This window comes from Nelumbo nucifera, chromosome 5 (assembly GCF_055504915.1).
Source record: "Nelumbo nucifera cultivar China Antique chromosome 5, China Antique-T2T, whole genome shotgun sequence".
NCBI lineage: Eukaryota > Viridiplantae > Streptophyta > Magnoliopsida > Proteales > Nelumbonaceae > Nelumbo > Nelumbo nucifera.
The window spans coordinates 5,275,367-5,347,455 of NC_142653.1; the positions used below are offsets into that span (position 1 = coordinate 5,275,367).

Below are 72,089 nucleotides of genomic sequence, written 5' to 3' on the forward strand. Positions count from 1 at the left end.
CAAAGAAAACCAAACAGTTGCATAAAGTCGTTTGCTAACATATCTCAACCCATCTTCCAAAAAAATACATATCTCAACCTAATATCACTGGTTTTTCCTTATTCGGGATCGAATAGAATATACATTGATTGGTGGTCTATTGGCCAGTCGTTACAGTTTCCATCCAACATATTTAAGCTCTATATTTCTGGGTAAGGATCCTCCAACCACTACACTTTTTAAGGCTCATATAAATTTTTTATCAAACACCTGGAGTTTTTACTAAAACAGTAAAACCATCACGTATGTCAAATGATCACCGTCGTCGTAAGATAAAATGGTGATGAATAAAAGATATATTAGTTAGAAGAAGTGTTGCATGGATTATGCCAAATGGACGATGTGTCCATGTTGGATATGGATCAGAGTCCAACACCCCATGGATTATTGAGGACACCTCCATGTAGCATTTCATTTTTTTTTAAATCTCCTAGCTTATTTGACATAAATAACAGCTAATAACAAGATATAGTGTCATTCTTTGTATCAAACTTTACTAATTCTGTTTGTTTGCAGTGCAATTTCATTTGCACAAGTCCACATGCATGAAAGTGTGAAATGGGGAAATTGCAAATTCTGATTCACTTTTCCTTTGGGTTCTACTTTGCTTCAAGTTTTCTTTTAATTCATCTGCAATGCAAATAAATAAAATAAACAAAATCTGAAACAAAAATAAACAAAAAATTGCATTCATATCATCTGTACTCAGCATATTTTTGCAGCAGTGCAAATGGAATCGTATCACAGACCAGGCGAACAAAAGCAGCAAGAGGCGATCATGGACCAAGTCAGGCTGGGGTTAGCACCCATGATAAGGACTATAGCCCAGGCCTGGGCCTGGCTTGGTCTGGACCCTGGGCATGAAATATAAGCCTGGGTCCAAGCCAGGCTGAAATGACCATCCCTAAGCAGCATGTTTTGCAGGTATATAATATTGGAATTCAACAAATATGAACTGTTTTAGTAGGTATATATTTTGCCATATACACCTCCACAAGTCTATGTTTTCTCACTTTACTAAAGTAGATAATTCCGATTCCTTTGTGTGTCCATGTCCATGAAACACTACTTAGAAGTTTTGATGTGCTACGAGTCTGTATGGTTATCGGTAACATTAAAGGAAAAAGAAACACAAGTGCAAGCTGAAGTCTGCTGTAAAATACTAAAGCCATGTTTGGTTTGAAGGAAAAGGTAGGGAAAGGAAGGGAAAGACAGGGAAACCAATACAAGATTTGTAAAGGTTTCCTTGCCTTTTCCTTCAAACCAAACATAGCATAAATAGAAAATTAATCTTTGGGGAAAAAACTACATACTGTTAACATCCATTTCGACACTGTACAGGGAAAGAAAATTAATCTCATTCTTGCATATGCTTACATGAAAATGAATTGTGTGCATGTATATGCTTACCTCCATTTTGAGATAGTTTACAGCTAGAAGTAAATAAGATAGGTGTTAAGATGTATTACAGGAGAAAGTTATCAATAACATGGAGAATCACATCAGCACCATCAGAATTGATGCAGTAAGTCTTCACCTGTAAACAGAGTCACCACAGTAGCATCCTCTCTAAGTCATGAGAATCATGTAAGAAAAACTAAAAGCTCTGAGCTTTAAAAATAATCATCAACTGACAAATGCTACCGGCATTGTATATTTGAGGTCCAGGTACATTTCTCAAGTGGAAATGATAATAATATACTACTGGGACTTGATTATAGAGCAGAACCAGATTGAAAGGACCAAATAAGTGTTGGGAAAAAGAACAGAAATTCTAATTTGAAAACAAAGCCACTTCGAATTCAATTTTCTTCATGCAAAAAAACATGAGAGGTCCAAATATATAGACTTACAGCTGAACTAACCTTAGCTAAAAATAAGCAACTAAATTAGAAAGTGGAAAAACATGGCTCACTAACTCAAAATAGTGCCTAACAATTTGGAAGTAAATCACCCACTAAGTCCACTAACATAATGCCTAACAATTAGGAAGTAAACCACCCACTAAGTCTACTAACATAGTGCCTAACATTTAGGAAGTAAATCACCCACTACGTCCACTTAGTTTGAAGCACTATCAACACTCCCCCTTGCTTCAAAGCTTGTTACTCCCATCTGCAGTCTGAAGTACTCGTGTTTGGCACGTGGTAGTGACTTGGTAAGAACATCAGCTACTTGCTCATTGGTCCCACAATGCTTCATTGCTATTGTTTCTTCAGCAACCAGATTTCGGATGAAATTATAGCAAATGTCAATGTGCTTTGTTCTGCTGTGGAAAGCTGGATTTTTCGCCATAGCAATGGTTGCCTTGTTGTCACAAAACACTTGAGCTGCACCTTCTTGAACTTGGCAGAAATCAGCTAACAATCTCCTTAGCCAAACTGCTTGACAAACTGATGTTGTTGCAGCGACATATTCCGCTTCTGATGATGACAAGGCCACGGTCTCTTGCTTCTTTGAACTCCATGAAATAGCACCCGAACCAAGGGAGAAAACATAGCCGGAGGTGCTTTTTCTATCATCCAAGCAACTTGTCCAGTCACTGTCAGTAAAACCCAAAAGTTTGAAATTTGATACTTTTGAGTACCAAATTCCAAAATCAACAGTTCCAACAACATAACGAAGGATCCTCTTTGCTGCCCTGAGGTGATGCATTGTTGGGGTAAGCATAAACCTAGAGACAACGCTGACAAGGAATGCTATGTCAGGCCTTGTGTGAGACAAGTAGTTCAAACCGCCAACCATACTTCTGAAATACTTCGCACTCGCCATTCCAGTGCCATCATTAGCTATGAGTGTTTCATTCACATTCAAGGGAGTTGGAGCTGCTTTGCAGTTTAACATATTGAACCTTTTCAACAAATCATTAGCATATTTTCTTTGGGAAATAAAAATCCCATCTGCACTTTGGTTGACCTCCAAACCAAGAAAATAATGCAACAAACCCAAATCTGACATCTCGAATTTTTTCGTCATGCAAGACTTAAATTCCTCAACAAAAGACTCACAAGATCCCATATAAATTATGTCATCAACATAAAGACACCACCAAAAAATCAGAGTTACCTTGCTTCTTCACATAAAGTGTTGGCTCATTTTTACTCCTTTCAAATCCATTCTCCTGAAAGTAAGAGTCTATTTTGCTATACCATGCTCGCGGGGCTTGCTTTAGGCCATATAAAGCCTTCTTTAACCTATAAACTTTGCTGTCATCGTCACTAACAAAACCTTCAGGTTGAGAAACATACACCTCTTCATCAAGTTCTCCATTCAAAAAAGTGGATTTAACATCAAACTGGTACACAACCCAATTTAATTGTGCAGCCAAGGCTAGAAAGGTTCTCACCGTTTCAAAGCGAGCAACCGGAGAAAAGGTTTCTTCGAAGCCAACACCTTGCTGCTGAGAGTACCCTTTCGCCACCAACCGAGCTTTGTGTTTCTGTATAGTACCATCAGCATGGTACTTTGTTCTGTACACCCACTTGAGCCCAATAACATTCTTGCCTTCTGGTAGATTGATCAATTCCCAAGTTTCATTTCTTTCAATAGCCGACATCTCTTCTTTCATTGCGTCCTGCCAAACTTGACTTTTTGCAGCTTCATCATAACAAGTGGGGTCAGAAACATACAAGGCAAAGCTACATGAAGCATAAATATCCCTCAATGATCTGAATTTTCTTGGAGGTGTTTCACTAGAGGAACTTGAAGATGAGGACTGCAAGCTTGTTAGAGTAGATGCGCTACTGTTGCTGGGGGGAGATGAGTAAATGGTTGAGTTGCTGCTACCAGCATATGGACTAGCTGGTTCTGGAGGTTCTGTCACAGGAGTTTTTTTTTTTTTTGATGAATTTGTCACAGGAGTTATACTAGCATCTTCTGTAACTTGTGGTGTTGTAGGTGTTGCATTGTTGTTGTTCCAGGCCCAAGTTTCTTCTTCATTGAACTTAACATCCCTGCTAATAATTACTTTGCCACCCACAAGGTTATACAACTTATATGCTTTGGATTGAGGGCTATAGCCAACAAAAATGCATTTTTTTGATTTTTCATCAAGTTTGTTGGGGGTTGAAAAAGTAACCAAGGCATAGGCTATACAACCAAAAATTTTTAAGTGGCTTACCCGTGGCTTCTTATCGTTCCAAGTTTCATATGGGGTCCGGTTCATGACAACTTTTGTAGGTGAGATATTGAGAAGATAAATTGTTGTTGCCACTGCTTCTGCCCAGAACTGATTTGGAACACAACTTGCTTTCATCATGCTTCTTGCCATTTCAACCATCGTTCAATTCTTCCGCTCAGCCACACCATTTTGCTCCGGTGTGTACGGTGCCGTCAACTCCCTGTGAATGCCATTTTCTTCACAGAAAACATTAAATTCATTAGAGGTAAATTCACCACCCCTATCGAAGCAGAGCGCCTTTATACAATGCCCACTTTGCTTCTCCGCTAATGCTTTGAATTTCTTGAAAGTTTCAAAAGTTTCTGATTTGAATTTCAAGAAATACACCCAACTCATGCGGCTGTAATCATCAGTAAATAACAAAAAATATTTGCTTCCACCAAATGATTCAATACTCATTGGTCCACACACATCAGCATGTACCAATTCAAGACAATCAGAAGCCCTCCATGACTTGTCTACAGGAAATGAATTTCTACTTTGTTTCCCATAAACACAGCCTTCACAAAAATCAAGATCATCAATTTTTGGCAACCCAACAACCATATTTTTTTGAGCCAATAATTTCAGCCCTTTCACATTTAAATGCCCATAATGCAAATGCCACATTTTTGCATCACTAGCTCTAGCAATCAAGGCACAATCTCTGACTTCAGAGACTTCTAACGGAAACATTTTATTTTGTGCCATAGGAATGCTAACTATTTTGTGCCCTGTTTTCTTATCTTGGACAGAACAACAACCATCATCAAACAAAATAGAGTATCCACCATCCATCAATTGCCCAACACTCAACAAATTATGAGCTAAATTAGGAACATATTGCACATATGGAGGAGTTTTACATTACCTTGTGAGGTTTTGATGGCAATTGTACATTTCCCTTCAACTTGCATTTGCTTGTTGTCTCCGAGTCGAACTTCACTTTTCTATGACTCGTCAAGTTCTTTAAAAAGAGACTTTGTTCCAGACATATGGTTGGAGCATCCACTGTCCAGAAACCAAACTCCTTTGGAAGCATCATCAATAGGAGAATGAGCCATGAATAGCTTGCTTTCCTCTTCAACTTTCTCTGTAAAATTGGCTTGTTTCTGCTCATCTTTCTGCTTGGTCCAACATTCTACTTCTTTGTCCCCCAATTTCTTGCAATATCGGCATTGGATGGTGCTTTTGTATTGGTGTTGATCACCAAATTGGCCTCTTCCTCTGCCGCAACCACGACCTCGACCACCTCTGCTCTGTCCCCGACCTCCAGAATTTTCTGACTTTCCCTTGTAGGAAGACTCCCCCTTAACATGAAAAGCCTTCTCCTCAACCTTTTCATAGGATCTGCTCAGTCTAGCTTCATGGGCTAACAGAGAACTCATTAATTCATCAAAAGTATAACTAGACAAGTCCTTAGACTCTTCAATTGCAGCAACTACATGATCGAATTTTGAGGTTAGGCTCCTCAAAACCTTACTCACAACAGTTTCATTGCTAACACTTTCACCATATGACTTCATATGATTAACAATCCTCGACACCTTGGATAAAAATACTTGCACAGATTCTTTTTCTTTCATGGCCAATGTTTCAAAATCACAATGAAGAGTCTGTAATTTAACAGTAATTACCTTCTTGTTGCCCAAGAATTCTTGCTTCAGAATCTCCCATGCTTGAGTGGAGGTGCTAGCTGCTGCAATTCTTGGAAAAATTTCTTCATCAAGGGCCTGTTGAATGAGGAACAGAACCTTTGCATCCTTCTTACGGGTTTCTCGTAACCGTTGATTAGGCTCGGTTGGATTTGTGTCTTCAAATCCCTTCTCCACCAAGTCCCACAGCTCTTGAGACTTGAACATGGTCTTCATTTTGAGACTCCAGAAGTGATAATTTTCCCCTTTGAAGACTGGAATTAGGGGCAGAGCTGATGAATTGGCTCCATTGCTTCCCATGGCGGAACTCTCTTTTCTCTTACTTTACCCTTTGCCCAGATAAAGACCCAACTTGGCTTTGATACCAAAGAAATTGTTGGGAAAAAGAACATAAATTCTAATTTGAAAACAAAGCCACTTCGAATTCAATTTTCTTCATGCAAAAAAACAACATGAGAGGTCCAAATATATAGACTTACAGCTGAACTAACCTTAGCTAAAAATAAGCAACTAAATTAGAAAGTGGAAAAACATGGCTCACTAATTCAAAATAGTGTCAAACAATTTGGAAGTAACTCACCCACTAAGTCCACTAACATAATGCCTAACAATTAGGAAGTAAACCACCCACCAAGTCCACTAACATAATGCCTAACAGTTAGGAAGTAAATCACCCACTATGTCCACTTAGTTTGAAGCACTATCATAGTGCCCAACATTTAGGAAGTAAATCACCCACTACGTCCACTTAGTTTGAAGCACTATCAACGATAAACAGTACCCAGTCCTAGGGATTGTGGCTTGGGCTGTGCCCTAATCTGAATAAGCCTGAACTTGTTCAGAGATGCAGCTTCGTTCGCTTGCGTTGGGTAATAATATAATGTCAATGTATGGAAAGTGGTTTCTATGGATCAAACAACTTTTGTTCACTAATCAATAATAGGACCCCTATGATTAGGAAAATCTCTTCTTATTCTTCATACACTAGCGAATATTTTAATACACCAAGAATAGAAAAAGACAAATGTGTACTGGGGTTAGGATGGATTTTGTTGCTGTGAGCCCAACCTAACCTGATCTGTGGGAAATCTAATAAACCAAACATAAAGTTAGTTGGACCTGTCCCAAGTATCCTTGCCCAACCCTAATCAGGTGCCAAGACCCAACAAGAAATGATAAGAGGACTAGTTTACAGGAATAAACCTTGTTACTTAGCGTTCAGAAAGCAACTGGATGTCTTTGAATAGTATCTGTAACACTCCATCTGCTTTAGCTTCTCACTGGGTCAATTGAATCAGAACGTGTCTGTTTGACAGGGAAAAGTTACTGGTTACATAGTTCTAACCTAAGATGAATGAATGTATGGAAGTGGGAGCCGGAGCTGGGGTGGGAAAACAGAAGCATCAACTATGAGTCAAACTTGACTCAGACTTGATGAGAAGTTTGGCAGGATATGCCATGTCTTTCAGACATCACATGGGTCAAACTTAACAAGATGTTGGTCAAAGTAAATAACTGTTACCTCAAATTTATGGAGGCTTCTGACATCTATACAAATCAGATTTATTTTAGTGTATGTGATGAAATTGAGAAAAGAGAAGATACTTGCCTGTATGGTACTGTGTGCAAGAAATCTCTGTTTACTTCTTCTGAAGCAAACATCAATTCGTTCCCAACTCAGTTTTGTGAGACCTCTTATCATTGCCTCTACAATTTTGGCAAATAAAAAAAGAAACTCAGTTTGTTTTCCTTCTTTTGATAATTAAGAAAACTTTATTAACAAAAATATAAGAGAAGGGACAAAGCCCCTATACAAGAATAAATACGGAAAAGATTCCCTATACAACATCCCCTTCTTTTTTTTTTTTTTTGAGAAAATACAACATCCCCTTCTATGTATCAAAAAACTGTGGAATTCCACCTATTACAGAAATTTGAGAACCGAAACTCATCAAGCTCTCCTAAAATCAACTCGGTCTCTATTCCCGAGATTCAAGGCCCTGCATATGCAAGGCACATGCTTAGATTGGTACATGATTTAGGACCGAATAGAACACTCTGAATCATAACCCAAAGCCACCTATACTTCTTCACTTGAACTAGTGAAAGCTAATTCGAGAAATGGACAAGAAGAAAACAAAGAACTGAGTATGTGATATGAAAAAGGATAACAAGCAGTCAAACACTATTTATCAAATGTAAACATCTTTACTAAATGTTGGTGTGAAGTTCATTTTTATTTTTCTTAAAGATATTTGTTTCAAAATGTGGTGACCCAACCGATTAGCTTGTAGGTAATGGATCACTTTTGTTTTAGCATACATTTGTTACAAAAGAAATGAATAACATATGCTCAGTTGCATGAAAAATAAATAATTTTTAGTCTGTCAATCCGCTTTTTATCTTGGTACAGTTTTGTTACAGATAACATACAAATAGCATGTGTTTAGTCATATGAAGAAAGTGCTTCAGTTCAGTTGTAAATATATTAACAAGCAAACAAGGGATTTATTTTGACATTAATTGGATTCTAAAATTAAGTTTCAAGCTTACGAGCTGCAGTTGCAAACCTTCCATGTCAATAGTCTTGCATCCTTTTACAGCCTCTGAAAGGACTTCTTGCCCAGGACTGAATGTCTTTGGTTCCTCCACATTTACTATATGTGGATATTTTCCATTCCCTGCCAAATGCTTGCACTGGAAGAAAATATAATGAGCAAGCAGATGATGTATTTAATAATCTTTGCAGAAGTTGAAAATTTACCTTTGGTAGCTCATTCTTTCGGCGTATAGATGATGTACACCCCCCAACAAGGTCTTTGAACAAAGTTAAGTTATTGAAACCAAATCATACAACATTAACATAAAGATTTGTATCAACAAACCTAGATTGTCAAACCTGTTCAGTCTGCTAAACTGTTTGTATGCCTGATACTATTTTCTTGAGATTAAATGAATATCTAGATTACAAAATACAAATTTCCTAAATCAGGATACGATCAAAGCATGTATTTGCATAGGCAACACGGCGCCTGAAGGATTGGAGAGCAGATCTGAAGAAAGGAAGAGAGCTGATGGTTAGAAGACATTTAGAAGATATGCAGAACAAGTTTTAATAACTCATGATGCCTCACATGAATGGAAGATCTCCACAGTCATTGACCATTTGAAGAAGCAGAGGAGGACTTTTGTTATCACCATCAGTCAGGAATAGATGCTTTCCAGTTCTACTGAGAATCCATGACATATGAGATGCTGCTTTTTCCATAATATGAATACCACAAAAAATTGGAACCTGAAAAACAAACAATAAATAAATAAACAAAGCAACAAATTTTTTTCTGAAAAGGTAAGGTAAAAATTTTCATAACTAAAAGGCTAGAGCCAAGAAACAAGTACAAGAATCTATAGCTTCTATAAAGTGACAGTGAAAACAATAAGTAGACAATCTATAGCTTCTGCAAATAAAGCAACATTGACATAGTTTAAAAAAATATCCATATGTACCAGCATTCAAAATAACCATAATAACAGGAGATTCTTCACCTACTTTTTGTTTTTACTAAATTATAACATTCTATGTTTCAAATAATAATGCACAAATAGATATTGGAAAACAGTAATTTGTTGACTGATAATCAACTTATAATGAAGTGATTAAAAGCAATAGCAATCTTTAAGTAATGGGATGATGGTTGATATTTTAATTTGTGCTTCTCCAAATTTGATATAATGGTCTATGGTTTGGAGGTTAAAACAGAGAAACATGAGAAATATAGGACAAAGGAGGCCTTTCTTTCAATTGACAAAGTAGTAGTCCTTTGTAAAGTCATTCTATACTGAAGAAGGCTTACTAATCAGGTTGAGTAAAGAATTGATCAAAAAAAAAAATCAGGTTGAGTAAAGAGCATCTCTTATACAACCTACCCTTTACCTGCCACCTTGTATTCATAGTTTTCCCACAAATATTAGTCATTAAAAGTTGTGATCTTTTAATATAGTAATCTCAGAAAGAAGGTCTTTACTATTGGCATGTGGTAGGTGCCAATAGATTGCTATGTTAGATACTTAGGTTATTTAGAGAAGCTTCTAAATGAACTGACCAGCATAGCCACAGAAGCTGGTCTATGGTTTCTGGTAGAGGCCATCATGGGCCAGGGCCCCAGGCAGGGCTTAGCACCTATGATAAGGGCTATAGCCAGCCTGGGCCAGGCTCCAGGCCTACATGACTTTAAGTATTAAATATTAAATAAATACAAGCATACATATATACTATTTTATATTATATAAGACATGTATAAAATTTATATTATATACATTATATAATAATACAAAATATGATATAAAATATGTATTATAAGTGTCAGCTCTCCCTCTCCCTCGCCCTCTCCTATGCTTTAATTCCAATAAGTTGTTGCTTGATTCTAGCCATTCTTTATTTGAATCTTAATTTATTATTGTAGGTATTTCATTTGATTAATAGCTCAGTTTTCATTTCTTGGAGTAGCCCCTTGGATGCTTTAATCCTGCACTAAATTCTTTTCAACAAATAAATCTAATGGCCTCAAGCCTACAACACTAAGCCCTAATTTCTTCAAGGCTCATTAAGATTTTTTTTTGTAATTATTTTCTTGATTCTTAGCCACAAGTTTTTAAGCCATGGATACCTGAAATCTCCCATCTTCATTGTGAGATCAAATTCTTAAGGCCCATTTTAGGATGCTCCTACTCTGTCCTGTATCAATGACCTACAAATCATAAATTCCACTATGCATACTAATTCAGGCATACTTCCCCACCATTTTGAATTATTTTCACATAATATTTAGTCATCATTTCTTTTGTTCTAAAGAAAATTTTTAAGAAATCAACTAATATATTTTTTAATTAATTAGATATTATTGTAAATATGAAATTATGTCATCATATAGACCAAACATAAATGAATGAACAAATGAAAGAAAGTAGGTTCTGATGAGGCACTCCTAAGACTTCTGAACAGGCAACAAAAAGTTCTAATAGGTACTGGTAAAGAAAGTATTGCTTTTAACTAACTCAGGGGCATCCAAAAGTTTGCATTCTGAACAGCTTCAAAGAGAATAGGTCATTGGTTTTGGAAGAGTGGCTTAACAAAACACTTCAGGCATGGAATTAGCAAAATCACCTGTTTATGCCCTCTTGAACCAAGGTGTGGTGTTGCAAAAGTTACAAAATTCATAGGTTCCAGTCCAGCTATTTTTCCTTTGGATTTCCCATCCAAACTTGGAGTTCCAGCTCCATCATTTGTACAATCTCCATTTCCTTCAGAAGGTTGCCTTATGAGATTGTGTTCATAAAGCCTACCAATAGCATATCTTGCCACCAAACCACCCAATGAGTGCCCTATAAAGGATATTTTTTGAAGCCTTGGATTATGCCTTGTAATTGATTGAACCTGGAAAAAGAAAGAAAGAAAGAAGAAACTGCACTCTCTAAGTTCTTTACCTGTCATGGCAACTTCAGATTGGCATGCAATCATGAACTTATAACGAAACAAACAAAACCAATTTCAGGAAAAACATTTTGTTCTGAAGGACAACATTAGATTAGAGCTACGGTTGCAGAGGAAGAAACAAGGTAATTTTTTACAGATGTGATGGAATCACTATGCACCTCTTCTGCTAATCTCTCTCCCATTGTGTCAACACCATCAAAAGTCAACATTGAGGAATTACACGCACTGCCTGCATATAGTGCAGCAATAAAACTCCACTCATGTTAATAAATGAAACAAAAGCGTGCCCATAAGTGTCAGTTTCAAAAGTATGCATGCAGGCAATATTTGCCACACATTAGCCTTGTACATTCAAGGTCAACAACCAATTCTTGCTAACTTAAAACTATTATGACCAGGGCAAGGAGAAATAAGTATAGAAATTCATTGCCCAAAGTCCAAGAGTCATTATGTCCTTATATATTCAAGGTCAACAACCAGTTCTTCATTGGTAGTCCAAGACTCAGAAAGATGCTCCTTAAACAGTCAAAAGAATATATATCAGACAGACAACAGTCAGAGGATGTAAAGACATCCCAACTAAGAAAAAAAACTTAAGAAAGAAATTCCACTTCCAATATAAAAATTAAAAAGCTTAAGAAAAGCTATAACTATACAAGAAAGCCTTTTTCTACAATGGATTTTGTGAACCCATTGAACACTGAATTCATTTCCCATGCAATCCATCTAATATGAAATATTAGCTAGGATTGACTCCATAAGCCTCCTTCAATAATCAAGAAATTGTTTGCTGTTAAATAGCTAGGATGCTGAGACACATATTAGATCCAGACATTGATATGAAGAATGAGATGTCACTCTTCTTTCTAAAAATCCAAATTAAACATTATTATGAATATGCTCATCCTGTCTAATATGTTAATACAATACTTCTATTTTAATCTCCAGATGATGTATACTTCGATGACTATAAGATCCATTCATTTGAAATTAAGAGAATAATGTAATATAAAATTGTAATAGAGATATTTAATGGGAAATTTAGATAGAGAGACTTATATGCATCAGAACTATCTCTGTAGTATCCAGTATTGGCATCCATATCATATTCTATTGTAAAGAGTTGTTACAGGTTTCTCTGTCAAGCCTTTTCTGGTAGATGAGGACATTACTGAGATGATCTAATGATCAATGGAAAGAACTTCTTCAAGTGAATAAATTCAAAACTTATGGAGATTACATGAGTAACATGACATTCGGAACTATCCAACTGAGAAGAGAACGACATGATGTATCAATCAGCTAATTATGCCACAAATGTGAAAGGCTTTTCATCTTGAGTGACTTTCTAATTTTACATCTTCCCAATGAGTTCATGATCCCTCTATTTCAAAGTGGTAGATCACGTTTTGAAATTCCTAGTACATTTCTATACCTAAAAGAAAGTTCTTTTCAATCAAATGTCACACTTTGAGCTTCCTAGAACTTCATCCAAGAAGTACTTCAAGCACCAAAAAAAATGCATTACATTAACTGCAATTACCAGCACTATCAAGATTACATGACAATTTAATCTCAAAAAAGACAGAATCCAGAAACAGAGGAAGTCAAGAATAGAATAAACTCACAATGCACAAGAATATCTTGGGGATATCTTTTGCGGAATTGCTTAGCAGCATATTTCCAATTTCCAGCACTGGATAGATAATCACAATAGAAACAAAAATTAAATTTACATTAAAAATAAGTCTGAAAAAAAAAATAAAAACAAAGAATTGCTATAACACAGAAAGCAATTATATGCAATGGGTAATGAGAGCATAAGTTGTTCCAACAAGGAAATTATTTTGGTAACGGCCAACAATCCCATTGTACTTTGCTGGCTCAACAAAGTGCATTAGAACTTAGGTTCCATATGAGAGTTATTGATTTTGACATTCTTAAAATGTTTCTTTGATATTCATGGAAATATGTTAATAAAAGAAATATCCCCTCGCCCCTTGCAACAAATGATTAAAATATCCATACAACAAGCCCCGTATCATATCAGGCATATCCGTCTCGATGCATCCAGATATGCTTGGATACACCGATACAAAAGCTTTTTAAAAACTTTAAAACTTTAAAATAGCCCGTGGGACCCTCTAATACCTATAAAACAAAAAAGTAAAAAAATAAAAAAATAGGGTATCGGTCGTATCAATATGCACCAATGTCCACTTGAGGGCATAGTTGTCAAGGCAACGCCTAGGCGACTAGGTGGTTTCCTGAGGTCACCTCGCCCAGATGACTGATGGTTTTTACATTAGGCACCCGCCCAGATTATTAGGTAGGCGCCTATATTCAAGAGAGGGCGAACAGGTCACCTCACCCAGATGACTGATGGTTTTTACTTCAGTTCGTCCAGTCCAGACGACCAGAATGGCAAGAATGAACCAGACGGTCCAGACGGTCCAGATTTCAGAACTTCTTCTTCTTCTTCTTCAGTAGTTCAGTTCTTCTTTAAGGGGTGGGTTTTTTTTCCAGTTTTAAGTTACAAAACAGGGGTTCCACCCCACTCCCTTTTTTTTTCTTTTTTCATTTTATACTTATGGATTCACAAGTCACAACCGTGTGAAATCAATTTACTTTATATCATTTTTTTTGTTCATTGTTGTGTGAAAAAACAGTGGCTGTTCCATTAGAAAATAGGTGTGAAATCAATTTATTTTATATCAATTTTCTGTTCATTGTTGTGTGAAAAAACAGGGGCTATTATTAGAATGAAAACAATTTATTTTGTATCAACTTTTTTGTTCATTTTTGTGTAAAAAAACAGGGGCTGTTAGTAGAATGAAATTAATTTATTTTATATCAGTTTTTTGTTCATTTTTGTGTGAAAAAACAGGAGCTGTTGATCTGTTCCCTAACTTTCAATTTTGGTGTATCAGTTTTTTGTTCATCTCTTGCATGTATAATGTATTATGTTTGTGAGTTAGTCGTTTGTCCATAAATGTTTTACTTAATTATCATTTATCATTAGTGAATCAGATTTTGTTCTCTTTTATGTTTTCATTATCTGTTTAATGTTAATTTGTGTTTGTTAATTAAGTTAATTTGTTGTTTTCATTGACTCATTGCCCATTACCCATTGGTATTTAGTTTTATTTTCATTAGATAATGGCAAATGAGGGAAATCAAAACACTTCTGGCACTAAGAATAAGGCTCAGTCAAAAGATCTAGCATGGAAATATGCATATTGGCATGATTTAGAGGACAAAAATGCTATTACGTGTTCCTTGTGTGGAAAGATTGTCAAAGGAGGAATTAAGAGAATAAAACAACATTTAATTGGAGAATTTAGGGATGTTACCAAGTGCCCAAAAACTACAATGAGTATTGCAAAGGAGATGCAAGAATACATGTGCAAAAATAAGAGGAAGAAACCATTAGATGATTCCACAGTGGAGGACAGTTGTGGGCCATGGGAGCAAATGGTTTCTGAGAGAGAATCTCACCATGAACGTAACCTACCTACGGAAGTAGGTGGCTCCATTTCAACTGGTAGGAGTTCCCAACCATTAAACACCAATTTTCACAGAAAAAAAAAAAGAAGGAAAATGTTAGAGGACCCATGGATGCTTTTGTGAGGCCAAGTCCAGAAGAAGTGATAGAGGCAAGGCACAAGGGACACTTGGTGCAAACAAGCATAAAAAGCCGGTTGAAAAAGGAAGAAAGAAAAAAGATGAATGAATATGTAGCAAAGTGATTTTATCAAGCCGGAGTACCCTTCAACATGGTAAAGTTGAAGAGTTTTGAGATTATGGTGGAAGCAATTGCACAATTTGGGTCTGGGTACAAACCTCCAAGTTACCATGAGCTGAGAGAGCCACTCTTGAAAGGGGAGGTTGAGAAAACAAAGTTGCTTTACAAGGAATATAAGGCCTCTTGGAAAACTTATGGTTGCACTATTATGTCTGATGGATGGACTTATAAGAGACAAAGAAGGTGAATTCCCCTGAAGGTACATTCTTCTTGAAATTAGTTGATGCTTCCAATGAAATCCACAATGCAGCATACTTGTATGAATTGATTGATAAGATTGTTGAGGAAATAGGAGAAGAATATCTGGTGCAAGTGGTTACTGATAATCACTCTGCTTATATTGTTGCAGGTGACCTTTTGAAGATAAAGAGAAAGAACTTATTTTGGACTCCTTGCACTGTTCAATGTTTGGACTTCATGTTGGAGGATATTGGAGGATTGAAGTCTATTAAGAGTTGCATTGCCAAGGCAAGATAGGTGACAGCCTTTATCTGCAAACATCCTCTTCTCCTTGCTTATGGAAGGGATCTTGTTACATGTGCTATTACAAGGTTAGCCACATCATTTCTTAATTTGCAAAGTTTGTTCACTTTCAAAGAGCCATTGTGTTCTTTATTTGTTAGTGATATGTGGAATAAAAGTAAATGGGAAAACAAACCAGAGGGTTTAATAGTCTCAAGTACTATTCTTTTTGTTACATTTTGGAAAAATGTAAGGATTGCCCTTTTAGCTTCCCAACCAATTGTGGAGGTCTTACGGTTGGTTGATGGTGATGAGAAACCTACAATGGGGTACTTCTACTTTGCAATGGAATGGGCAAGAGAAAAGATAAAAGCAAATTTTGGTAGGAGAGAGAGAGAATATAAAGCCCATTTTGGAAATTTTTGATAGGTGTTGGAATAATATGATGCAACATCCTTTGCACCTTGGCCGGTTTCTTCCTCAACCCAGCCCTATTTTATAAAACTGAAGCTGAAAATGAAGCATTAATTGGGAAGTTTGAGATGGGCTTTATAGATTGTATTGAGATGATGGTGAGTGACATTAAAATTCAAGATAAGATCTCCCATCAAATGGAAAAATATAAGCATGTCCGTGGTGCATTTTCTAAGGAAATGGCAATTAGACAACGGGAAACAAAACAGCCAAGTAATATCTACCTCTAGAATCTTATGGTTAATTCATTAATTTTTTTGTAATGTTATCTTTGAATTTGTATTTTCTAATTTAATTTTTTTCTCTATTTGTAATTTGTACTTTGTAGTTGATTGGTGGCATACTTATGGACATTGCACACCAAACCTTAGGCGTATTGCATTACACATATTAGGTCTTGAATGCACATCTTTTGCCTATAAGCGTAATTGGAGCACCTTTGAGCATGTAAGTAATTTTATTATTAATTGATTTATGATTATAAAAGTTAAAATATTTTATTTTTATAATCTTCTTATTTTTGTTTGTTATGAATGTAGATTCATACCAAGAAGAGGAACAAACTTGATCAAAAGAGGCTTAACGATCTTGTCTTTGTTAAATATAATCAACGTCTTCATGACAAGACGTGCAAATCCATGACAATTTGATCCCATTTGCTTTAATGATGTTGATGAAGGTAGTGAATGATTAACTGGAAGAGACCCATCAAATGAGTTAGTTCATGAAGGTGATCTCACATGGAATGAAGTGGATGAAACATTAGGAGCAACTGAAGCTGCCGAGGGACCAAATAGGTTGAGAAGAAGTGCATATACAGTTTATACACATGCAAGTAGAAGCGGAGGTAGAGGTGGTCATGGAAGAAGCGATGGTAGTGGACAAGACAAAGGGAAAAGTGTTATGTAAGAAGAGGAAGATGAATCCTCAATGTGAGATAAAAACATTGAGGATAATGAAGATGAAGATGAAGTCGTAGAACTTGATGAGGAAGAAGATTAAGACGATGAGGATGATGATGGTGTTGATTGTGCTATTGATGATGTTGGTGGATTTAGTAGAGGGATTGTGGGTTCTTGTTTCCTAGATACTCAAATTAGTTAGATATTTTTCTTTATTGATCATCTATAAACTTCATCTTTTGATATCCTTTTGTGGAGAACTGGATAAGTGCATTTTTTTTTTGTTATGGTTTTATTCATTGCTTGATTTGGTTCCTACTTCCTATCTATTTCCTTTTAAATGCCTATTGCCTAGAATAGATAATTTCAATCAAGGTATGTGTTTGATTTGATTCCTACATAATTCCTTTTATTTTTTGTTCATTTATTGTAAATTTAGAATGCTTTTTATTTAATTTATTATTGATTTTTTTTGTGTTAAAGGCAAAGTGAGAAAAGAGAGAGCATTCAAGGACAATACTCAACATTCACCTCAAATTCAAAGATATTTCTTTATGAATTAAAAAAATAATATTTATTAGTTTAGTTTTTTGGTGTAATTGGTTTGGACTCTATTGTTAGTGTTATTATTTTATCTTTGTTGTTAGTGTGTTGTCAGCCTAGGATGTTGTCAGCTTGTTCTTTTCTTCTTTTAATTAGTTTATTATTAGGGTGTGCTGCCAGGGGTATAAATGTAATCTTCCATTTATTATTATGTTATATCATTATATTAAGAAGTTGGGCGCCACCAGCAATACTTTTTGACTCCTAAACTATTTCCCTCTCTCTTCTTCTCTTCTTCTCTTCTTCTCTTCTTCTCTTCTCCTCTCTCTTTTCTCTCTCTCCAAGAAAGAAAATAGACTCCTTTTTATTGAAAATAATATATTTAAATGTTGAACATGAAGTCATGAATACATGCTAAGCTGATAATATTTTATGTTTTTAGCTTTTTATATGAAATTTATACTCATTTGAATGATTTATAGTGTTAATAGTTAGTGTACATGTTTGCTAGTTAGCACACAAAACCAATAAAATAACTTAGAAAAGCATAGGAAAAGGAAAAACTCAAGAAAACTAACATTTTAAAATTCCAATGCCTAGGCGCCCTGTGGTCGCCTAGGCACCTTGAAAACTATGCTTGAGGGTATTGGGCATATCGATATTTTAATCCTTGCTTGCAACAAGAAGAAAATGTTCAAGCAACACCATTGAAATCAACATACTGCTTACCATTTTTTTCACTTTTAGTATAAAAACTTAAAAGAAGGAGCTCAATTGTTCAATGGAGCAAGGATGTTATCAGACAGTTAAATCAAAAGCAAAAGAAGGTGATGGAGATCAAAAGTCGCTGAGGTCCACGGGGCAGCTTGAAAGACACCTGCAAGGGAAGACGAGGTCAGAGGGCCCAGGGCAAGGTCTCGGGCTTAGGCTTCCGACGGTCAAGTTAGAAGGGCTGAGCTGTCCAAGGAAGAGAGCAATATATGAGGCCAAAAGTCCCTAATGAATGCTCAACTAACCTTTATATAGGCAAAGGCCACACATGCCAAGTGAGACGTATCGGAGTGACGTGGGACACCTGGAGCTCTCAAAGTAGAACACTTGGAGCTTGGTCAAGACACGTGCTATCTCTATGATGCCACGTTGCTCTTGCATAGCGAGGCCTTGGGAGCTCGTTGATTGACAGGCTAGTCATGTGTGATGATGGCCCTGCCAAACATTGACTGATGGCCCTATCACCGATGACAGCCTTGCCAAGTGGGGCTGCCAAATGTGACGGACAGCAATGGTTGTCCTGCCCGATGGGCCGCCAAATGGCCTCCCAATGTACACGTGGTGGAGCTCAGCCATGCATCTGTTGGAGTAGCTCAGTTGGAGAGGTCATGCTTCCTTATGTCGGGAGTTTGGGGCGCACACCGAGCTCCTAGGTCGAATACCAGACCGTTATTTGGTTTCCCGTTTGACACAGGGGTAGATCTACAGCGGAAGAAACCCGTGCGGCGTCCAAGCCAAGGCAGGCCAGGACAAGCCTTTTGTATGCTTAGGGCTAGGAGTTGCCCGATGAGATGGCTCCACCAAGGTCAGTAGCACTGGATCATGACCTCAAGTCGCATGGCCGGGGCTCTCTACTGGCTCCGGCTGGTCCATGGGAGGCACCGCTTACGTGCTAAAGGGGGAAGGCCATGATGTGAGGCGACTTGGCGCCGATGTGAAGGGTCTCTTGTATGCCGATGATGTAGGCACCTGTGTGCCAATGATGATAGGCAACCGTTGGGCCGAAACACACCCGTGCGCTATGGGCAACGAGATAGCTCATTCAGCTTAGGCAAGGGGCTGGCGTGGTGAAGGGTCATGCTTAGGCCAGGCCCGCATGCCAAGCCTCCCTTGAGTGTCAGTGGCACAGTGCCGGTCCATGCACTGTCCCCATGAGCATGTGTGCGCCCATGAGGAACCCTGGTAGCCATGCTAGCCATTAACCAAGGCCGCCCCGCAAGGGATGTTGGTCTAAGAGTGCCAAGGTCAGGCACCCAAGGACCACCCCTCCTCAAAGAGTACGTTAAGCTTTTAGAGGTCTACCTGAAGATGACATCACTTCTTCCAAAAATCTTACAGGTGAAAATGACGATTGTGTCCCTTAACGTAAGCCCGCCAAGCGTAGGCAAGGCTAAGCTTGTGTTAGACCATGACACGTTGGTCTAGTTGGAGTAGCTTGTTAGGTTGCTCGTCATTGGCGAGTTGCACGAGGCAAGGTAGTCCCTGTTTCACCGAGGTGAACCTCACTGTTGAGTTGGGCCTAGTTTTTTATTCTTATTTTAAGCTATTTAGTTAGGAAGTTGTTGGGCTTTAGGCCCATTAGTTTGTGTTTTTAAGTTGTGATTGTTCAGCTACATTAGTAGCCGCCCTACTAAGGGCATCCTTGTAATATCTCATCCTTTAAGTTAAGTATAAATATAATGAGGGGTTGGCGGCTAGGGTTAGTTCAAGAATCCTGGTTGACTTCCTACTCTTTTCTCCCTCTCTTTTCTTCTCTACTACTGAAATCTTTATCTTCCTCCCCTTTTCCTTTCACAAGAAATTCAACTAAATCTATAATCAGTGATTTCTACTTGGTATCAGAGCAGGCCAAAGGTTCCTTGAGTTGTTTCCTCATGCAGCCCTAGATCGGCCGACTGCATGGTGATTTAAGAGGCTGATCGAAGTTCTCAGGTAAGCCCAGTTTTTGGATTTTTTGGTGGATCTGTGTGCCCTGTAGCTGGTCTAGGGTTTCTCATCAAAATCAGGAAAAACTGGAGAAAGGGGAAGAGTCTTGTTTCTGTTGGACTCTTCAATTTTGACCTAGGAAGTGGTGCCCTAATTTTTTAGGGTTCCTTGGAGTTTTCTGTAAAGGGTGGTTCAAGTCCTGCCTGATTTGGAGGCTTCTAGAGAGAGCGGCTGCCTCTTCTCTCTCTTCTTCCGTCCCACAGAAAAGGAATCTTTTGTGGGAAGACAGCCTAGGACACCAGAAAGGTGTTGTTGGTTCCATAAGTGTTTCGTTTGATCTTGTTACATATTTCAGTTATTTTTTGAGAAGCATGGAGGGTTACGGAGTTGAAAATAAGCCCGGGAGTAAAATGAAACCAGTGGGAGGAGGTGCTGGAGACCTTTTCGGGACTAAGACCATCACTACAGTTAGGTTGGATGGTACAAATTACTTAGAATGGTCACAATCTGCAAAGATGGCCATTTGTGCTCGTGGGAAATTAGGGTATATCACTGGTGAGAAAGTGAAACCCGAAACTAGCAACTTCCGGTGGGTACATGAGAATTATATGGTGATGACTTGGTTGTGTAATTCCATGTTGCCCCATATAGGTAAAATTTTTTTATGGGCAAATACAGCTAAGGAAATATGGGATGGGGTTGCAGAAACCTATTCACAGAGGGAGAATGTTGCTAGGGCTTATCAGTTGAAAAATCAGATTATTTCTACAAGGCAGGGAGATAGACCTGTTGCAGCCTATTTTTCAGCCCTTAAAACCCTATAACAGGAGATTGACCATTTAGAGACATTTGCTTGGGAAACCACTAAGGATGCAGCTACCTATCAGAAACATCTAGAGAAGTATAGGGTGTTTGAATTTCTTGCTGGCCTTAACCCTAAGTATGATATTGCAAGACAACATCTTCTTTCCAGGGACAGTGTTACCCTCTCCCAGGCATATGCCTTTGTGTCAGGGGAGGAGAGCAAGAGAGATGTGATGATGAAAAATCCTGTTTCTGATCAGTCTACCATGGTGAGTACTGTGAAACCTAAACAAAGTGGAGATCGGGGTGGCAGTGAAATCAAGAAGGAAGATAAAAGAGATTTGATCTGTGACTACTGTAAAAAGCCTAAACACACAAGAGATACTTGCTGGAAGCTTCACCCACATCTTGTGCCAACTAGACTGAAAAATAAGAAGGGAAATGCACACATGGCAGTTACTGGTGACATTCCGACCCCTCCTACTACAGCTGCTCTGGAGTTTGTTGCAGTTGTTGTAGTAAGGGCCGAACTTGAGAGGTATGGGTAACTTTTGAACCAACGGGATACAGCCAGTTCCAGTTCAGTAGCAAGCGGACAACAAGGTACAGGTGGCACTAGTGGAATCCACTCTACTGCCTTTGCTCACATAGGTAGTTCACACATCACTGCAAATTATGTTTCTACTTCAGGTAAGGAGGGACCTCCTTGGATTATAGATTCTGGAGCCTCAGAGCACATGACCCATAGCTCTATTATTTTTTCTTCTTACCAGCTCTGTTCTGGCAGAGATAGGGTCTCCACAGTTGATGGATCCCATGTTCCTATTGCTAGGAAGGGATCCGTCAAGATTAGTGATTCTATTTCTCTACCCTCAGTCCTTCATGTTCCTAGATTGAGCACTAATTTGTTATCTGTTAGTAGTTTGATTAAGAACCTGAATTGCTTAGTATTTTTTTTCTCCTGGTCATTGTATTTTGCAAGATCTGGATTCAAAGAGGACGATTGGGAGTGGTCGTGAAGTGAATGGGATCTACCTCCTGGATGTTCTTCCTCCTCATCAGAGTCATCATGTCAGCAGGGATAGTGAGTCAGGGTCTGTGGGTCAAATTATGTTTTGGCATAATCGTTTGGGCCATTTACCTTTTTCTTCTTTGAGTCTTTTGTTTCCAAAACTTTTTGAGTCTGTTAGTTTGTCAAGTCTGGAGTGTGAAGGTTGTCAACATGGAAAGCATTGTAGACATTCATTTAAACCTAGTAATAAAAGGTGTTCTTCTTCTTTTGATGTTATTCATTCGGATGTGTGGGGACCTTACCATGTTCCTTCCATGGGAGGCTATCGATATTCTCTTATTTGTGGATGATTTTTCACGATACTCTTGGATTTACCTGATGAGATCCCACGATGAAGTACCATCCTTGGTGAGGCAATTTCATCAGATGGTGCTAACACAGTTTGGAACAAGAATAAAGGTGTTCAGATCAGACAATGCCAGAGAATATTTTGAAAAACACCTTGCTTCATATCTATTAGAATATGATGTTGTCCATCAGAGCAGTTGTCCCTACAGTCCACAGCAGAATGGTGTTGCAGAAAGGAAGAACAGACACATTGTTGAGATTGCAAGAAGCATGATGAGCACATCTACAGTTCCAGTTCGGTTTTGGGGTGATGCAGTTCTCACAGCAGTATATCTGATTAACAGGGTGCCCTCTCGTATACTTGGATTCAACATCCCATTCAGTCTCTTTTTTCCTGAGGGGGAGATGTTTCATATTCCTCTCAGGGTGTTTGGGTGTGTCTGCTTTGCACATGTCCTTGGTCCTCACCGCTCAAAGCTTGATCCCAAGGCAAAGAAGTGTGTCTTCCTTGGATATGCAGAAAATCAGAAAGGGTACTGCTACTATGATCCAGTCTCTGGGAAACGGTATGTTACCATGGATGTCACTTTTTTTTTAATCCACATACTTCTTTTCAAAGAATCCTTCTCACGGGGAGTGTTTTGGGGAAGTGAGTCAGCAGTCTATTCCTCTCCCAGTTCCAGTCCTTGTGTCTACTCCTGTGCTTGACCATCCAGTGTCTACTCCTGTGCTTGACCGTCCTGTGTCTACTCCTGTGCTTGACCATCCTGTGTCACCTACCTTACCACCTCCTTTGCGTCCTTTTTCTCAACATTACTTACAACAGAGACTTCACAAGGAGGTTGATTCCACTGCAGCAGAACTCACATCACTTCCTGTCGATTCCTTGGAGACTCCAGATTTGGCTGACATGGATTCAGGTATTCCTCTTGGTCCCGCTACTGTTTCAGTTCCCATTGATTCTACTAACCCTGTTACAGATAACCTTGATCTTCCTATTGCTCTCAGAAAAGGGAAGAGAAAGCGTACTGCTCATTGTATTTCACAATACTTATCCTACAGTGGACTTTCTCCTTCCTACCGTGTTTTTCTTTCCTCCCTTGACTCAGTGTCTATACCCAAGGGTGTTAGTGAGGCTCCCTCCAAACCAGAGTGGAAGGCAGCTATGCAGGAAGAGATGGCAACTTTGATTAAGAATCAAACATGGGACATTGTGGATCTACTAGAAGGCAAGGAGACAGTTGGATGCAGATGGGTTTACACGGTAAAATATAAGGCAGATGGAAGTATAGAAAGGTACAAGGCAAGACTTGTTGCAAAAGGGTACACACAGACCTATGGTGTTGATTACTTAGAGACCTTTGCACCGGTTGCAAAGATGACCTCTATTCGGATACTTCTTTCTCTTGCTGCCTCATACTCTTGGCCCTTGTTTCAACTTGATGTGAAGAATGCTTTCCTAAATGGGGATCTGCAAGAGGAAGTGTATATGAATCTTCTTGTTGGCTTTTACAGTGATACTGAAAAGGGAAAGGTATGTAGGCTTAAGAAGTCACTTTATGGCTTGAAACAATCTCCCTGAGCATGGTTTGACAGATTCAAAAAGACCTTGATTGCTTTTGGATACACTCAGATTCAATCCGATCATACCTTGTTTGTGAAGCGCAGGGGATCTTTGGTGTCAGTCCTAATTGTTTATGTGGATGATATTGTTGTCACGGGGAATGACCTAAGTGAGATTGATTGTCTGAAAAGGAATCTACATAAAGAATTTGAAATTAAGGATCTTGGAGAACTGAGATACTTCCTAGGCATTGAAGTTGCAAGATCAAAACATGGAATTTTTATCTCTCAAAGGAAGTATGTCTTGGATCTTCTTCAAGAGATAGGGAAGCTTGGAACGAAGGCAATCAGTACCCCTATTGATTAGAACCATAGAATCAATGCATCAGAAGGTGAACCAGTAAAGGACATTGGAAGATATCAGAGACTTGTGGGTCGGTTGCTATACTTGTGTATGACAAGACCAGACATTTCCTATGCAGTAAGTGTAGTAAGTCAATACATGCATGCTCCACAAGTCCAGCATTGGGAGGCAGTTGATAGGATTCTTGCTTATCTGAAGGGACACCCGGGCAGAGGCATATTGTTTACTGATCATTGACAGTTGAAACTAGTGGCTTATACAGATGCAGATTGGGCAGGATGCCTTGATGACAGGAGATCAACTTCAGGAGTGTGCACCCTTGTTGGGGGTAACCTTGTCTCGTGGAAGAGTAAGAAACAAACAGTGGTGGCAAGATCAAGTGTTGAAGCTGAATACAGGGCCATGGCACATGGAGTTTCAGAACTTCTCTGGATTCGTTCCCTATTAGAAGAAATTGGTGTACAGGCAGAAGAACCTATGATGTTATACTGCGATAACCAGGCAGCAATTAACATTGCCCATAACCCAGACTAGCATGACCGAACTAAGCACATTGAAGTGGATAGACATTTTATTAGAGAAAGAGTAACTTCTGGAGAAGTTTGTCTTCCATACATTGCTTTTGATCTGCAGGTCACGGATGTTCTCACAAAGGTGTTGCAAAGAACAAGCTGGAGCATGATCTACGCAAGTTGGGAATGTGTGACATTTACTCCCAACTTGAGGGGGAGTGTTGAGTTGGGCCTAGTTGTTTTTTATTCTTATTTTAAGCTATTTAGTTAGGAAGTTGTTGGGCTTTAGGCCCATTAGTTTGTGTTTTTAAGTTGTGATTGTTCAGCTACATTAGTAGCCGCCCTACTAAGGGCATCCTTGTAATATCTCATCCTTTAAGTTAAGTATAAATATAATGAGGGGTTGGCAGCTAGGGTTAATTCAAGAATCCTGGTTGACTTCCTACTCTTTTCTCCCTTTATTTTCTTCTCTACTACTGAAATCTTTATCTTCCTCCCCTTTTCCTTTCACAATAAATTCAACTAAATCTACAATCAGTGATTTCTACTCTCACGACTATGAGGTGGTGTTGGTCCTCCAAGGTGGGGTCTCGCAATCAAGGATGCAAGAGCCTCAATAGCTGCTACGTGTTCGAGCCTTACAGCCTTACAGGGGGTCGCATCTAGGGGTGCAAGTCGAGCGGGCTGGGCTGGGTTTTAGCTCAACCCAGGCCCAACCCTAAGAATTGGACCTAAAGCCCGAGCCCGAGGTCAAGCCCGAATTATCCAACCCAAGCCCAGCCCACACTAAAATTTCAGGCACTTGGGTTGGGCCTGGGCCAGGCCAAACTTGGATTGGTTAAGAGGTTTTCACATTGACTTTTGGGTTTCCTTAATTCATGTTGCCATAATGCCATTTGAATTAAAAGAAGTTGAAACGTCAAAGACACAAAGAGGAAAATTGATGTTTAGAAAAAAAAACTAATTAGTAATTAATGAGTAATGGCATTGGCACATGACACCTAATACTAAATTAGTAATTTACTAATTAAACAATTACCATTTAGTCATTAACATACGATTCAACTATATATACATATATATTATAATTTATAAATGTACATATATAACATATCGGGTTGGGGTCGGGTTACCCAAGACCTCAACCCGAGCCCAACCCAAAAAATATAAAAACCCGCCTTTTCAAGTCCAGGCCCAACCCGTGAAAAAATCAAGTTGGGCCTGGCCGAGTTCGGGTTAAGCCCGCCCAAGTTGCACCCCTAGTCGCATCCTGGGGCAGAGCCAAGCGTAGGGGTTAAAAACGTAGTAAAGTGGGTCCTTCCCCCCCACCCCACACACACACACACACTTGAACTGAAATGTTAAGATCACTCTCTAACACTCCTCGAACTCCCAAAATTAAAAAAAATATATATTTTTCCTTTTAAAAGGATCTGTAATAAATCCAAACCTTCCTGTCCCATATCTTTCAAAATCCTACCTCTTCAACTCCCTATTTCATTTTCTTATTTAATTTGCCCCCCTCCCCCGAAAGAATTTCTGGCTCCGCCACTGGTCGCATCCACCCTCATCGGAAGGATAATTGTTTTTAAAGTTCAGACAACTAATACTATGCAGCTAGATCACCTAAACCAATTATTGATGTATGCAATCATGTGATGCTCCTTACTTCCATAGATTGTGTTTGTTTCCCTATAAAATGGATGCAGAACTTTCCAGACGGAAATATTTCAGCTATTAATTCTACCCCTTTACAGTGAAAACTTTGTTTTCGACTCCTAATTTGTTTTGGTGTAAATGGCAAGAAGAAAAAAGTCATCATCGTAAGGGGGTAAAAACATATAGCTCAAAGATTTCAGCATTCAAAAATATCCCCTTATTTAATGTTGAAAAAAATGGAGCGACACTGCAGCCCAACTGATCTTAGAACCTTTGTTCCACATTCTATACTATAAGCAGAGCCTCTTTCTTCTCAACTGATCTTAGAGTCATATGGAAATACCAAACTTGTAACAAAGTTAACAGCTCCGACACTGCAGCTCAAGTCCTAACTCCTAATATTTCCATTCCCACCCAAAACCTTGGACCCGATTCACAACAGAGAACCTTCTTTTATTCAAACAAAACCATTTAAATAGAGTATGCGATTCTTGAATAAGAGGAAACATGCCAATGCATTGGCACACGTTCAGACAAAAGTAAATTGTTGAAATTAGCAGTTTAGCAGCTATCTTCGAAATTCGAGATCAAAGGAAGAGAAACACCTCTAATACTCATTTTAAACAAGATTAAATTGAATTCAGTGCAATGCACAGGCATCAAACGTGTACCAGCGCAGTAGCATTTATCGACCAAAAATAGCATTTCAGAAATGCAAAGAAACTGAGTCATAGTAAAACCAGAGCAAGGAAACAAAGTAACAAACCTCCCTATGATGCCATTAACCATGACGACAAGGTGAGTTGGAAAGCGATGATCTCCGCTATCACCGGACTCGGCGACCGAACTCGGACCGCCGTTCAAATGGTGTTCTGATCTGAAACAACCCATTCTCGGTAAATAAGACTTCTTCTTAGTCCTGTTCTTCTTCTTCTTCTTCGCAATATTTGATTCGTGGCGTGATGTTTCGGGTTCTGGTGGTTGAGCTGTTTCGGAACGGCTATGCAACTGCAACTCCCGAGATGCCATTCTTTTTAAAGAGGAATCCCGAATCAGGGGAAAGGATTCGAACTGTTGGTCTGTTGTTCACGGGTTGGTTTAGTTCGTTAGTTACCGATGACGAGGAGGAAGAAAGAAAAGACTGAAAATGGGGATGGGGTTTTAGATTGTAAGTCCACGACACGAAACGAGGCGAGCTCTTTCCTTTGTTGCTAATAACTTGCTGCTATTGATATATTACGTCAAAGTTGATACAATCGAATCCATCACTTCCCAGTTCCCAATTCCCTCCACAAGTCTGGTCCCACCGAGGTCCAGCGACTCTACACGACTCGCGAAGAACGGAAGAAGGTGCAGTTTAGTCCCTGGCGGCTGGCGCAGAGAACGATGTGGACCAATTTCAATTTGTGCCCCTACTCTCTCCAGTTATTTACACATGCTTTTCTGTCTTGCTTGTTGTGATATCGGAGTGAAGCAAAGTGCATTCTTAGGAAACCCCGGCAATGTCCCGATCGCGGAAACGGGCAAACGGCTTATTTTTCAACGAACATAAGATTAAAGAAACACGCAATTGATTTAAGCCAGTCAATCTCTCTCTCTCTTTTTAACTAGCGGGCCCGTGCGGTGTACGGAATAGGGCAATTCTCCTTCTAACTCGCCTCTAGTCAAGACACTCCATCCCATTCCCGTCCATTTCTCATGGTGGAATAGGTTCGAGGTAAGGCACTCATTCTTTATTGGAGATAGGGAGTCTCCAAATTTTCTCTACCCCGAGACAATCACCTAAAAATAATCTAATTTATGGATATTTTATAAATAGGATTATGAGAATTTGGGGGTATTTATTTAGCTATGTTAAATATTCCATTATTTAAAGATTTAAATAATATGTAAAATATTTAATATTTTTTGTTATTTAAATTTTATTTCTTTAAAGTTATAATGTAATTTTAAATATTTAGTTACATAATTATTTAGATATTTTTTATTTAATAATATTTATTTATAATTTTTAAAATATTAGTTAGTTATTAAATTAATTGAATAATCCATAAAATTGTAATTTATATTGTAATTACATAATTTCATTTTTAAAATTCGTAAAAATATAAAATTGTTAATAATTTGAATATTATTAAACATATTATAATTATTTTTTATGTTTTTAATAAATATTGTAAAGTTATTAACATAATTTCATTATAATATTTAAGTAATTATTAAATATTTTAATTGAAACTTTCTTTATATAGATATTGATAAAAGTAGAGGAGAGGATAAATAGGAATTAGAGAAAATTTAGGAGATAAATAGGAATTAGAGAGAAATAGAGATAATTTAGGAGAAAGTGGGGGATAGTTAGTTTCATACTAAAAATGAGAAGAAAAAAAGGAGATAAACCATGTTAGGTGGCAATTCCTAATGCTTATAGAGGGAATCTTATACCCCTCTACCTCTAGAATTGCTCAATTTAGGTAGGGAGAAAGAAGAGGACGGGAAACTGGTCCATTTTATTCTTTGGACTTTTCCAAAACCACATATCCCTTTTCTAAATTATTTTCAATAAGCTGCTCGTGCTTGTTATAATTTACAAAAGCCGTCATCTTTGATTCTAAAAAATCAAACCCTTTTTTTTCTTTTTTTCTAAATCCATGTTAATAATCAAGAGGATATGAGCTGAGCAGCTTTCTTTTCTGAAAATTAAACTTTAGGACATTAAACGGGCACAGAGACGGGTATTAATAGGGAGTGAAGTCCCCATCCTATTTTTTTTTTCGAGTTCACATACTCTGTTTTTTGTGAAGCCGTCATCTTCTTTTTTTGTTCCAGTTCACATACACTTGAGGTTTCTTCCACTGTCATTGCTCTATCCAACAAGTTAATGGAATGCACAAACAGTTTTGCCTCTTTACAGACCAAGTATTTTCTTACAGTGAAAACAGTATTCTGTTATAGTTGCCTCTTCCACTGTCGTCATTGCTGCTATCTGGTTTTGTTAGATAGCAGCGACTACTGTTCTTTGCAATCTGTAAAGAATTTGGTTAGATGTGGTAAAGGAGGGGGTAGAGTTTTTTGCTTATGGTAAAGGGCAGAATCTGTAAAGGGCAGCCTGCTACTTTTTAACAAACTTCTGTGTTGAATGTGTTCTTTCATAGGAAATAGATAAGCGACCGGTATACTTGCCACCAATCAAACAATCGCTGCCAGAAGTCTCAAATGGTGACCATCGTCCTTTTTGTTCTTGATGAGGGCGGATTTGGCCCTCCAGTCACATCATGATACATGACATCTTGGAACAGCTGGATGACACATGGACACCACCTAAGTTATGATTTGGAGTCTCAGATCACAGTTCGTCTTCACTCCGACCTAGCGACTTTGACCACAACTTATGCCGGCTAGGAGCACCTTGTCTAAGGCCGACCTTTAGCACATCGTCATTGGCCGATGTGACCTCAACGGAGGAGCGACCTCCCTCAGGGGCTTGCCGACCTGACTGAGGCTCAGGAGGCGACCTGCGAGTTGTGCTCGCCAACAAATTCGGTATGCATATCCCGACACTCCTAAGTTTCTTGGAAGATGGCCCACGTACCAAGTGTTCTGGAGGATGGTCAACATACGTGGCGGTTACCTTTAGGGATTTCAGACCGTTTAGGTGACCTCCCAGAAATCTCGGATGCAGTGCGCGAAGTCCACGCCAAACAAAGCCTATATAAAGGCACCAACCCCAATGACACGAGAAGGTACACGCGATTAAGTACATTCTAGCTCTCATACTTTCTGATTTTTAGCACGCAATCTACTACGAGAGTACTGACTTAAGCATCGGAGCGACCTCGCCGGGTTAGCCACCCTGGGTCCTTGGACACCGTTTCCTTGCAGGTCTCTTCGAAGAGCTACCCAGCTCGGCACCCGAGAAGCCTCTTAATTCAATCCAGTCAGTTCGGCATCCAAGCATTTATCTAGTAGAAATACTCCAGCTCGACCTCTGAGTCATTAGACACCAGGAAGTAGTCAGAACAACAGGGTGCTGCCAAAAATTGCTTCATCAATTGATGTCGTTTGTGGGAAATGCTACAAGAAGCTAAGTTCTCATCTTCTAAAAGGCCAAGTCCTCTTCTTCCAGAAAGCTAAGATCTCACCTTTTAAAAATTTAAGTTCTCACTCTCTAATTTCCATTATTTACGAACACAAGGGCATTTTTAAGTAGCACCAACATCGAGAACAAATAACCAATTATTGGGGGGGGGCAAGAACATGAGAACCCTCCTCCATGACAATCAAGAAGCTTGGTGCATTCGAGCAATCAGCAGCAGAATGACCTCAATAACCAGTAGTCTGGTGATAAGCACCTTGGAGTAAGACCGCCCCTGCAGGTTGAGCTATTCATGGTTCCCGTAGGAGTTGATGGCCAACCAATTAAGCAGCTCTGCCAACCTCATTTCAGCTTGGACGATCCTTGTTAACCTTCTTCGCGAGGTCTCCCCTACAGATTGAACCCTTCGTGGCTCCTGCTGGAGTTAGCGGCTTATAGACTGTGCGGATGCCCTTGCTAGTCGAACCTTTCAAGGCTCTCGCACGAGTTGGTAACCTACATCTAGTCGAGTTGCTCCCGTAGGTCGAGCTCCCTGTGGCTTCTCATAGGAGTTGACGACCAGTGTCTTCGAGGGTAGATGTAGTGCAAACACGACATCAACTTATCATCTGACCCAAACTACCTCCAGCCCGAATTGCGAAGCCTCACTACAAGTCGAGCTTTTATGGCCCTCTGAGAGTTGGAAGCGAGTTGAAAGTGGAACTGCCCTCATAGGTCAAGCCCTTTATGGTTCTCGTGAGAGTAGGCGACTCATAGACAGCCTGCCCCCTCAGGGTGAGCCTCCCATGACTCCAATAGAAGCAGATAGTCAGTAGTTCCAAGAGCAGTACACCATGATCTTGCAAGCACCTTCCCGAGGAAGCCAATCTCAAGTGACGATGTAGAAGTAGCCACATCTAAGGGTACAACAAAATGGCCACCCGCTTAAGCGAACTAGTCAGGCCACACATCGGCTAAATAATATTAAGGAGAATGGACCGCGAGTTATTCCCAGAGCCTAAGGGCTAGGGTGTCAAGCTAGTAAAAGACCTCGGCACCACATAAGACTCAGTTGCTTCTTTTGCATGGGTGAAATAAAAAATAGTTCACATTCAGCACGAGAAAGAGAACAAAGGAAAGACTAGTTCGCTTTCAGCATCATGACGGATGCAAACTTGGTCGATCTCTTCACTTCGGTTTCAGGCTTCACGTCGAACTCACTGGCTACTCTTTTGAGAACCAGTCCGTGTGACACTACGTCGAAGTCTACCTAGGTGGAGCGACCTAATAAAGCAATCACGCAGTTAGAACCCCTTCTTGAGGATGGCATGATGAGCTTTGCTCTTGAGGTACTTAGTCAGATTGTAGAACCCATTGATGGTCACATCCCTAATAAGGTAGATGTCCTCGGGGTACCTGCTCCACCTCTCCTTGAGCAGATGAATTCGCTCTTGTGCCCTGAAGATCAAGACGACGAGGTCCTGCTTAAGGCTGCAAACACTCGAACTCTTCCAACCTGAGAAGCAAATTTGATCGACGCTTACGACTACGAACTTATCAAATAGTCATTCCAGACCAAAATGAACAATCTATTCCCTTTGCCGAGCTACTCTCAGCTTGGGAGTGGGGAACAATTGATGAGGGCGGATTTGGCCCTCCAGTCATATTGTGACACATGGCATCTTGGAAGAGCTGGATGACACATGGACACCTTCGAGGGCTTGCCGACCTGATTGAGGTCCAGGAGGTGATCTACGAGTTGTGCTCGCCGATAAATTTGGTATGCATATCTCGACACTCCCAAGTTTCTTGGAAGATGACCCACATACCAAGTGTTCCAAAGGATGGTCAACGTGCGTGGCAGTTACCTCTGGGGGTCTCGGACCGATTAGGCGACCTCCTGGAAATCTCCGATGCAGCGCATGAAGCCCATGCCAAACAAAGCCTATATAAAGGAACCAACCCCTAGGAAATATGATCCCACCCGGAATCACCCATTATTATTCCTATATGGGATGTACTGTACAGCGGTTGCACTTACAACTTACTGCAAATAAAACGCCTAGTAGTGGTTGTAGTAAAGTATCATTAAATTCCTTAGACCTTTCACTCAGGTGTCAGGTCTACCTCCCCCTTTTATATATATATAATTAACTAATGTAAACCTCATCACTTCGATAGGTCAATGGTCTTATGAAGAGTTAGATGGGAATTGGAATGTATGTCTTATTGGAGCCAAATCAACCAATTATCGTGTTATCGACCAGACCCCTCTTTCCTTGTTTTAAACCGCATACTGGCAGATCAAGAATTCTCTTTTGGGTCAAGTTATATAACTTTTTTTTGGTCTTAGGATAATGAAAATGTTATATTAAGTCAATTATATTATAAAGATATACGACTTAGGGCCTGTTTAGTTTTGGGGAATAGGGGTTTGGAATCGGATTCAGAATGGGCTATTCTGATTCTAACTGTTTGGTTGGACAGAATCAAAATCCCATTTTTATTCTTGCTGGAATGGCATTCCCCCATTTGAGGGAATAGCCATTCTCTACTTCTTATTTGGAAATGAAATCCCGTTCCTATTGACTCTCATTTCCATTCCCATTCTTGTCTGAATCAAACAAACTATGGGAATTGACCATTCTAATTTCAATTCCAAGTGATTATGATTTTGACTGCAAACCAATAAACGATACAAATGGATAGGGAGGGAGAGGCATTCATGAGATCATGGTTTTCAAAACTGGACCAGACCGGACGATCGGACAAAAAATTGGGAACCATTATTTCCCCCAAAACCATTAATTTGGTCAGCAAACCGCTGACCCAGAGGGTCAAACCGTTCAATGGTTTGGTCGGTTTTTATTTTTTATTTTTTAGTCAAAACGGGCCATCCATTCAGTTCGAATAGTTGGAACGTTATGCTCGAGAACTGAGCCCCTAACTGGTTCGTTGTTTGGGTTAGTTTTAAAAATGTTGCATGAGATTACCTTTCCCATGATCTACATTCTTGGCAAACACAGGAAAGTGGAATAGGGAATAGAGAAGGTAAGGTTTGAAGAGAAATAGGGTGGGAGGATTGAGATCACATCTGTGCCCCACAAATACCCCACATGCACATCTCGACGTGCATTGAGAACGTCTCCCAAAGTTGTCAGTGGGAGATATTCCCAATACACGGTTGAGATATATTATGGGGCATTTATGAGACACCATCTATAAACACTTTTTTTTCTTTTTTAATTTTGGGAGTAAAGTGAAGGGGTGTTAATGTGTTGGAGTTAGAGAGCAATCCTTGACATTTTAACCTGACTTTCATGTTTCGGGGGCGAAGGACCCACTTTATTACATATTTGTTGCATCCCGCTCACTAATTATATGAATTAATGGTTTTAACTAAAACCTTGGGTGGGGTGTGGGTAGGATCCCCCACCTTTATACTTGGCTACGCCCCTAACGTATAAGTCCATTTTGAGAGGTGGTGCAGATCACACTCATTCACATCAGACCCTTTTTATTTGAGGTGCAAATTTTATGTAAAATTCATGGGATTAGTGGGTTAAATTATGATATCTGAAAATCTTTTGATCAATCAATTAGAGTCATAAACATAACAAATCAGGTGCTATTTATTAAAATTCATGGGTGGGTTTTGATTGGTCAAAACACTTATGATACTATATCATAAGCTTTTTCCTCATCATAAATTTTCTCACGATAAGTGTATCGTGGATTTAAAAAAAAAATAAAAAAAAAAATAATGGGAGGTCAGTGATACGCTTCACACCAACCTCACAGAACGTTGTAGTCCTGCACCAGAAACATCCTCCTATAAATAACAAAATCAATTACAGGAGATGTTCCTAATGCAAGGCTGTGATGTGTTGTGAGGCACGCTCTGTGAACGGTGAAGAGCAAATCCAGATTCAGATAATGGAGGTAGGAAGAAAGTTATTTCTTAAGGAAAATTATATAAATTTTGTATTAAATTTTGAGATGCAAGATTTGCATTACCAATGAGTGCAAATAAGACAAAAGTACAAAGTTTATCAGGTGAGAGAGCAAATCATAATTAGGAATAAATGGATGTAAAATTGGACCAAATGCAAAATCTGTATCTAATTCAAATTTACACTATAACTCAAACAGAACCTTATATTATTCAACTTAATTATCAACTGAACAGCACAGTTGAACCCTTTACAGTGATACAGTGACCTTTCTACGCAACGTAAACATAGAAACTGTAAAGACCCACAAAGTATGAATTGGGTTTTGAATTCATAAACCTAGACAGTCAATGAAGCAGTAGACACTAATGCAACAAATGCACCAAGCAATGGGATTGGTGACAATCCCATGCCAACAGGCAAATGGAATGAATTACCACCGCACCGAACATAGGATTAGAGCTGCAAGTTGGGTTGGCTCTCCGGTTAAACATTTTCCAAAAATCTGAATGGACCCGGCCCAATGCCATGTAAACTCTTTAAATTGGGTGCCCGATTTGCACTTTGTATGATGTTATTCGCAGTATATTCTGATCAACAGCATATAAATAAAGGAAGTATATCGAAATGCACCTCAAATAAGGTTACTACACCTTTAAACCAATTTAACAATATGTAAAAATGACTTTGAGTTACGCTTTACCTTTAAACCACCTTCATACAATTCTTATATACCATCTATCAACATTATACAGGTTAGGGTGTAAATGGATTGGAATCCAAATTCAATCTCATTATTGAAAATTTGCATTCAAATTTAATCTGAAATCTTATTAGATTTGAAGATTTTTTATTTGAATTTGAATCCTAACTGATTTGGATTTAATCCGATTCCATTTTAATTTGTATAACACAAAAAAAAACATAAAATGTTAATTAGTTTTCAATTTTACATATAATAAATTAATGCAAATATAATATACTGAATTTATAATATATATTTTATAATTTTAAATATAAGTTTATATATTAAAAGTTATATGTGTTAGGTTGCATATAGAAAAGATACAAGAAAAATTACAAAAAGCAATTAGCAACTATTTAAAAACTAATTGCTTAATTGACTATGCAATTGTGCAAATTAAGAAAAGAGATTGGAACTTCTAAATAGAAATGGAATTTAAAAATTATAAAATTAAAAATAAAAATAATAACATGAAATAGAAAATGTCTAACTATTTCAATAAACATATGTACTAAGAAAGTCATAAAATATAATAAAACATCATATAAGCATGCCTTATGTTGCTCATTTTCATTCTTAAAAAAAAAAAAAAAAAAAAAACTATGGCAACCACCAGCATAGATGTTTACTAGCTGATAGTCGATGTCTGCCGGCAAAAGTTTCCACAACTATCATCTAGCCAACATCTATTGTGTAACCCCATGAAAAAAAAAAAATCTATGGTGGCAGTTTTGTAGATTTAGGTCGGTGGATTACGAACACCAACACAGTGTTCCTTTAAATAATGAAAATGTTGAAGATAGGGTATGATTATTTTTCATATTACTGATTACCTCAAATTTTTGTATCATAGGCTGAGTTTTTCCGAAAAGAATGAAGTTTGTGAAAAGAATTTTGTAGCCAAGCATTCCAATGTTATTCACTATTGCCATGATGAACAAGAATTAAAAGAATGACCTAAAGCAACAAGTCTTTCAATTCAAACTCCAGCTGTCATCAAACAATCCTTTAACATGATATTGATTTTCAAAATGTCAAGTTGAAAAAATATTTATATTAATAATACTAAATATTAATAGCAAACACACAGTTTTGTTTGCCTAAAGCTCAAAGAGGTTTAGGTTTCAGAAAGAGGTTCCAAATGAACAAAGCACTTTTTAGTAAACAGATATGGAGATTACTACAAAACCCCAATAGCCTTTGGAGTCAGGCCATCAAGGAAAAATATTTGTCAAACACAAGTCTACTCGGAGCTAGAGTCAAGCAAAGTAGTTCCTTTTGTGGAAACAAGTCCAAAAATCATTCCGAGTTAAAGAAACATTTGCTCTCGTTGGTTAAGGATGGCTCGAATATCGAGGCATTTAATGACCCATGGGTTCCAACTTTGATAGGAGGAATTCCAAAGCCAAACAGAAATGGACTTTATCAGCACACGAATCTTAAAGTTGCAGATCTATTAAACACAGATGGTACATGGAACCTACAATTCCTAAATGACAGCATTGATGCTAGTCATATTCCACATGTGAAGGAGATAAACCCGAATCATTATATGGATTCAGATCTCATCATATGGAGGAAAACTCCAAAAGGAGATTTCACTGTGAAGTCAATGTACAGATATTTGACTGAGCCTATGGCATCGAGTTCATCGTTTTTTTTTTTCTTTTTTTTACTGGAAGTGCACTGCATGGCTACAACCAGAAGACCTAATTTGCTCATTCTGTAAACAAAGTATGGAAACACTGCACCACCTCTTCTTTTAAGTGTCCCTATGCGAGAGCAGTCTGGTATCACAATCACACGGGTCTGAACCCAGATAAAATCAGCGAGAAATCCCCTCATGAAATCTTCTCTTTTCTGCAAGGCTAGCATAACACTATATCTGATATGGAAGGCTCGCAACACCTTGAATTTCGAAAACACCTTACAGAGTCCTCTAGATCTGCTAAATCATATACAAAGTTACCAACAAGCCATCTTCTCTCACCTCAGAAATACATGCATTGAATTATATACAAAACAAATTACAGGTTGATGGCTCCTTTGATCCTTTAACAGGAACTGCAGGAAGAGGTTTTATCTTCCAACGAATTACAAGTGAAACCGTTGCTGAAGAAAGACCATGCTGGGCAGTCTCAAGCTACAAAGCAGAAATAAAGTCGTTAATAGCAGGTCTCGAAGCAGCTTCTACCTTAACTGATCAAGATCTCTATGTATACAGTGACTCTGAAAAGCTAGTACATTTTCTAGGAAGCAAATGGATTGAGCAGCTGCACTGGACAAAACTCATGACACTTATATCTTTTTTTGCAAACATATCTTTTGTTCATGTAAATAGAAGTTTCAACAAAGCTTCTCACACAATTGCATACTCTGCTTGTAAAGGTCAAATGATCATCAACTATGATCCTAGACAATCTGCTACTGTACAGTTATTACCCATCAAGTAATATATGAAGCTGCTTCTTTTATTTATTTTTGCCAAAAAAAATAAATATTATTAGGGTAATTATCTGAAACTCCCCTTCACTTTTTTTTTTTTCCAATTGTCTTAAACTCACCCTGACGTTTTGAAATCTCCAAAGACCCATGTTAGAGTAACTTTCTTATCAAATGTTCACCTTCTGATAGATCACCATTACTGACCATAACTAAAGTTGTTCATATGGGCCATTAAATATTTTTAATGACCAAAGTAACCCTGGATAGCAATGCATGAAACAAAACAAGTTTCATTGAACTTCCCGGTGTGATCCACTATTGCACAAACAACGGTGTCCTTGACATCCCTAAAAACCCCGTCAAACCAGATCTTAATGCGGATGAGAGGTCAAACTCTACCACTTCAATCGGTACTGAAATCATCTGAGGTTGCATTTAGGTTGCTTTATTTGAAGGACTTGTCTAAAAACTCAGCGTTCATGGGGATATTTTAACTCCAAAAAAGGAGATAATTCCTTAAAACAAGGAATGCTAAGTTCATCCTAACCTGCTCCAGTTAGGTCCTCCAATAGCAATGCCAATGGAAGCTATTGAAATCATCAGCTTTAGTGTTTGTTGGTGCTCATCTTTCCATTTCTTCGGATTTGATCCCTCTGAAATGAAACCGGAAAACAGGTTCCAACTTAGCCCCACTAGAGTCCCAAAAGAAATGCGTTGTTGACTACATGGTTTTTGAACTTTCGTTGACCCGAAAGGTAGGACCGTTTGGCCCGGGAACCATCCAGGCAATTGGTTCCGATTTACTCCAAACCTAGTCCCTGGTAAAAAAACGTTGAATCGGTTAACGACCCGTTGACCCGGGCAATCAAATCGTCGACCTGTTCAATAATTTTTGCCCATTTTTTTTATTTTTTATTTTTATTTTCTTTTAAATTTTTGTTGTCAGAATGGATCGTCCATTTGAACCAGATGATCGAGCCATTAACCCAAAAACCAGTGGCCAGAAAGATTCCATTTCTGGGTCATTTTTTTAAAACCATGCATGATTGACTTGTTTGCTCATATTGGAATTGTAGCTATGGCTTTCATTTGTTTGGTTGTAGAGTAATCTATGGAATTGAGTTGTTTTCTTAAGTATCTGGTTCAGACTCTCAATCACATTACTTAATTAGTGCATCCAATTAAACCTCATGGTATTAATATCTATTGGAATCCGAACAAGTTAAGGGATTTTTTCAGTACATGGATGGCGCCCCATTTTGAGATGACATTTAGGAGGAATATTTGGAGAAACAAGTGACTTATCATTAGCACCTGGGGATAATTAGACTGTACTCTATCTTAGAAATCTGAAATTACTGCCCCCTCTTGGTTTATTAATAGCCCCCTATAAACCGCATCCTACCTGTGGATTTAGCATTGATCTATGGTCAGGATTCATCCCACCTGTAAGGTGGGGCTAAGATTTGTTTAGGTGGGATGAACAATAAAATCCACTAGCATATAGTGTATTTGTTTTAGAATGGATGGGAGTTTCTGGAAGGTTCCTCATGTTAACTGCCTAGCAAATGAAGTTAGGGTGAATTTAAGACAAATGATAAATAGAGAAGGTGAATTTTAGATAATAGCCCATATTATTATCATTATCATTATCATTTTTTGCATGAGCATTTTAAGGGGGTGTTCTTTTTTGGGATTTTGAGAGGGGGGGAAGTTGGTCAATGGGATTTTGGTTCCCATTGACCAACAATCCCATGTTCTTTTTTCAGATTTATGTGGTGATCAGAGAAAGTTTATTTTCCTAGGTATCACTTACCGGGTAAGTGATACCCATCTCCTAGGTGGGTAAATAACTTTCTCACCTAGGGGGAAGTTGTCAACACTTGAATGAGACAAAAATGCCCCTTTTAATAATGGATTTTTATGGCTAAAATGGTCATTACCTTATTTACATGAGAAATTAAAGAACATGGGTAAATGCACTTACCTAGGTAAATGTTTCCCAGGAAAAGCTTACCCAGGTAACTGCATTTACCCGAATAAATAACTTACCGAAAAGCAAATAGGGACTAAATGGTAACTTACTAATCACAAGGGTGCATGTGGGTTTGATTGGGTTGAATCAGATTCATACAACATTTCAGGCTCCAACAAAAAATAATGATCTTATTGGTTAACTTAGGGTGGGACCTTATGTATATAAAAACTCTGCACATACTTTATAAGCATGAGCATTTAGTGGTACATTGGAAACATTCCCTATGAATTAAACATACATCTACAAGAGAGAATCTTGATGTGTGGCTAGATGTCATGTGTGCGGATTTTTTGCTTATAGGAGATGTGCTCTTAACTAGGTGGTTACCTTGTTTTTGTTGGTTTCAAAAGCAATATCATGTTTTTAGTAGTCGATTATTTTATGAAGAGATTTCATAGTAGTTAATTACTATCAGTATCCTACTCCTAATAGTCGACTTCTACACGAAGGGATTTCCTAGTAGTTGACTACTACCTCAACAAAACTTAGAATAGTAAGAAGAATAAGTTAGAAATAACAGAAATTATCAAGGCAACCAAGCAAAGGCAAATGAAACAAGCACTACCAAGAATGCAACGTGGTTTGGCCTTATTGCCTACGTCCACGAGAGAGTTGAAAACCGTTATTCACTATGAAAGAAACAAGAAACAGTAGATATACCTTTTGGCTTGCAACCCAAACCAACCCTTAACCCTTGTACACTAGTTTTCCATTTATTCTCTCAACCCGAAGAACAAAAAACAAGAGAAAAACTCCACTCTTATATTAAGAGCATTATCTTTCTCTCTTTCTCTCTCAACCCTATATACAAAACAAACCTTTTATATGTAAAACCCTCTTTAACTTAAAGAGGAATTACATCAACCATTAGATTAAAAATAATCCAACGGTTGAAAAATAAAACACAATTCCCAATAGTTTTGATTACGGAAACCATCAATTAACTGAGGCTTGGATAGGTCATTGCTCAATCAAATAGTCCATCCTCAATTTGACAATGCTGATTGTTGGTTATTGGATTTTCTGTTCATGAAAAACACTATCAATACATACCCACAAGACATTTCAGCCACACATTAGGAACATGTCCCATAAATGACAACTAAGACATTTCCAATGTGCAGTTGTAGTGTATTGTGGATAGGCTTGTGGCTAACAGATCCAAATCCCTTAGTATATGTTTGGTTTTGTTTATGTTTATTGATGGTGCCACATAGGCACCCTGTTAGCAAATGCCTCATTAATTGCATTTGTGTGTATTGAAGTTTGCAAAAGCAAACTTCGGTTTCTGTGCGCCTCTCCCATTTCAGAAAGCTTCATTTTAGAGCTTCTTGGAATGGATAGGTGTTTATTGGCATTTTGCTGATGTGGTGCCTAATTGTTACGGTCTAACACAGGCTTAGCCTTGCCTACGCTTGGTAGGCTTACGTTAAGGGACATCACCATCATTTTCGCTTGTAAGATTTTTGGGAGAATTGATGTTATCTTCAAGCAGACCACCAAAAGCTTAACGTACTCTTTGAGGAGGGGTGGTCGACCTCCTTGGGTGCCTAACCTTGGCACTCCTAGACCAACTTCCCTTGCGAGGCGGCCCTGGTTAATGGCTAGCAGGGCTACCAGGGTTCCTCATGGGCGCACACTTGCTCATGGGGACAATGCATGAACCGACATTGCGCTATCGACACTCAAGGGAGGCTTGGCATGCAGGCCAGGCTCAAGCATGACCCTTCACCACGCCAGCCCCTTGCCCAAGCTGAGTGAGCTACCCAGTTGCCTCTAGCGCACGGGTGTGTTCCGGCCCAAGCGATTGCCTATCAACATGGCACACAGGTGCCTAGCATCATCGGCATACAGGAGACCCTTCACATCGGTGCCAAGTCACCTCTTCGGTGCACAGTCGCCTCACTTCATGGCCGTCCCCCTTTAGCACGTAAGAGGTGCCTCCCATGGACCGGCCAGAGCCAGCCGAGTGCCCCGGCCATGCGACTTGAGGTCATGATCCAGTGCTACTGACTTTGGTGGAGCCATCTCATCGGGCAAATCCTAGCCTCCAAGCACACAAAGGCTTGTCCTAGCCTGCACGCCGCACGGGTTTCTTCCGCTGTAGAACTACCCCCGTGACATAATGGCACCTATGTGTCATAAACACCCTCATTAAATACTTGTCTCGGTTTTGTAGTCACACAACTACAAAATTGATGTTGCTCGATCCGAGGTGGTGCATGAACTAAGGAAAACAGTCAAATAATCCTTGCCAACAGGGCGGAGCCGAGGTGGAAGGACGAAGCCGCGCTTCAAGACCTGTGATCAAGAAAGGGGAAGTCAGAGGCCTGAGGAGTTATCCCTGGGTAGGCACTCCAACACTAAAGTTAGTAAAAGGTGGTGGATAGTCGGGTTGAGCAACAAGGGTGTTGGTTCAAGCAGAGTAACGGTATGGGTGCTAGAAGTTGAGAGCCTTGCCTTGAGCAGGAGGTACCTTTTTATAGCTAGTGGGATGTGTCCTAATCGGATTAGGCTTCCAGGGTTGCTGGGGTGAGGTTCCCCGTCGGGGTCTTAGGGACAATCCTGATCCCCGACGGAATTATCCTCATCCCTCTCTTATTCTTGGTCGTACTTATCCGTATGACATAGAGCTAACATGGAAGAGAGGATAAGGTAGAGAGGACTATGGAAGTAGCGTAGCGCGGCCTGACCTGCGGGGCCACCGTATGTCGTGGAGTTGACTAGGCAGTGTCGACGTGGACAAATGACCGGACAATGACTGGGCAGCTACATGGCTCTTGGAGGCCAGTTTAACTATAACCCAAACACCACTCCTCTAATTCTGAAGTAGAGGAATGAAGTAATTGGCCAAGGTGTGGCGCGATAGAGTGCTTTGTTCCTCCGCTGAGGAACTCCGAATTAGTCTTGGTTAAGCGTTCTATTCCTCGACGCTTGTCAGAATGCGCATGTGGTTGAGGAGCTTTTCTCTCGTCAGCTACAGAACTTCGTTGATTGCAACTTCAGAATCCGAACAAAAACATTTATTGCATAAACGTAAACAAAATCAAACACCCTCTTAATTTACATTCACTAGACTAACCTCAGGATTGTCTTTGAGAGGACTTCTGTGCTTAGCGTGCATTGTGTTAATTGAGATGTAGTGGTTGAATATCCGTGCAACCGGAGAAATTGCTCACAAGCTTCATATTTGATCAATGTTTGGGCCCTGTGTGGTGCCTAACTCGGAATGGCATCCCAAGAACCCTCTGAACTGGGCACTAAATCTATAATAGGTCCCGCACCTATCATAGTAGGGCCTATAAATTTATTATTGAGGTGAAACTTCACCGTTGATTCTACAGCCAGTCGAACAGCCATCGCATTCAACTCATCTCAATTCTGCACTATCTAACTGTTGTAAGCTAACCATGTCCAGATGTAGGTAAAGTTATCTGGAAAACGTATCTAAACAAAGTCGAAAACGATTAGACTTCATGGAACCTTCTGGAAAGCCGGACGGGTCAGCCCAAATTAAAAAATTTAGACTAAAATCCAAAGACCACGGTCCACGGCTAGTTGCAAGTTTCGTCAACCTCAACCCAAACCCTAATTTTTGCTCTATCGGGGTAGCAACCTAGAAATTAATTAGTCACCCACCAGCACCAGGGCCACCACCAAACTGTTTAAGGGCTTTGGATTTTCTGGGCCCCACCTAAATCTCGTATTCTGGAACCCTATACGTTCAACCACAGATTGTGATTCTTTCTCCATGATCATCAAGAAAAAATAAAAAATAAAAAAGAGATCGTAATTCTTAGGGGACACGGCACTAATGAGAGACCAGGGCCATCGTACGGCTGACGGAGCCCGTTGTATCGTGCAGGCAGGCACAAGATATGAAGCCATTGCGTAAATCTTTTTCTTTTCTGTTTGCCTTCTCAGCCAAGAGTAACCAGTTGGCATCGCACATGGTTTTGGTGCCCAAAGGCCAAAACTATTCCTCCCGTATTCCGTATACGTAATTTGGCACACGCGAGCCGATACGGATCTCCGGTTCATTGAACAAGAACAACGACGTCGTTTTGAATATTGACTATTGATGGCTGATGCCAGTATGCCACCACCATAGTCCATAGTCCATAGACCATATGCGTACTATGGGACGCTTTCAGCCCTTATGCTAGAAATCCCCACATAAACACTTCTACTTTGGGTTTTGGTACTTGGCAGTGGGCACGGTGGGGATTGGGGACCAAAATGCCCGTATCACGTCTAAATTACGCGTTCATCGTCCTCTCAACGCTGGAACTGGATGCTTCTTTTACCGGTTAAGTTTTATAAGATTAATCAACACCTTATTAACGGACGGTGTATTAATGGTTAAGATGGAATATCCACTCTAAAGATATACGAAGCTTGCTTTCTTTCTTTCTTTTTTTTTTTTTTTAAGGTGGATATTTGAAATTGAATGGAAGGGGTAATAGGTTTTGGAAAACCACGGGCCCGTCGGGCCGTTTGGCAAAAACAAAACTACAGTGCAACGCATCTCATCATGGATGTCGTGTCCTCTACCTCCCGGCTCCCGTCATGTACTTTAATTAATATGGAATCCTATCATCAGTTTGTACGAGATTCGATTTACCAACATTTCAAGAAACTGAAGCTCTTAATTCGACGGTCCTGATCTTTAACTTAAGTATTTACCATCTATTTGCGTAGTTGAGGTGAGACTGATAGCACATCGATCATTAAACGGACGCGTTTTTCTGGAAAGAAAATGGGCCTTTGCCTGTTTGTAACAATTGTTCTCTTCGACGCGCCATCAAGTGCCATCCACTGTGCCTATAGTCGCAACTCCAACGTCTAAGTGTGTGTCATGGGTGGGCTAAACATGTACTTTTGTACGGGGGACTGTCAATGGCAATATTATAATATTGTAGTATGCTTTTTCATCTTTTTGACGTTTCTTATTGTCACTCCCCCAAAAGCTTAACGTACTCTTTGAGGGGAGGTAGGTAGTCGAGTGAGCTCATAAGCGTGTAAAGGTTAAGCACGAGATCCCCTCGACACTGTACTGTGTGCTTGTGCTTACCACTGATTTATGCAATACAAGTAGCCTTTTGCTGATTCGTGTGCCTTCTTGTTGCCTTTGTGTGTGTGTTTGCTTTGTTTCATAGGCTTACTCGCCCATTTCGAGTGCCGCACGGGGCCCCAACAATTACCCCCGTGACAGTTGGTATCAGAGCGGGTTGCTCCTCAACGCTCGTGACCCTTGCATAGCAACACTAGTGGGCGCAATGAAGCACAACAAGGAACTCACCGATGAGATTAGGCATGGCCTTGCCCATGCGAGGGAGACTGATGAGTCTCTAGGCGTTGAAGCCACTACAGAGAAGACCCCAGGGGGTCGCACATCCAAGACAAGCAAGCTTGACAAGTCAATTGACACGCTTGCTGCCTTCGACACACGCATCCTTCGCTGTGAAGTGACTGTTGGGGAGATGCGTGACCGAGTAGAAGAAATCCACTTGAATGTGGAAACAATTGAGAGCTCCGTGGTGGAGCTAGAAGCCCGTTTAAATGGCATTATGAACGAGGTCCAAGACGTCCTGAATAGAACCCTCAAGGAAGTCCTTGGAACAAAATCCCGACAAGAAGGGAGCTCATCTCGATCCGACATCCAAGACCAGGTGGATGAGATGAGAGCTGAATGGGTGGCCATGAAAGTGGCCATGGCCTCTCCCTCCGACCTCCAGACTCAATTGGATGATCTAAGAGGAGACATGACGCTCCTCAAGAGACTAGTGGCCAGCACTCCAAGCCCCTCCACAACACTAGCCCCTGCTCGTGTGAAGATTCGGGAGCCCATACCTTATGCTGGCTCCCGAGATGCTAGAGAACTTGACAACTTCTTGTGGCAAATGGAACAATATTTCCATGCCGCTGGCATTGATGATGACCTAACGCAAATTCGTACAGTGATTATGTATTTGACTGACATCGCTATGCTATGGTGGTGCAAGCGATGCCAAGACATTGAACGGGGTACGTGCACCATCGAGACATGGGCTGATTTCAAACGAGAACTAAAGCGGCAATTCTACCCAGAGAACGTGGAGTACCTGGCACGGAAGAAGTTGAAATCACTCAAGCATGAGGACTCACTCCACGATTATGTTAAAGAGTTTTCAGCCCTTACCTTGGAGATCACGGACATGTCCGACAAGGATCTACTGTTCAACTTCATGAACGGACTGAAGCCATGAGCCGAACTAGAACTCCAACGCCGCAACGTACAGGACCTCGCCACGGCAATGGCAGTGGCGGAGCAACTCAATGAGACCAGCTTGTCAGATGAAGAAACCCCTAAGCCAGAAAACCCGCGTTCCCCTAAATTGAGTGGGGGAGCAAGTCCCTCACGCCCTCCGTACGACAACTCCAGCTTCAACAAGCCAGCAGACAAGACTATGGGAAGAAGCCACAAGGAGAGCAAGGCCCTCAGCACCGTTACAAGCCCAGAACCGCTGGGTCCCCAATTTCTTGCTTCCTTTGTGGGGGAAATCACTTGGTTCGCAACTGCCCAACCAAGAAGAAGATCAATGCCCTTGTCGCCAAGCTCAGTGATGACGAGCAAAGTGATGAGGAAAAGTCTGTACAGGCGCCTAGAGTGGGCGCCCTTCAACTCTTCAACGCCATGGTGAAGAAAGAGGCCAATCATGAAAGGCCAAAGAAAGCCCAAAGGGGGCTGAAGTATGTAGACATCCTCTTCGGCGGGAAGCAGACTCAAGCCCTTGTTGATACAGGGGCCTCCCACAACTTCATCTCAGTTGCCGAGGCCAAGCGACTCAATCTGAACACTATGAAAGAGACAGGGTGGATCAAGGCCGTGAACTCCGGGGCAAAGGCGATTGAAGGCATGGCTCGTGGGGTTGACCTCCAAGTTGGGCCGTGGACAAGCAAGATTAATCTTTCAGTGGTACCCCTGGATGACTTCCGAGTTGTCTTGGGAATGGACTTCATGAGACAAGCAGAAGCAGCACTCCTACCTCATATCAACTCTTTATGCATCTTGGACGAGCGCTCCCCTTGCATGGTACCAGTTACGACTTCTACTAGGGTTCATGGGAAGCAAGTTTCTGCACTACAACTTTTTCACGAAGAAGCCTTGTTCAACACCAACATGAAGGAAGCAGAGAAGTTCCCCACTCCACTGGCGGAAGAAGCCGCCCCTCAAGCCAACAACTACAACAGCAGCAGGAAGCAGCAGGCCATCCAGCCGTCTACACCTCTCCAGCAACAGGGTTCGTGCGTGTCGACAACCACCAAGCAAAGCAGAAGACCCAAGGCCGTGACAAACTTTGCCCACACCTACTGCCACAACCATTGGGGAGAGCGAGTGCCACCCGAGCCATTTAGGGGCCACATTCACATTATCCCTCAAGATAAATCCCGTAGCAGCCTTGCGAGTCACCCTTGGGGAAAAATGCATGGGAACCAACACTCAAACAATCCAAAATACCATTTTGACCTAGCCTTGGCCACCAACTTTCCTACCACCATCAGGAACAAGTCAAAATCCTACCTTGAAGCAGCCAAGCAGGGATTTAACTTAGGGACTAGCCATAGGTTTTCCCACCATCGAGAACATCCACTAGCAATCTACCCAACCTACTATCTGGGCCTTGGAAGAAACCTGGTTCGTGGAGCAGTCGAAGAACCTTCTTTCACCAACAAGAAGTTGAAGCCTCAAGCAGAAGTTTGAAGAAACCCGGTTCGTGGAGCAGTCGAAGAACCTTCTTTCACCAACAACAAGTCGAAGCCTCAAGCAGAAGCTAGTCTTCGAGGACGAAGACTAAATTGAGTGGGGGAGACTGTAACAAGTGTTCTCTTCGACGCGCCATCAAGTGCCATCCACTGTGCCTACAGCCGCAACTCCAACGTCCAAGTGTGTGCCATGGGTGGGCTAAACATGTACTTTTGTATGGGGGACTGCCAATGGCAATATTGTAATATTGTAGTATGCTTTTTCATCTTTTTGGCGTTTCTTATTGTCACTCCCCCAAAAGCTTAACGTACTCTTTGAGGGGAGGTAGGTAGTCGAGTGAGCTCATAAGCGTGTAAAGGTTAAGCACGAGATCCCCTCGACACTGTACTGTATGCTTGTGCTTACCACTGATTTATGCAATACAAGTAGCCTTTTGCTAATTCGTGTGCCTTCTTGTTGCCTTTGTGTGTGTGTTTGCTTTGTTTCATAGGCTTACTCGCCCATTTCGAGTGCCGCACGGGGCCCCAACGATTACCCCCGTGACATGTTGGCATTATTGAGCACCGCCGCACCGGAAAGCTGCTCTCAGAGTAGCGACTAGCGAGAGCGTGAAATTATTAATAAGAAAGAAACAACATTATCGTCAACTGGAACTTGAAGAACAATTACAGAGGGGGTTACCACTTTACTTACCACTCACCAGTCCAGATCTGCCGTAAACTTTTGCACTGCACTTGTTGCATTCGGTGCTTGACACGTGTTTAATTACACGTGCAATCTCCATTATGGTATTTACACATCATAATTAGACAACTTGATGAAGGAAGATTTGGTCGACCTCGCAATCACTCCACGTGGTAAAAGCAAATAGCTCGGCACTTAAAACAGCATACCCAGGGCGCAAACACCCAAGGGAAGAAACCAGCAGTCCGAACTCCTTTTAAGGAGCCTGAACTCCCTATGAGGAGCCCGACCTCCCTACTAAGAGCTCGAACTCCCTACGAGGAGCCCGACCTCCCTACGAGGAGCCCGAACTCTCCCTTAGGCCCCGAGCCACACAAGGCAGTAACCCGAACTGGCCCGCCTCATTGTCACGGGGGTAGTTCTACAGCGGAAGAAACCCGTGCGGCGTCCTGGCCAAGGCAGGCCAGGACAAGCCTTTCTGCGCTTAGAGGCTAGGAGTTGCCCGATGGGATGGCTCCACCAACGTCAGTAGCACTGGATCATGACCTCAAGTCCAATGGCCGGGGCACTCTCCTGGCTCAGACCGGTCCATGGGAGGCGCCGCTTACGTGCTAAAGGGGGACAACCATCATGGAAGGCGACCATGCGCCGATGAGGTGACTTGGCACCGTTGTGAAGGGACTCCTGTATGCCGATGATGACAGGCACCTGTGTGCCCTGATGATAGGCAACCGCTTGGGCCGGAACACACCCGTGCGCTAAGGGCAACGGGATAGCTCAATCAGCTTGGGCAAGGGGCTGGCGAAGTGAAGGGACATGCTTGAGCCAGGCCCGATGCCAAGCCTCCCTTGAGTATCGGTAGCGCAGTGCCGGTCCAACACTGTCCCCATGAGCAAGTGCGCGCCCATGAGGAACCCTGGTAGCCATGCTAGTCGTTAACCAGGGCCGCCCCGCAAGGGGATGAAGGTCTAGGAGTGCCAAGGTTAGGCACCCAAGGAGGTCGACCACCCCTCCTCAAAGAGTACGTTAAGCTTCTGGTGGTCTGCCTGAAGATGACATCAGTTCTCCCAAAAATCTTACAGGCGAAAATGACGGGCATGTCCCTAACGTAAGCCTGCCAAGCGTAGGCAAGGCTAAGCCTGTGCTGAACCGTAACATCATGGCAGTTCGGGACACTCCTCTATCCGAACTCAAGACTTCACTTCGTTCGCCACTCCAACACTTCACCTCCGAGACGCCGAACTGAACAGACGTACCATACCTGACACCGAGGAGGTCCGTATCCAAGGGGTGACGCATCTGACTGACTTGGGATCTGACGCTTGATAACCGCACTTCAACGGTCACCTACCACCGCCACCTGCCACCATCATCACCAGTCGCAGAGACGGCTCCGACAAAAGGGAGCAGTGGCGGTTCTGACCAGCAGAGGGGATGACACCCGAACTGGCAGGAGACCAGAGGTAATCGTACCCGACTTGACAGAAGCTTAGGAGTGAGTGCGCGTGGTGGCTATAAAAGGCCCCCTACCCCCAAGAACAAGGCATGCAAACTTTGCGCTATCTGGTTTTATCTTGCCTTTGAAGGATTCTAACTTGAGCTTCGGAGCCTCCACACCGGGTTCCCCTCAGAGCTTCCTCATCTTCTCCGTTTCAGGTTCCCCGCAATTCCGTTCAGAAGCAAGGTCATTGACAACTAAGACCGGCCGGATTGCGCACCATCACAACTGTTACACACCGGTTGGAATTTGGAAGTACACAACAAGTGTAGCGTAACAAGTGTAGTAGATCCCCAATCTGATCCTTCCTTATTTGTTTTGTTTTTTTTTTTTTTGCCGGGAAGCATCACAGATTCCCGAAATTTCGTCCTTATCTTTCCTCCAAAAAGGAAAAAAAAAAAAGAAAATTTCGGAGCTGATATAAACCGACCCGTTTTCTCTTCTTATTTCTGATTTGAGTAGAATTCTTTCTTCGTTTCTTTAGCTTCTATCATGGCGTCGTCGGCACAGCTTCGTCTCATGTCTGATCTTAAAGCCATTGTAAATGAACCCCCGGAAGTAAGATATTTAAGGGTTTTGATTGAATTTGAGTTTTTTTCCCATACAAGTGTGAAGATTAGAATTGTTTCATTTATTTTTTATATCATGATCATGCTCATCTTCTTCTTTGCCTAAATCAGGGGTGCAGCGCGAGTCCGTTGTCCGACGAGAATCTGTTCGTGTGGAGTGCGACCATCTTTGGTCCCGATGAAACCCCTTGGGAAGGTGAGATCGGCTTATTTTAAATGGGATCAGAAAGAAGACTGGTTTTACTTCTTCTTGCTTTGCTTTATTTATTTTTTTAATTATCCTGCTTATCGTCGATGAGGAATTCAGGTGGTGTTTTCGGTTTGCGATTGATTTTCGGTGATAACTATCCGGAGAAACCCCCTCGCGTTCGCTTCACCTCCGAGATGTTCCATCCCAATGGTTAGTATCATTTTCCTCTTCGCATGTATGTTGATGGGCCTACGAATTGATGATTTCTTTTTCAATTCCAATTGATCTGTGTTACATTTACGTGTGCTTAAGGCTTAATTGGTGAATTGAGTGTTTGATGATATAACTTCCCAACATATTTTTCTTCTCATATTATATAACTTCGACTGATCTTCCATTTATCGAAATCACATTTCTCAATAATCGCCCAACCAGCTAGTTATAGATTACAAAGATGGTCAGAATTCGATATTATGGAGTGTTTGGAAGGAAAGAATTGCAAGAATTTTGATACTAAGAAGCAGGCTGTTAGCTGTAGCCAAGTTAATAGATTTGGCGACCATTAGGGTAATACGAGTCCCCTACAGAGTCAGGTCGCGTATAAACTTTGATCGCTGCACTGTAAGCAACTTTGAAGTTTTGTATATAGGGGCGGCTCTTAGACAGGTCAAAGTGCGCATCCTTAGGTTCTGTGGATTTATTCATGCTCAATTGTAGAGGGGAACTCGATAAGGATCTAGCTCTTAGCTTTACTGCAGGGGTTAATGATTTGGGTTTCTTTAGACTTGGATCAGCTAATAGTTGAAATTGACTCTTAGGTGGTATGGTAATGGACTGGATGACTTTCATTACTGAAGGCCTGCGGATGCATCTACAATTCTATATCATATCAGGGAAGCAAGATTTTTGGTGTCTAGGTTGGACTGCTCATTTAGTTGGGTTCCAGGTTCCGCATAGACTAGCTAGAGAGGGAGTGGAAGGGAGAGTTCATATTGTTTTCTTTTTCTTTTTTCATTTTGGGGAGGGGTATTAGGGGCGAGAAAATTCATATTCTGTCACGATGCTATATTTTTTAATTTGCATGGGGGACAGTTGTGGTCTAATCTGATTCTCCTCAGCTGCGGTGGTTGTAATATTATTCTCTTGTGCTATTTTATTCGTATTCAATAAAGTCTCCTTTGATTGTGCAACCGGCCAGAAAGGGAAAAGTGATCAGGGATTGGTGAATCTATATTACTTTGGTATTGTCCTTGAATATTGGCTTTGAGGCAATATATTCATAGGCTGGGGATAGTTACAAACTTAAAATGAATGTTCAATTATCTTATCTTTTGTCAATTTCTTTAACACATTGATTTTTTGAGGCCATTTCCATGTTTGTTTTCTGGATGATTACTTATTTGCTTTTTAGGCCTTTACCAATTGTACCGAGATAATTTGAGAAGACTTCTGGTTTTTGCAGTCAATGAAGTTTAGGTTGTTGGTGTTTTGGAGTTTCAGGTTAAAGTACTGAATGTATTTCTGTATTAATCTTTATAAAGAATGAAAATTAAGAATGCCAAGACTGGAGACTCTATCCAGGAAAGTATAAAGTTTAACTTTTAGCATTCTAAAACTCAAAGGTACAACAACGATATAATTCATCAAGAGTCTGATAACATCGTTTTTTGGAAGAGAGTGGAAAGCACAGTGATTCTTGGCCTTCTGATGTAGAAGTCTGCTTAATCTATTTTTTCTACTTATCCTTAAGGAGAAGTGGTTCTCCATTAAATATTTTTCTTGTTTCAAACCTATTTAACTGAATTTCTGCATAAACCAGATTATTCTTTGATATCTATCCAATTTTATGTGAAAATCAATTCATTCAATTGGGAGGATTAATCTGAAGAATCCTGAACATTTGAATACTCTCAAGTGAATATCTTATTTTCTGTTATCTGCTTGACTGAAGTATTTGACTGGAGGAACTCTTTCAAAATTCCAATGCCAGGTGCTTTACTGAACAGGGCTACCCAGTACTAGATTTTGAATATCATTTTCTCAGGAAAAGGAGAAAAAAAAAGATGTGAAAATTTAGTAATGACCTGAATTGAACTTTGAAAGCTATGATGTTTTTTATGTCTCTAAGATAAACCGATAGTTTGCCGCATTCTTACAATGTTTCCTGGCTGAAAACTAGAGTATGTTTGGTGCTAGCAAACCAATAGTTTGCTCCTGCCTTCACTTGCTCGTGGGGAAAGTGTTGGTTAGAATTTTGCACAAAAACTAGAGTATGTTTGGTTATAGTTTTGCATAAAAATTGGAGGAAGCAGGCGTCCTAGCAAAGGAGAAAACTAGATTATGTTTGGTGCTAGGTTTTTCTGTGATTGATGCAATGATAGATTGCTGATGCCCTTACAACCATTTCTTTTCTTGTAACTTTTCAGGTCGTATGGTGCAATATTCATGATTCATGAATCACTTTTTTTATATGTTTTTTAGGTTGCGCATGTCTCTAGTGCTTAGCAGGATGAGAGAGTAAGATCATTGTAGAAGGAAGTGACCCAACACTTCAGAATAAAATTAAGTTAGGGGACAGATACAACATCCTAAGCTGACATGTTTAATACTACTAGTACTGTAAATATAAATGGTTCACCAGCAAGAGTATATTAGCAACTCTGTCAAAGCACAAGAAAGAAAAGGATGGCATGGTTGGTCTTTATTTTAATATCCATGACCATCCAACTGCAGTACTTTGAAAATGTATAACATATTTGATGCTTCGCTCGTGTTGTGATTGTTTTTCCCCCTCTATGTTCTAATATAGATTTTGCCGTCTTTGTTTATTCTTGTTATGATTCTCCAGTTTATCACGATGGCACACTGTGCATGGACATCATTCAAGATGCCTGGTCACCTTGTCACAATGTTTCTACAATTTTGACGTCAATTCAGGTATGTTACATGTATGGGTGTGCCAACTTCTATATTACATGTCCATACTTGCCATTGGCAGTCACTTACAAGCATGGTTCAAAGTATCGGGACGTATCGTATCGTATCTTTTGAAAAAGATACAGTCCGAAACGCCTGTTTCCAGGTGTTTTGGACCCCCAATTTTTTTTAATAATAAAAAGCATGCTAAAGCTTCCCAAATAACCAAAATTTGAAAAAAAAAACTAAAAAAAGTAGAGTTTCGGCCGTTTCTAAGTACCGATACGATACAATCGATACTTTGAACCTTGCGTACAAGCACAATCTCACACATAATACACATAACCCTTTTTTTCAGTCACTTCTTACCGATCCAAATCCAGCAAGTCCTGCAAATCCTGAGGCTGCTCAGCTGTATCAACATGATGTTCAGGCTTATAACAGGTCTGCAATCTAATCTCAACAAATCGCCATTTCTGTTGTGTTGATTAACATTAACTATGGCAACATTTATCCATTCCATCGTTGTATTCTTACAGGAGAGTTCGCCGATGTGCTCGAAAATCCATTGAATCTTGACCGTTGGCAAGTGCCAATTCCTTCATTCTTAGTGATTAATTATCTTGTTGGATTGGGAAAGAAAGCTTTCCTTGACCTACCTGTTTCACTGTTTGTGTCAAAGTGTCTCTCGCATCTTCTGTTTCCACGTCATTATTGTTTACTGATTTCTTGGTCTCAGTTATGCGTCATGTACATGGAATACGTTTTGAGGGATTTTGGAAGAACTGCATCCGACTCTATACTAATTAATACAAACATCCAAATTTGGATAAGAATTTGAATTTTCTTCTTTTTCACTTTTTTTTTCAAGCTTAAATTAAATTCAAGTAAGGCTTAGGCCAACTATCTGGCTTAGGAGGGTGGGTTACGGGTAATGTCGCGGCCCAAATGCTCTCTCAAATGGGCACTTAAACAATGAGAAAATGGTAATTTGGGTGTTATAGAATTTTAGTTTTTGTCGTTGACGGAGGTGGGGCGGTTTACGAAGAATAACCATCTCAACTCTCAATGGCCCGATACCGAACCCAAGGCCTATGTAATTAAAATTGATCAGATCGAGTAACCCCCCATAACTTCCAACACAACAATGAAGAGTGAAGACTATGAAGTGGAAGTAGGTGTGCGTGGGCTTTGGATTTTAGGAAAACTAATGAGTGCAACTTGGGTGATTAGTCAGATTGGGTTAGGAGTTTGTTAAATTTTGAGCCTGAACCTGAATCCAAGCTGGAAGTATCGAAATTCATCAAACTGGGCAACCAGACTTGCACCCTTGAGTCTCAATTCAACAATGAAGTGGAACCGCCTTGTTACCTCAGTCCTCGGAAGTAGGGCTGTCAATGGACTGGATATTGGTTCAATTTGATCCAGTCGAGTATGAATCCATTATAGATGGATCCAATCCAATTCAATCCAATGAATTCTTTTAACCATTATGGATCGGTCTAATTTCATTTTAACTGTTCAAATTGATTTTAATTTAGATGGGTTGCAACCCAAACCTGGTCCATTAGCATCTTTATATATATATATATATATATATTCTATCAATGGTTGAGATATTGGTTCAATCCAAATTGATTTTAATTCGGATGTATCTAACTAAAACCCGATCCGTTAACATCCATACTCCAAAGTTTTAATGCAACTATAAGCAATGGCAAGTTACAGGGTTTGACATTTTGACGCCCAACTGGGGTGTTTGCATATGGCAATCAGCATGCGCATTTACAATCAAGACCTGAACGCTTGCTAACGAAATTAGGGTTGAGATGTCCAAGGTTGGGTTCGTGGTACAACCTGGATCATGGTTATAGCAATACACTAATAATATCAATACAAGGAATAAGGACATGCTAACCCGAGTCTGACTTGAACCCATCACGGTTCACGGGTCGACAATTCATAACCCGACCATAATAAGGGGACACCAAACCCGTTCCTTTTAAGTTTTAACTCCTTTTTTGATGTATCTGCCCCGATTAACTCTCTCCGTTGATATTGCTAGCAGAATTCGATAATATTTTGGGATCGCGGAGGTTGTTTTGGTGATTGTGCAACCTCACCAAACCGGGGCTCTTCTGTTTTAGGCTTAGCCACAACTGTAGGTGGGGTGTTTTTTTTCTGTTTTGGTAACATGAAGAAGTGGGCAAAGCCAAACAGGGGAGTTGACACTTGCACCTCAGCATAATTGGCCGTTGGAACATGTTTGACAGGAGATCCCCAACTCAGCGTGTACTTCTATGGAATTAGACAGGAAAGGCTTGCAGTGTGGAGCAAACAACCTGGGCTGTTTTGAAGCTTTCTGCACATGACGCATTATCCCAATTAATTCTTTAATCTTTGTAATTTAAAGAATATTGGTTGTAATTACTCTTTTATCTTACACCTATACTAACAAACATATTACATGCATACAGCTTCAAAATGGCCGAACCTTTCTCAAATTAGAAGGCCCACCCTTATGGGCGGAGTCAAGCATATTGGTGGGGCCTGGGTCCTTGGCCCCTCAAACTTTTGTTAAAACCATTGTTACTTAGTGGAGGCTGGGTTAAAAGTATAATAAAGTGTATTTTTGGCCCTTTAAATAATAAGCCCAAACTTTCTCAGACCATTTTCCCCAAACCTTACAAATCAAGCAACCAGCACTTTGGGGAAAAGGGGGTCAAGGTACATGGCACCGAATAACCAAAAAAAAAAAAGATTAACAGAATTTGATGACTGTAATATTGGCTGTGGGACCAATAAAAACGCCCCACTCTAATTATAAATGCAAAGAGAAATTGGGTGGTGGTGCACCGTATGCAATTTATGGATGGCTTGAGATATTACTATTGAATATTGATCCCACAGGCCACAGCCCTGTAACATAGCCATCCACTACTGTATGCCAGTGTACCATGGAATTCATCTTAGGGTAGGATTAAAGTTCAAAGTATCAAAAATGTCAAGTGTATCGGAAAAATAATTTTAAGAAATGTATCGGTATATGCCTTGGATACGTATGCATATCGGAGAAAGACTAAAATGCACATAGATATGCTTGAAAACACTATAAATACTTTACTAAATCATAAAAATATATTAACAACACTAAATATAAGACCTTAATGAGGTGTGTATACATTAAATTAATATATTTTAATAGTTTTATGAAGAAATATATTATAGCTAATTATAATTTCATTAAAAACCCTATGCTTAACTATAGTTTATAAATTATAATTCTTAAGTTTTAATGTTTTATGGGATGAGAAAAACCCAACTCTCCTTGAAGGGATGGGAGATCTATCATATGGATGGCCGAACCATGTAGGGTGGTTGGGTAAAATTTCAAAAATTTCTTTCTTCTATTCGGAAATCCTATTCCCTGATTTAGAAAAACTACATTTTTCAAGGTTCGTTCTTGAAACAAACCGGACCAAATCTGAAACCAAGATTAGGGAGAGGAATACCTGATATGGAATCCATGCAAAAAACTTCTCCCAAGTAGTTGTTCACGCCCAAAGAGGGTACTAAATCCTTACTCCATTGAAGATAACACAGCTTAGGGTGAGGCAGGATCAGTCAGTGGATTCTTCAACAAGAACCCCAATTCTTCAATAAGAATTGTGTAGGGATGTGAGCACAACTTCAAGATTGTTTCTTCCACCAAGAAACAATATTAAGATCCAATCTTAATCACTCCAAGAGGTGGAGATCGAACAGGGTAGGGCGGCAAGAACAGAGAGAGAACTGAATGCATAAAAGTCAGTCAAACTTTGTGTGTCTTTTCCAGTTTGCCCTCCACTTTATATATAACCCTTAAAGAGCCCAATCTCCTAATTTGATTAGGAGTTTCTTGATCCAAATCTTTAATTGGATCTGAACTCTTTAAGTGATAAGGATAATCCCTAATCTTATCTGCAGATCAAGATCAACTACTTCTAATCAAATTAGAAGTTTCCTGATCCAAATCTCTATTTGGATCTGAACTCTTTAAGTGGATAAGAGTTATCCTCTTATCCTATTATGCTAATCCATATCCAGATTCACCTCCTTATTTAATTAATCATATTAAGCTCAGTTCGAATTGGGCTTTAGACCCATTAAGATTTCAGGCTCACTTCCTTTAATGTTGGCTAGCTTTGCTATCTTTGTATGGCGTAGGACCCTATCATTGATCTCCACATAAGTCACATAGGTTCAGCCTAGCCTCTGTTATAAGGCTTACTTGAATTCATTAATGAATATAGTGAACCCCTGAGTCCATCAGTATGGGCTCTTAATGGGCCCAACATTTACACTAAATGGTCATTGGGTCCGGCCATCTTATGAAAGCCCAATGACTGTGGGCAGCCGTGAGATTAGCCCATCTTGTTTACTATCCCTAAATGATCTTACACTTAACCTCTCATCCTTTAATGGTCATACACTACCCGATAATAAATGACCTCTCCCTTGGCGCAAGGTACAATGTTGCACTCTCTATTCACATGGATCCCGGGAATTAAAACATTTTGCAAACATTTTGTTGAACCATAATATATATATGTATATCTCTGTATAAATATATTTTGCAAGACAAATTTTAATAAGTTTGAAATCAACCGCCGACAGTTTAGGTTTTCATCAGAGAGAGTGCATTCCTCGATCATTCACTTTGTTTGACAAAGGAGCTGATCTTGTCACTATGATCACCTACTCAGGTGAATTCTCGGACTGCCCCAACATACCCAGGTTTTGATCCCCTCTAAGGATCTCACTGATTGGCATATCAAAGACAGCCCAATCCGACACCTAATGCAGTACCATAATCGAGTCTAGGGGTTAGGTGTAACATTCCAGTTTTTCCTATCTGTCTCCAAGGTTTAGGGCAATATTGGAATTTGGTCTGGTTTAGGGTTTCAAGAAAACCCACACTATATGTGCCTCAGGTCTCATCCTGGCAATTGAGACAAACCACCCCAACCCACTTGATGGCACATTAGTGTCAACCTTGACAGGATAAATCTTCCCAGATTTATCCAACGGTTGTGAAGATTCTAAACTAACACGAGTCTCATAAGTGTCCAATTTAAGGGTATTACACAGAAACGCACCAATATAACATGAATTAAATATGTACTATTAGTCATTTACAATAAATGCACCAGTACATCAATTTGATTGGAGCTAAGGGCATATATTGTCTAACACTCCTATCCAACCATAAAACATGCATATATTGAAAATATAATTAATAATTATTTTTTATTCATTTCCCAAAATTATAAAAAATAAATAAACATTATATAATATATTAGAAAAATAGTTATTAAAGAAGAAATTTCAATTGCTTTGTGGATATGATAGATCATCCATAGAATTATAATATATTCAATCATTGTGATCAAATGATAAAATATAATTAATTATTTACTTTTTAATTGTAAAAAATAAAAAAATAATTATTAAAGAAGAAATTTCAATTGATCTGTGGATATGATAGATTATCCATAGAGTTATAATATATTCAATTGTTGTGATCAAATGATAAAATATAATTAATTATTATTTATTTTTAATTCTAAAAATATAAAAAATCAAAAAAATATTAAAGAAAAATTTCAATTGCTCTATGGATATGATAAATAAATCCATAGATCTAAAACATATTTAGTCTTTAGAGGCAGAGAAAAAACTTATATTTTCAAAGTTTTTTTTAATTTATATTTTCCCCAAATATCTTCATGAAATTTCCATAAATCTACTGATAGCACAAAAAAAATTGTGATTTTGAATTAAAGAAATGTAGATCAACATAAATTTAAACATTTAAGAAAAAAAAAGAAATCACAAGATATTATAAAATATTGAAAATTTTACCTACTTTTGCCATATTTTTTAAAAATTTGAAAAATCTTTAAAAAAACTTAACGATTCACACTTGTTTCTTGCAAACTTTTGCAAATCTAGCACTCTAGGAATGAAATTTGGAGTTTTAGAGTCATTTCGGGGAAAAGAAGCTTGTTTTCCCCCTTTAATTTTTTTTAAAAGTTTTTGGCTGTATCTTTTTCGTTGATACGCTACTAATACACCCCCGATACGCATAAAAAAGATGAAATGTCTGATTTCCATATGTATCCTGTATCGGTTTTTCAAAGATACAATACGATATACCCCGAAATGCTCCATTCCAGTCATAAATGCAAAGTGAGATTAAGGGGCTGTTTGGCATCATTGCCGTTTCCTGGAGCAACGACGCCACATTGGAAAAAACGGTGCTCCAAGAAATAGGCATTTGTTTGGAATCGTTTTTCCATAAAAAATGTGCTCCAAGCCACGCCTCGAAAATTAGGAAGCCATGGTTTGGAGCAACGCCAAATTTGGTGTTTCTTGGAGCTGCAGCTCGTTGATGCCAACAGGGTAGTGATGTGGCACTGGATAATGGGTATCAGTGCTGAAAACATTTCCTGGAGCAATAGTACCAAACATAAAAAAATGTTGTTACAGGAAACGTCCAACCTGACAGCAACGATTCAAAGCAAAAATAAAGGCACCGTTTGTAACTGAGCATTGATGCCAAACATATACCAAGTGGTTGCAGCTGTCTTATGGGTAGAAATGTGAGAATAACTTTGGGAGAATGACTGTTCAACCCACTCAGAATTCTTAATCCTACCGTATAGGTGGAATGGGATTGATGCCAAATCTATGGGTACGATGATGTAATTTCAGAATTCTGCAGTGTACTTATTCAAATAACTTATAGGTAGCCCCTCAGCTGGAACGTAGCCATCATATTCAGTCAACCCGTGTCTCATCCTAGGATGAACACTGGCATCCGGTAACAAATTGGGATTAGCTGAACACGCTGGTTGTGTCCGTGAAATCAATGAGCTGTTGTGTTCAATTAATCCCATCTCTAATTCTCTACCATAGCCGCCGGGTTGTTTCATTGTTTGTATATTTTGTAAATGTAAGAGGGCGGGAAGGCAATGGGGCCTCCCAAGTGACTCATATACTAAGTATCAATAAGGAGATGATCATGCTGATGCTGTTAAGTTGATCCGTCTCAGAGTTCCTAACCCCAAATGACCATTCTGGCTACAATTGTTACCACATTCACACCGAACCAGATGGTTACTTGCATCATTTGGACCAGAAATTGAAGCCAAAACAGTTATTGAGGAGTTAGATTTATTTCTGGAAATATTGATTTGGTTAAACTTATTCCATATGCACGTTACTTTGTTAGCTTTAAATATTTATTATTTTATGTTTGTTTTGATGTCCAACACCTTACCTTTAAGGCCCCATTTACCTGCATAAATGTATTTACTCGTATACTTTTAACTGTAAAATACATCCAATTAGATTAAGACAATTGACCATTTTTTCTTCATATATTTTATTATTAAAATGGATAATATTTTGGCAATTTTTTCCATAAATGGTATAAGTTCATTAATCATTACCATTGGGAGACTAGTACTCGTGGAAAGATCAATTTACCATGAATCCGGCGGATTTCCTGCTTCAACTAAACTGATGATTTACTTCTTTAAAAGTGAAACAGAAAAAGGAATCCTTTCTTTTCTAATGCCTTCTCCCTCCATCGTCATCTCTGAACCAACAAACCTGAACAGCCATAGCAACAAAGCTACCGAAAGTTCGAAACTGATCAGTTAATTAGCAAACTGAATTGTTGAAAAAACTCAAGCAATCTAAAATGTAAAATCCCCCGATTACCAAATTCAAGCTACTATTTTCCGCATAGAAATAACCCAAAAGATGATTTATGAATTAATAAGATAGAAATAAAAATCTTTAAACCTACTTTGAAAAGAACGGTCAATAGGCCCAACAACAGATAAAAAAGTTTAAAATATTTATTAAAAACAAGAGAAGACATTACAGAGTAGACTGATCATCAATAACAAAATAGAAGGTAAACCACAAAAGAACCTCAAGTATGAAAAAAATGGTTAGAAAGAAAAAGAAAAAGAAAAACCAAGAGTTGAGAAATAAAATGGTGGAGATGAAAGGCCGGTCTGCAATCGTTAATGGTGTTTGCACAACTCTGAGGTTCGGTCTGCAAAAGAGTTCCTTGCCTTGTTCTCTCAAATTGTTTTTTTTTTTTAATTTTTCTACTTTTTCTATCTTATTAATTTATTATTATAAAAATATAATGGGCCGTTTAAAATTCCTAGATAGGTGTGCTGGAGGGTCATACAAAGCATGACGTGTTACAATCTCATTGGGTGTGCACCACGGAACACACCAAGCGAGTGCCGGAAATCCGACCTCGTAATTACCGATATGCAAATGCTGATAAGTTGGTCAACTTATCCCCTCCACTTATTGTTGATAAACAAACATGGTCTAAAAATAATATTAAATTATTTTTCTTAATTTTTTACATTTTTATTTGAGATAGTCCAAAGTTCAAGTTCAATTGTGGAACCGTTTAACTTATGACCCCAATGATAAAAAAACTTTCATTTGTCTATATTTGATTTGAGTTGAATTGAGATTGCAACCGGAAATTGGATAGTATTAATAAATTTTAATTTCAAAATGACCAAAATATTATATATTATCAATAAAATGAATTAAAAAAAACTTTGACATTGTCTATCATGAATAAAAGTGTCGGAGGTTATGGGGTACATTTGTAATGTACATAAGTTTTGAATACTTGTATGTATTTATGTGTGGAAGAAGAGCTTGTGTGAAATTCTGATATAATTTGGCCTTTTGTTTATTTAAGCCATTGGTTTGGTGGGTTTAGGATTGAGTGAAAGTGGATATTTTGTTGTGAGTCTATATAAAATTCAATCATATATCTCTTATCCTCGTAATAGATAATTTTTCACTCTCTTCCATGAATATAGTGGATATTTAATTAATGAGCCAAACTACATTAAATCTTGGTGTTTTCTTTATCTCTTCTTTTTCTTCGTCTTATTTTTGTCTTGATTAGTTACTATATCTTATATTAGTTGACAAAAATGGGTTAAAGTAACTTCTTTGAAACTTGAACATATGACTATTTTTTTTTTTTTTTTGATATTTGGTGATACGCATCACTAATTACCCCCTCTCCCCAATGTCTAGGTGGTTGTGGGAATTGAATCCATGTGGACCATGTCTATGCTAGATTGAACCAGCTAATTAACATACCAATTGAGTCACCCCTCAATTGGTAAACATATGACTAATAAAGAAACAAAATTCAAACCACCTATACTAAGAAATGCAATACAAATTTTAAGAATATATATCATTAATGCAATTCATTAACGAAATCAATATGTACACTATTTGGTCGAGAATCAAATCAAAATGGACTATATCAGATTAGATAGGTGTGGATCCATATTCATGAATCAAATTCGGATCCATCAACTTTAATCGGATTGAATTAGAATTTGAATTTGAACAAATGTCCACTCATTATCTTTGATTCTATTTCAGCATCTTATATGTATATTTCAAAATTTTAATATTTTTAATCAATCAATTTACTATATCATATATGTTTGTGATGAATCTATGATGTTGGAAAACTAGGTATCAAGAGCTTTGAACCTTTGACCAATCAAAATTAGGGGTGCAACTTTAGTGGCTTAGGGTTGGGATTTTCTCAAAATTCTAATGGGTCCAACCCAAAGCCCGAACCTGAAATAGTGTAAACTGTTAACTTGGGCCAACCCGAGTTGCACCCCTAATCAAAACCCCTGTGAATTTTGATGAATACCATCAATTGCTTGCTACTTTTATGATGTCGGTTGTTTGGTTACAGGTTTTTCCAGTATCATAGTCGAATCATCTGACTAGATTTTTGTTGTAAATTTTTATTTTTGAAACCATACGGAATATTACCTTTTTTCTAGGGGTGCAACTCGGGTGGGTTTGGTCAGGTTGAAGGTCAGGTTAAAGGTGCAAACCTTTGGGTTCAGGTTTGGCCCAACCTGAGGTCATGCCCAAGTTTATTGATCTAAGTCCAGTCTAAGCTTAATCAAACACAACTCAGATTGGATTGAGCCTAGCTTGTCGGATTGGACGAGTTTGAAAGAATTTATGAATACATTTTTATATGATCATCTTTCATTGAGTTTTATAGCCCAATTTAAGAGCAGAATTGAATGAAAATATATACACATTTTATTTTTTTTTTCGCTTTATTATACAAATTTTATTTAAAATGTGTGTATATATACATGTTTCATACACACACGCACACGTATATCACGCTATCAACCCAAGACCAGTCCAAGGCCAGGTTCGAGTTTTTTTTGTCCGAAGCCTTGTCCACAGCACGAAAATGCAGGCCCAATATATGCAAAAACTCAGATAGGATCGGGTGGGCTCAGGTAAGGCCCACCCAAATTGCACCCCTACCTTTCCTCATATCATATTTTTGCCGTATGCAGATTTACTATGTCTATGGCATGGCACCAAGAGGTCCAAGAGCATCAACAACATTGACAATTTGAGCACAGTTTTAAATGAATGACATGTCAATAAGCTTAGTCAAATTTTACGAAAATTTGGTTGTGTAGAATCGCGGACATGAAATATGAAATATAAATATAAAATTAGTACTATAAGATAATAATAAAAACAATTAAAAAATACCTAAATTTTCAAAAAATTGGAAAATTTAATCATGACCCAAGGGTTGGAAAATGACCTAAGTTTCCAAAATTTTAGACCTTGCAACAACCTACCATTCTACCAAAAGAGTAGAGAATCAGAGAAGAGCTATGTTAAGTTGTTAACCACCTACCTTCACCTAACCTCTCCCTCGCTGGGCTAAATAGCTGCCTTTTTCATCGTCATGTATTTATTAAAGTTTAAATAAAGGAGGAGGCTTTTGTCATCATCATCAATTCTTATTATTAAATCTTAAGAAAAAGGAAGAAAATGATTCAAGAAAAATAACATTAAGTAGTAGAATACCGAAATCTTCTATTGCAATACAAGCATATAGGAGGAGCAGAGGAGGAGAGATACAGGGTTTACTAAAACTGCAAGACAAAGTTACTCAAAGTATCAAACAAGTTATTACCAAAAATATAGTATCAACCAAGCAAACGACAAAGCTTTTGCAGAAATAGCTCTCTGCGAATTAAGAAGGTAGTAATAACGGTTTGTCAGGATTAGACAAGGTATTAGTGCTTGTGGGGTTTGGATTTACCCGAAATGATACAGCTTTCTCTGCTCTAGAGTCCACGGGATGTTTGATAACTTTGATTGGCTTGTGGGTTTGGACGGTCCCGCGCTTTTCGTAGGCTTCACTTGAATTTCCCCAACATCGCATATATAAATAATGAAGAGGTTCTCGACTTGCTGCTTCACAGGTCGAGCGATCTTCAAGACTCATCGAACACCGGGGCATCTGCAGGTAACCTGCTCCGCTTCCTCTATTTATCCCCTGCCGCACTGAACTCTTCTTCTCATTTGTACGTACTCTTACCCACTTTCATCCTCTTTCTTTGGCCTTTGCTGCATTAGGAATCCAGTGATATTATGGAGAATCCACAGACGAGCAATGCCAACAACTATGATTCTGAGGTACAGTTTCTTCCTTAGGTTTCATTTCACTTCTGAATTCTCGTTATTTGTTCAATTTGTTTTGGAGGTGGGGTCTCGTATTCTGCGTTGATTAAGGTTCCAGTCGGAACCGTTGGGTCCTATTGATGAACTGCGTTGATGGGTAATTCAAGCTCCTATGTGTGGCGTTTTGAGTTGTTTCATATTTGTTTCTTTTGATTTCAGTTTTCTTTTACAACTTAGGGGGTGTTCGACAATATGAATGGTTTTGTTTTCAAAAACAAGACCAACCGTCATGTCAGCAAAAAACAATACATTTTTGGCTGATGCAGCAGTTGCTTTTTGCTTTTGAAAACAAAACCATTCACATTGTCGAATACCACCTTTATAAACCGAAGTTTAACAAATTTTATATTGCATTCTACCTAATGGTTCAACGTTCTATATACCAATCCATCATGCCAGAATTAGGCGATGGATTTTGTAAACTCGTGTACTGAAAGGAATTCAAATGGAAGGCAAGCGAGTTGTGGCCTCATGGAGAGTATTGGGTGGAACATGTTTCACATGTTGGCCTTTTAGACTTGGATTTCAACTAAAGCATTCTCATTCCTCTCTTTGATGTGGGATTGGGGGAGAAAATACTAGGCAGGTAGAGGAAAGCCTATACAAACATGAGGCAGGAATAGTGTCCTGCCCGAACATCTAGTATCATGAATCCAGCCCCTTGATAAGCAATACTTATGGACCTTGAACATTGAATTTCTTATTACCTGATGATTTTTCCTTTTAGAGTTCTAGTATTACCAGTTTGTCTCCAAAGTTTAATGCCAAATGAATAGGGTTTTCATTCCTTAGATTGAGGGGACGAACACACACAAACATACACACCAAAGAAGGGCTATTATAAAAAAAAAAAAAAACAAAAGACATGGCCCCCAACAACAAAAACTTAAGAAGGCGAAGAAGCTCCACTATACAAAGAATCTGTATAATCCCCCGATTTAGCTAACCTGTCTGCAACACAGTATTTATTTTCAATGCCTTCATTAACTTTGCTTTCCTATGGCAGAAAGTGAATGGGAACATGATCAATACACAGAGTGGTATTGCAGACAACATTATTCTGAACCATGACTTCTCAGGAGGGCTGCATTCTTGGCACCCCAATTGCTGCAATGGGTATGTTGTTTCAGGACCATCAGGTTACCTTGAAGGCGTGTCATCTATCTCAGGGGGAAGTTATGCCGTCATTACGAATCGAAAGGAATGCTGGCAAGGCTTAGAGCAAGATATTACGCCCAGAGTTTTGCCAGGATCTACTTATAATGTCTCTGCTTGTGTTAGAGTGTTGGGGCCTCTTCAGGGATCAACTGGAGTCCAAGTCACATTGAAACTAGAGTATCCAGACTCAACAACTAGCTATTTGTTTATTGGAAGGTACTGCTATTTCCATTGCTTCAAATAGTTTCCATTTGTTTGAATTCAAATTTGAATTTGATCCAGTTAAGGTGATTGGGGTTCATTTTGTTTGTAATTGGGTTGAATACGGATACAACCTATCAAATCCAATAAGTTGCAATCCAATTTCATTTAAATATATATGCTTACATATATTTAAAATTTATATTGTATCTATTAGTAAAATTGGTTTGAATATTGTATTTTTACTAAAATGTCATAGGTTCAAGTTTCATACAAGTTATTTTCAGTTCATTTTGTTCATGATATACAATATCAAAAGTCATTTCTAGTTCATTTTACTAATAATATATAATATTTTGATAGTTTTAATTTAATTTATTGATGCTATTTAGTATCCGATTGTAATCTGAATTCAGTTTGAACCCAATATAAATCCGATGAATAAGTTTCAATTTGGACCCAAATATTAATGAATCAGATTTGGGTCTAGGTGTATCCGATTCAATCCAATCTGTTTGCAGCCCTAGCTATTTTTTTTTTTAATATCATGGTGTCCTGCCTCTTGGTTTTACATCAATGACATTTGCTGGTTGCAGAGCCCCAGTGTCAAAGGAGCAGTGGGAGAAGGTGGAGGGCACATTCACATTGACAACCATGCCCAGCCGGGTTGTATTTTATTTGGAAGGGCCTTCCCCTGGAGTAGACCTACTTATAGATTCTGTTGTGGTCTCTACTTCCAGTCTCAAAGAGCATAAGGTATACACCTTGTCTAGTTTTTAGTTCTTTACCTGGGTCATAATACATTCAGGCATGTATCCCACCAGGTAGAACAGTACTTTTTTTTTTTTGAGAAGTTTTCCATAACTTGGTGTGGTGGTACAAGTGCCGCATAATTCACATGTTGCAGCCAGGTCAAGCACATATGGCATAAATGCCACATGACTCGCATGTTGCAAGCGAGTCAAATTTATAGAACATAATTAGTTATTATGCTTTCGCTTGGTTTTTGCTCCCATATCAGCAATGGTTCTTCTTTCTTCTTAATTAATTAAGTGATTGCAACTTTTGACTTATTGATTCCTAATTTATGCTTCCTACTTTATCTTCAAAGAGTGCATACCCAAGGTGCTTAACTGATGGAGATGAGAACATTATACTGAACCCTCGTTTTGAGGATGGACTTAATAATTGGTCTGGAAGAGGCTGCAAAATTCTATTACATGACTCCATGGGAGATGGAAAGATAATGCCACTGTCAGGTAAGTTCTTTGCTTCTGCAACAGAACGCACACAGAGCTGGAATGGAATTCAGCAAGAGATCACAGGAAGAGTGCAGAGGAAACTTGCTTATGAGGTCACTACGATGGTCCGGATATTTGGGAACAATGTCAGTAGTGCTGATGTACGAGTAACTTTGTGGGTCCAATCACAGAATCTCCGTGAACAATATATAAGCATTGCCAAGTTAGTTTCCTTTACCTTCTTCAATTTCTGTTATGCCAATTCTTCTTTTGATTATTATCACCATCTTAGCTCTCCTGTGATCAGTCTGCACAAAGAATCCAAAATGCATAATTTCTTGGTGTTCTTTCCTTTGCTGCATTGACTTCTTGACACTTGCCCCTAAATTTCCTCTAATTTCTAAAATGTAGCTGTTTTTTTCCTGAAGTCTGCAGGCATCAGATAAAGATTGGGTACAATTGCAGGGAAAGTTCCTTCTGAATGGGAACCCATCAAGAGTTGTCATTTACCTGGAAGGGCCACCTCCAGGTACTGATATTCTTGTCAATAGTTTAGTAGTAAAACATGCAACGAAAGCCCCTCCTTCACCTCCTCCAGTAATTGAGGTTAGTCATTTATGCAAACCTCTTCTTCTCAGTACATACTATACTTGCATTGATATGAATGAGTTTGCCCTCGAGATTTTTTCCATATATGTGAGATGTCTGATGCAAACCTTCTTATGAGGGTCATTTTTAATGTTCTAAGTATCACATGTATGGTTCTTTGTTTTGTAGAATCCTGCTTTTGGAGTTAATATAGTTGAGAACAGCAATCTTACTGATGGCCTCAATGGGTGGTTTTCTCTTGGCAATTGTACTCTTAGTGTGGGCACTGGTTCTCCTCATCTACTTCCTCCAATGGCAAGAGATTCCCTTGGGCCCCATGAACCTTTAAGTGGCCGCTACATCCTTGTGAGCAATCGCACACAGACCTGGATGGGCCCTGCTCAGATGATCACAGATAAACTAAAACTTTACTTGACATACCAAGTATCTGCTTGGGTTCACATTGGTCCAGGAGCAACTGGTCCTCAAAATGTAAATATTGCGCTTAGTGTAGATAACCAGTGGGTCAATGGGGGCCAAGTTGAAGTTAATGATGATAGGTGGCATGAAATGGCAGGTTCTTTTAGAATTGAGAAGCAACCATCCAAAGTTATGGTCTATATCCAAGGACCATCTTCAGGTGTCAACTTAATGGTTGCAGGGCTTCAAATTTTCCCTGTTGATCGAAAAGCAAGATTTAAACATTTAAAGAAGCAGACTGACAAGGTATTTCTGTTTGTTTCACGAAAAGCTCAGTATATTTCATCTATCATTTCATTTTTTATGCTGTATTCTATATCTTTGGATTGTGTTTTTATATTTTCCAAGGTTTTGGCGTGTAAAACAGCTGATTATGTGAGATTACGGAAACTATAGTGTCACAACTGCTGAGATTGTTCAAAAAATTTGTTCAGTGATATATAGTCAGCTGATTAAAGATTATGAAATTGATTAACCATGGTCTATGGCCATGATCATGGTTAGTTATATATAGGAAACAAAGGCAATTGTTTATCAAACTTTTTATGTGAGATTACTGATTTATCTGGAGGGCTTAATCTATTTTTAATGCTTGAGCTCTGGGTGAGTTGGGTCTTTTCCCTAAAATTCTCTTCTCATGTTAACCATTTGACTATGTTACCCTTTCTGTCCTGCAGATACGTAAGCGAGATGTCATCCTAAAATTTGCAGGATCTGATGTTGGTAATTTGTTTGGCACATTTGTGAAAGTTAGACAAACACAAAACAGTTTCCCATTTGGTTCATGTATCAACAGAACGAATATAGACAATGAAGATTTTGTTGATTTCTTTGTTAAGAATTTCAACTGGGCTGTCTTTGGAAATGAGTTGAAATGGCCCTGGACAGAACCACAACAAGGCAACTTTAACTATAAAGACGCTGACGAGATGTTGGACTTGTGTAAGAGCCACAACATAGAGATTAGGGGTCATTGTATCTTCTGGGAGGTGGAATATACCATCCAGTCATGGGTCCGCTCATTGAACAAAAATGACCTGATGACAGCAGTTCAGAGTCGTCTTAATGGTCTTCTTACACGGTATAAGGGCAAGTTTAGGCACTATGATGTAAACAACGAAATGCTGCATGGTTCTTTCTACCAAGATAGACTGGGAAAAGATACCAGATCATACATGTTCAAGACAGCCCATCAACTGGACACAGATGCCATATTATTTGTGAACGATTACCATGTTGAGGATGGAGATGACACTAGATCGTCTCCAGAGAAGTACATTGAACATATCCTTGACCTGCAAGAACAAGGTGCACCTGTTGGAGGTATAGGAATACAAGGACATATAGATAGCCCAGTTGGGCCTATAGTCAGCAATGCTTTGGATAAACTGGGAATACTTGGTCTACCAATCTGGTTTACAGAGCTAGATGTCTCCTCAATAAACGAGCATGTTAGAGCTGATGACTTGGAGGTCATGCTCCGGGAAGGCTTTGCTCATCCTTCAGTGGAAGGCATAATGCTATGGGGATTCTGGGAGCTCTTTATGAGCAGAGATAACGCACACTTGGTTGATGCAGAAGGTAGTATTAATGAAGCTGGAAAGAGATATCTTTCTCTTAAGAATGAGTGGTTGACTCATGCTCACGGTCACATTGATGATGAAGGAGAGTTCAAATTTAGAGGCTTCCATGGGGCATACGAAATTGAAGTGGTAACGCTTACCAAGAAAATATCAAAGACGTTTGTGGTGGACAAGGGTGAGTCACCTCTGGTGGTCACCATAAACTTATAGTTCCTTGGGCTCGAATTAGTGGTGAATTTTTATTATATTCTCTGTTAATGGTTTTCTGCATGGAACTTAATAAAGGTGATTTTATTTGTTTTTTCTATTGTAACAATGAAGAAAAGAAATAAACTTGTGTTATTACTTTTTTCTTCTTCTACCAAAACTTCTGAGACTGGATAATCGATCATACCCACTTGAGTGAATTGAGTCAGGTTGGTTGGGGGTCAATTCCAATCCCAACTCAAGTCAACTAGGATTCCGTACTCATAACCAATTTAGGAGGGTGGTTCACCTAATCACCTTCACCAAAACAAAAGCAACTACATATTGCTTACAGAACAAATCATGCATGTTTATCAAATAGCCCCACAATTAATGAAGAATCTTGCTTAAACTAGAGTTCAAATGAAAAGGAAAGGGTAATAAATCATTTTAGAATTAAGAGTTTTCACTCTCGATTGGGTTATGGAGCTCTTTGTACACGTATTCTTTGTAGGGGATCCTGCCCCACCAAGGGGTGGGTGGCCATGGATTAATAGGATGTGGGCCCACATACGGTCTAATCAGAACGAATGATTTAAGATTTGTATCCATATCTAGACCCAATTCTTTTACAGAGAAGTAGGGACAGGCCTAATGCAGATCTCTGATTTTCACTGCAAAACTATAAACATTCAAAAGGTCAAAGCCCCACACTCAATACACCCATACCCACCCGTGGCTGAACCGTCATTCTCCCATTATTTTATCGAACTCTAAAGAATATCTAAACAACCGTTATTTCACATTGACTAACATTGCCTTTATTGTTTTAGGTGATGATGTCTGGTATTATGGCTGTTTCGACTTTAAATTCTGCTACATTAGTGTCACTTAAGCCTCTGAGTTTAAATATGAATTTTTTGTTTGATTCAGACTGTCTTGAGCTATAACAATCAGAAAACATTTCTTCACTTCAAGAAACATAAACCAGGGTGTGTTGGGGGAACATCAAAATATCAAATTGATGTTTCTTCCATCAGCTGCCCATTTCAAGAAAATAAAAGACCCATATATATATATATAACATTTATTTTTGGTTCTGTAGGCCCAATACCAAAAAGAATGTTGTTCAATATAAACATCGACCAAAGAAGTTTCATGCCATAATATCTTAAGCATTTGAGCCTAAAGTGGCAATAAATGCTGTTATGACAATTCTGGTTCGTTTTATCCAAGCAATGTATTATTTGATTGGAATGATTCAAGGAAAATTGATCATATTTGGATTTCTATAAAAGTGACTTTTGATTAAAAGTTAAAACAGCTGTGAGGTTTCTTGCTCGCTCTAGGGGGCATTTTCATCATTGTTGTTCTAAGGTGTCATAAACCAAAACAAACAACGAGATCATATTTTCTGCGACAACCCCGAGACCCTCCAGTGAATTTTGAACACAAACACTAACTTAATGTGATATTTTGTCTTTTTCCAAGCACCCTTGTTGCAGGATATGTGTTCTGCAAAGTCCAAACAGTGGGGCACTAGGGGGTTCATTGGGATCCGTGCACCATTCAACTACTTTTCAGATTCCAAGATGAAGACGTTTATCAAGAAATGGACATGGTACCACAAGTAATTCGTGTAAATCATAGCAAT

General features: G+C 39.3%; 4 protein-coding genes across 8 annotated transcripts in view; 3 read left to right on the plus strand and 1 right to left on the minus strand.

Annotated features, from left to right (window-relative positions):
* Positions 1–1,381: 1,381 nt before the first annotated feature.
* On the minus strand, positions 1,382–27,988 carry LOC104589123 (putative lipase C4A8.10). Of its 5 annotated transcripts, none has more exons than XM_010247322.3 (10): positions 27,259–27,969; positions 12,976–13,043; positions 11,506–11,576; positions 11,018–11,287; positions 8,988–9,148; positions 8,851–8,906; positions 8,618–8,670; positions 8,424–8,550; positions 7,463–7,560; positions 1,382–1,576 (listed from the first exon to the last, which is right to left on the minus strand). In XM_010247322.3, exons 1-10 carry the CDS (start codon positions 27,519–27,521, stop codon positions 1,505–1,507), a joined length of 1,239 nt encoding a protein of 412 aa, XP_010245624.1. In that variant the 5' UTR covers positions 27,522–27,969; the 3' UTR covers positions 1,382–1,504. The 5 variants fall into 5 exon arrangements, 4 of the variants coding, with proteins under 4 accessions (XP_010245624.1, XP_010245628.1, XP_010245625.1 ...); XR_016076774.1 differs by having other exon boundaries at positions 1,561–1,576; positions 8,407–8,550; positions 27,259–27,967; XM_010247326.3 differs by lacking the exon at positions 11,018–11,287 and having other exon boundaries at positions 27,259–27,988.
* Positions 27,989–50,024: 22,036 nt separating this feature from the next.
* On the plus strand, positions 50,025–54,194 carry LOC104589124 (ubiquitin-conjugating enzyme E2 2-like). Its single transcript, XM_010247327.3, has 6 exons — positions 50,025–50,235; positions 50,358–50,442; positions 50,554–50,646; positions 53,285–53,373; positions 53,711–53,796; positions 53,892–54,194. The coding sequence occupies exons 1-6, from the start codon at positions 50,170–50,172 to the stop codon at positions 53,929–53,931; spliced, it is 459 nt and encodes a 152-aa protein (XP_010245629.1). The 5' UTR covers positions 50,025–50,169; the 3' UTR covers positions 53,932–54,194.
* A 10,292-nt stretch (positions 54,195–64,486) lies between these two features.
* Positions 64,487–70,616, plus strand: LOC104589125 (endo-1,4-beta-xylanase 1). Its single transcript, XM_010247328.3, has 8 exons — positions 64,487–64,783; positions 64,894–64,953; positions 66,005–66,372; positions 66,954–67,113; positions 67,469–67,821; positions 68,027–68,204; positions 68,376–68,912; positions 69,344–70,616. The coding sequence occupies exons 1-8, from the start codon at positions 64,709–64,711 to the stop codon at positions 70,457–70,459; spliced, it is 2,847 nt and encodes a 948-aa protein (XP_010245630.1). The 5' UTR covers positions 64,487–64,708; the 3' UTR covers positions 70,460–70,616.
* A 1,431-nt stretch (positions 70,617–72,047) lies between these two features.
* The window catches only part of LOC148791197 (U-box domain-containing protein 8-like), a 1,918-nt gene continuing 1,876 nt past the window's right edge, over positions 72,048–72,089 (plus strand). The window contains 1 exon segment of the mRNA XM_088887526.1: positions 72,048–72,089. This exon segment is cut by the window's right edge and continues 219 nt beyond it. Coding sequence (XP_088743652.1) covers positions 72,048–72,089 — 42 coding nt within the window.

What these genes read in the sequence shown, in the direction of transcription:
- LOC104589123 (XM_010247322.3), bottom strand. Translation starts at nt 27,521, where the DNA reads ATGGCATCTCGGGAGTTGCAGTTGCATAGCCGTTCCGAAACAGCTCAA. An exon ending in GTTAATGGCATCATAGGGAG is followed by an intron (nt 13,044 to 27,258) that starts GTTTGTTACTTT and finishes TTATCTATCCAG; the next exon opens with TGCTGGAAATTGGAAATATG. An exon ending in TTGCACACAGTACCATACAG is followed by an intron (nt 1,577 to 7,462) that starts GCAAGTATCTTC and finishes CTCTGTTTACAG; the next exon opens with GTGAAGACTTACTGCATCAA.
- LOC104589124 (XM_010247327.3), top strand. Translation starts at nt 50,170, where the DNA reads ATGGCGTCGTCGGCACAGCTTCGTCTCATGTCTGATCTTAAAGCCATT. An exon ending in TTGTAAATGAACCCCCGGAA is followed by an intron (nt 50,236 to 50,357) that starts GTAAGATATTTA and finishes TGCCTAAATCAG; the next exon opens with GGGTGCAGCGCGAGTCCGTT. An exon ending in CGATGAAACCCCTTGGGAAG is followed by an intron (nt 50,443 to 50,553) that starts GTGAGATCGGCT and finishes TGAGGAATTCAG; the next exon opens with GTGGTGTTTTCGGTTTGCGA.
- LOC104589125 (XM_010247328.3), top strand. Translation starts at nt 64,709, where the DNA reads ATGAAGAGGTTCTCGACTTGCTGCTTCACAGGTCGAGCGATCTTCAAG. An exon ending in CACCTCCTCCAGTAATTGAG is followed by an intron (nt 68,205 to 68,375) that starts GTTAGTCATTTA and finishes TTTGTTTTGTAG; the next exon opens with AATCCTGCTTTTGGAGTTAA. An exon ending in TAAAGAAGCAGACTGACAAG is followed by an intron (nt 68,913 to 69,343) that starts GTATTTCTGTTT and finishes TCTGTCCTGCAG; the next exon opens with ATACGTAAGCGAGATGTCAT.